Source organism: Alnus glutinosa, chromosome 11, assembly GCF_958979055.1.
Source record: "Alnus glutinosa chromosome 11, dhAlnGlut1.1, whole genome shotgun sequence".
Lineage (NCBI taxonomy): Eukaryota > Viridiplantae > Streptophyta > Magnoliopsida > Fagales > Betulaceae > Alnus > Alnus glutinosa.
The window spans coordinates 8,749,485-8,808,561 of record NC_084896.1 but is presented as its reverse complement, the minus strand read 5'-3'; the positions used below and the strand labels follow the sequence as shown (position 1 = coordinate 8,808,561).

Genomic DNA, 59,077 nt, shown 5'->3' with positions numbered 1-59,077 from the left:
AATTTGGAGAAATTCTCCCAACCTTTCCTTATAAACTTCCACAACCCTACTCCAAACGCCCCAGCAACCTCTCGGGAGCACCACCCACCCCACGAACTTCCATACTTGGATTCCACCACGACTCTCCACCAAGCGTCTCTATCCGTACCAAATCACCATAACCATTTACCTAGCAATGCGCGATTAAACTGAACCAACTTCCTAATGCCAAGCCCCCCATTTGAAATTGGAGTACAAACCTTCTCCCAACTCACCAAATGGTATTTAAAAACTTCACCCATGCTACCCCAAAGAAAATCGTGTTGCAACTTCTCAATGCGAGAAGCAACACTCACCGGAATAGGGAACAGAGACATGTAGTACGTAGGTAAGTTGGAGAGCGTACTCTTGATAAGGGTCACTCTCCGTCCCTTAGAGAGGTATAACCTTTTCCAACTAGCCAACCGTTTTTCAACCTTCTCAATAACTCCATCCCAAATACGAATAGATTTGTAAGGAGCCCCCAATGGAAGACCCAGATACATCACAGGCAAATAAGCAACTTCACACTCTAAAATGTCGGCTAACCTTCCCACATTATCGACATTCCCCACTGGAATAATGCTGGATTTGGCCAAGTTAACCTTAAGACCCGATACAGCCTCGAATAAGAGCAAAAGAACTTGCAAAGACCGAATCTTGGAGGAACTAGCATCACAGAAAATCAAAGTGTCATCAGCGAACAAAAGGTGGGAACAAGAAGCATCGCCCACTCTGAAACCATCCAACACACCCCCACTCACTGCCGCAGTAATCATGCGACTCAGCGCCTCCATAACAAACACAAACAAAAGGGGAGACAAAGGGTCTCCTTGCCTTAGGCCTCGAGAGCTGCTGAAAAAGCCGTATGGTGAGCCATTAACAAGCACCGAAAACTTTGCAGAAGAAATGCACCGAGCTATCCACGAACACCATTTTCCCCCAAAGCCGCATCTCCTCAACATATACAACAGAAACTCCCAATTAACGTGATCATAAGCTTTTTCTAAATCCATTTTGCAAACGACTCCCGGCTCCCTTGATATAATACGACTATCAAGGCATTCATTCGCAATAAGGATTGGATCAAGAATCTGCCTCCCTTTGATGAAAGCACTCTGGGATTTGGAGATAACCTTGTCCATAACCGTCTTCAATCTATTGGCCAAGACTTTAGCAATAATCTTGTAGATACCTCCTACAAGGCATATGGGCCGGAAATCTTTGAGAGACAAAGCTCCAGGAATCTTAGGAATAAGAGAAATAAAAGAAGCGTTCAAACTCTTCTCAAAAACTTCTCTAGCATGAAACTCAGAAAAAACCTCCATAATGTCCAAGCGCACCACCTCCCAACAAGCTTGGAAAAAAGCCATAGAGAAGCCATCCGGAACCCGGCGCTTTATCGCCATTAAAAGCAAACAGTACCTTTCTAACTTCCTCCTCCTCAAAGGCTCTCTCCAACCACCTTGCTTCTGACTCTAAAATGACATCAAAGGAAAGATCATCCAACCGAAGCCTCCAACTATGCTTCTCAGAGAAGAGATCTTGATAGAACTGAACCACATGCTCCCCTATCTCTGCCGGATTAGAAGAAATGGAATCTCCGATCAATAAGGAATCAATAGAGTTATACCTTCTGTTTGAGTTGGCTATAGAATGGAAGAATTTTGTGCATTTATCTCCTTCTTTCAACCACGTCACCCTGGACTTTTGCCTCCAGCAGACCTCCTCCAACAGTGAGCATCTCTCTAACTCACTGACAACCTCCAGCTTCTTTTGAATTTCCCCCTCAACCAAAGCCCTACTGCCTTCCACTATATCAATCGCCTGAAGCTCCTCAAGAAGCTTTCTCTTGTTCCTCTCCACATTACCAAAGGCCTCTACATTCCACATCTTCAAATTAGCCTTGAGGGCCTTTAATTTACATGCAAGCACAAAGCTAGGAGAGCCATGAAAAGAGAATGAGTCCCACCATTGTTTCACCAACCCCACAAAACCATCCACCTTGAGCCACATATTTTCAAACTTGAACGGCCTACTTCTTGCAGAAGAGAGAGCGCAATCGAGGAGAATAGGAAAGTGGTTAGAGAAAAGGCGGGGAAGCCTCTTTTGAGACGCCTCAGGAAACCTATCTTCCCAATCAGGAGAGACAAGAAAACGATCAATTCTGGACTAAACAGGAGGATCACAGGAAATTGACCATGTATAAGCACCTCCAACGAGCGGAAAATCCATAAGACCCTGGTCAGAGATGAAGTCACAAAAGTCTCTCATGGCAGACACACTACCATCTCCAGATCTTTCGCTAGGGAACCTAGTAGTATTGAAATCTCCCCCTATACACCAAGGCAAACTCCACCAACTCATAATCCCAGCCAGCTCATCCCCCAAAGACCCCTCCGATCAACCCTGCAATTCGGACCATACACGCCCACAAAACCCCACTCAAAGTGATCATCAACATTCCTTAAAGAAACTACAAGTGTGAAACTCTCCACGCACACATCCACCTTTTCCACCACCCTCTTATCCCACAAGATAAGGATACCCCCTGAGGCCCCACTTGCATCCAAACAACACCAATCCACATAATTACACCCCCAAAGACTACGCACAAACTTCCTAGAGGGATCCTTAACTTTTGTTTCTTGGAGACAAATAAGATCCACCTTCCAATCTCTGAGCAAATTGCAGATCCTTAAGCGTTTACGCCTATTATTCAGCCCCCTTACGTTCCAAGAAAGAATCTTCGGCTTCATGGCACTACTACTAGCCCCCTTGCCCTCCTCTTACCGCTACTCAATCCGGAACCTTTGGCATCATAGTTAATAGAGCTCTCCAAATTCTTAATCTCCCTCTTACCCTTCGTGCGACCTTTACCCAAGCGACGCTCCTCTTTTCTCTCCTCTTCTATACAAGTCAGAAATGCTAACAATTGCAATTTATGCCCCACGAACGTCATCCCAACAATGGGATAAATCTCGTTAGCACTCTGCATCACCCAGTCCGAGTACCCCAAGCCACCCAAGTCTAGAGAGTAGGCATTGAGAGGAGAACCCACAACAACAACCCCTCCCCCCTCCTTGAACTCCACCAAACCAACTTCCCCGGGAGAAATGCTACTAGAGGCCTCACCCAACAATCCAACCTGCAGACCAGGGGACACTGAGTCCACCACTGGCCCCCCCATCCACTCACACCCTTCTCCTCCAGCACTGCCAAAGCATGGAACAATCTCCATATCCACCGATTGATGCCCAAACACGTTCCCTGTCAACTCCCGAGGCACACTCAGCATATCCACACTCCTCAACTGCGAAAATGCCGAGTCTTTCACCCTCACTAAACCACCCTCTAAGCACAAGACAGGGATCTCACTACAATTCAACTGCTCTTGCTCCGAAAAAAACTCATCCCCTGCTACACCGGACCCAACTACCAGCACCCCCTCCCTCTGCTGACCCGGCTCCTCCCTCTGCACCGCCTCTACCTCCACCTGCACCTCTGAGCTACAAAGGGGAGATAAGCATCTATCCAAGAGCCTGGACTGTCCTTGGAGCTGCCCTTCACCAACACCCAGAGATGGAGTCGATGTCTGACAGTCGGCGACTAGGCTCTGAGGACTGTACTGAGAATCATTCCCCCGTGCGGCTGGATCTGTGCCTACCGAACCCAGCGCAGATGACTCCCTCACCGGCGAACGAAGCTGGCCGTCGAGAGAAGAGGATGCGACGACATGTCCCAAAGCCGGATCCCACGAAGAGGAAGAGTCACCAGGCGTCAGGTTACCGGCGTCCAAGCCCGGAGTCGAAACAGCCCCATGACTATGCACCGAACTCGCATGGGCCCAAGGGTGGCAGAAGACTAGATCCACCTTAGCCCTCCACTCCAAAGCCTGGTCTGGACAATCCAAGATACCTTTTCCTTTGGAGGCCCTGGCTGATTTGGATAATGCAATAGTTTTCGATTTGGGCTTAGGTTTAGATTTGGGCCGAGCCACTTTGAAACCCACCATCCGGGCCCTAGAAGAAGCTGCACGACCCAGACCATCACCATCCACCAAGGCCAAACCCTTCAGCCAAAAGTCAATCTCCTTTTTCATCCTTTCTAACGACTCTCTGAGGGCACCTACATCGAAGCTTTCACCAGAATGGCTGTTGCGTGCTGCAGGGAGAAATGTAGCTTCGGCTACACCATGCCTAGTGTCAGACGACCTTCCCAACGCAACAGAGGATCCAGCTTGAGCCGCTGTCGGAGTCGGAGCCGTATCCGGAACAGAAGCTATCTCACCCGCCGCTGTTCCTTTCCTCGCTATGACCTTCGGAACCGTCTACATGGGCACACGTTGCCGAATCTCAGGAGCCCACGCATGGGAATTCTTCTCCTCAGTACAAATCCGCTTCGCCGGAAGAGACTCCAAAGCGTGATGCTCTTTCGCCAGACAAAAAACATCACTCTTCGCCGGGTAATGATCACCCTTATACCCCACAGAGCGTTCTCTAACCCATCTCGGCACTCTAGCTACAGGGCCGGTAATCTCTCCAAAAGGTGCTTCCAGCGAGGAAGCAGTCTTGGCCAACACCTTAGCATAACTCCTCCTCCCTCTCTGAATCGCGGGGACCTCCGAATCAACCTCCCTGGCTCTGGAACCGGCTCTTAGATACTCAGAAACCAGGCGCAATTCCTCTCGAAAGCATATCCAGCCTTTCCGATCCGCGGGAATCCATACCGAGACTGATCCCAGAACACCCGAGAGTCTTCCATGCACACCAAAGACTCGAAGGTTTTAATCAGCCAGGCTAACTCCGATCTATCCAGCAAGATCGACCTATGTCTTCCCTTACAGCTCTCCCTAATTCGAACCCCTGATTCCCCTCCTACAACCACCACTTCAAACTCTTTAGCTTCCACCGACCAGCTACTCGAGAACCCCAAGTTCAAACTTAGCACAAATAAATCAAACGAGTTGAGCTTGAGTTTGGATCGAGCTCAAGCTTGATGGTAAAAAAAAAAAAAAAGGAAAAATTCACATGCCTCCCTCAAACTACCACCCAATTGACATTGTTTTCCTCCCCCCTCCCCTGAAACTACCAAAAAATATCAATGTCCCCCCAAATACCCTTAATAAAAAGAAAAAAATAAATAAATAAAAAAAGAAGTTTTTGTAGCCTGTGCCGAGTTCGGTGGCTCACCTTTCTTAGGTTCAATTGTCATCTTTTTGTTTCGAGATCTGCTCAGGGAACTTTGTTTGGCAAGTGGTGAAGATGATTGAGCTTTGGTAACCCCAAGGGGTTGGCTTAAGTGGTAAGGGCCTTGGTCTTTGTGGTAGTTCCATGAGGTTTAAGGTTTGAATCCTCTTGGGTGCAAACAATTCCTTAGGGCCAGCCCATTGGCAAAGCCGGAATATTACATGATCCGTGTGGAGGGGGCGCTTTACACGAGTTTGAAGTAGGTTTACCTGATAGGGGTGGGTACACAAAGTAGCCTTGCCTTGGAGGAGTTCCTCGTCATAAAAATGATTGAGCTTTAGCTTTCTTTCCTAAGGTGGTGTTCCAGTAGTTCTTGATTTTATTGTCTGTTCACCCAGGTAGCCTTCTTCCAGCTTTTAGAGACCATCTACATGCAATTGAAAAATTAGTTGCTCCTTTAAAAATAACTGAACCAGAGAACAGAGTGGGAGGGAAAGGCTGAGTAGCATCTGTTACCAAGAAGATTATGGAGTCTGATAATGAGTTCCTCTTTATCATGGGATATGTTACCTCTCTTAATATCTGGCCTTAAGTAATCTAACCATCTAAGTCTACAACTCTTATCACATCTCTTCAGACCTGTATTTAATATGCACCATTAGCATTTTGCCTCAGGAAACACTTGAACGATTTTTCTATTTATTTTTTTTATTTTTGATGTGTTTCATTAAAACAGAGAAAATGAAAAAAATGGTTTAAGAAAATGAAAAAAAGTTATTAAAAAAAAAAAAAGCAAAGTTTTGCATGAATATACTAGTATGTACCCGCTCTCTTGGGGAGGCTTCTCCATTTGCCTTCTCCATGGGCTTTAATGTAAGCAGTAAGTGTTTTATCTTTTAAGGCAGTACATACTCCTTGGTTGAGTTCTCCGTTGGAGCAACATGGACTCCTCCCTCTCTCTCTCTCTCTCTCTCTCTCTCTCATGTGAAGGAGGTCCAATGGCCCCTTTATAGCGCATCGAGTCAAGGAAAACACCAGTGAAGGGGGTTGCTCGGCCACCCCTTCTTGTTTTTTCGGTTTTTTTTTTCCCCCGAATTTATAGGGGTATTTTGTCTTATAGAAAAAAAAAAAAAAATAGTCATTTTTGTCTTTTTGCTGGCTTTGGGGGGACATTGACAGTTTTTAGTAGTTTGGGAGGACATCACAATCTTAAAGTTTAGGGGGGACACTGTCAATTCAATTGGGTGGTAATTTGAGGGGGGGTTACGTGGAACAGGAGATAGAGAGAAGAAAGAAAGAATAAAGGTATTGTGTGTCTTTCCTCGTTTTCTCAAAAGCCAAATGGCAAGGAAAAGAAAAAACTACAAAATAGTGGATCCAGATCTAGGGGTTTAGAGATAGAAAAGAAAAGAAGAAAGAAGAGCATATAGTTTCTCTGTTGTGGATACAGATCTAGGGGTTTAGAAAGAGAAGAGGGAAAAAAAAAGCAGATAGTTTCACAGACAAAGAGATGGAAGGACTTCTTTTTTGGGAGTATGTGGCATTTGGTTTAGAGGCTGATGGAAGTGTGGTGGACCGGTGGTGACAAGATGAAAAAAAGAAGGTGGGAGGCAGTGGTAAGGAGACCAGAGTTCAAAAACAAAGAAAATTTATCTTTGCCCAAGAAAAGGAAAAAAGTGAAATTTTCTTCTTAGGACTATCAATTGTACTTGCATAAAGAATCTGTTTTTCATGTGTTAAAAGTCATGCACCAACACCAAATGACAAGCCCTTACGTATATATTGCGGTGACTTGTCAGCGTGGCAGGTTCTATAAATTAACAGTAGCATTTAACCTCTTAGAAATGAACACAGTGATGTATATATATTGTTCCACCACTGGCCATCACTTCCTTATTGCAAATTGCCGTAGTTTTCTCTTCATTTTCCTTGCACAGTTTTGCCACACTGTTTAACATGATGCTTTTGGCTTGCAGCTTTCACTTGGATCATGCTGCATCCCTACCGTATTTTCTGGAGAAGGTATTTTCCTTTCTTCTGAATTAACATAAGTGTTATGTCTGTTCTTCTTTTCCCCACTAAAAACTAATATATCAAATTTTGTTTAGACCACCTTCAAAGGTCGAGTTTTCATGACTTATCCAACAAAGGCTATCTACAAGCTGCTTTTGACAGATTATGTAAAAGTCAGCAAAGTTTCAGTTGAAGATATGTTGTACAATGAGCAAGACATAAATCGTTCCATGGATAAAATTGAGGTCTGCACTTTTTTATTTATGCACTTTTCAATTCCTATTTGTCTCTAGGTTTGTATTCTTCCAAAAATTGGTCCTGTACTTTTAGATTGACCGTGAAGTTATTTCCCATGCACACCTTGTCCTACATTGGGGGAAATTTTGAAGTTCACATCTTTATGGTCGTTAAGTCAGGTTTCTACATTTGAATTTTTTGTTTTGTTTTGTTTTGTTTTTTTCCTGATCATTCCATCTAGTTTCTTATGGTGTTTTCTGTCCATGTTGCACTGATTCCCCTGAATAAAAAGGTGTTAATATTGGGTTCTAGGAGTTTGGTGTTTGTGAATTTTCTCCCTCCCATTTGAGCTCCAATGTCATCATTTTTCAATTGTATTAGATTCAAACCTCCCATTCAATATTGAAACTTTCGTATAAAATGTTTATCATATTTGGTTTATATGATATTATGTGACCAAATGCAGGAGAGCTATCTTTATACGTTATACTGTTGGATCTACTTGTGGTTTTGAACATAGAATCCAAGGAGGTAGTGTATTCTACCTGACGAAAGAAATATTTAAACCCAAAATGACTACTTAAAAATGAATACTCCTAACATTCCAATGGACGTTGCACTAATGGGCTTTGAACTTCTTTTAGAAGGAGCTCCAAACTTGATCTTGGTGATACCTTCATATTCGGGTATTTGTTTGTGGAAAGATGGTCTTTTTTTCTTCTATTATCAGTGACGTGTTTCTTCCAAAATGGTCTTCTCTCTCTCTCTCTCTCTCTCTCTCTCTCTCTCCCCAATTAAGTTAAAAGAGTTCCTGGAGAAAGTACTGAGGTCTGCAACGTCATTAAAATACTTGTATTTATAGAGAGAAATTATATGCACACATGGTTTATGCTATTGTTGTCCATGGTGAGTGCTCTCATGATTCTTAGTCTTAACATAGAAGTTGCCTTTCTTTTTTCTTTTCTTTTTTTCAATTGAGATTGAAGGCTATTTTAGGTCCAGACTAATTTGGACGGGGGTTAAAACCTTCAACATGGATTCACCTTCTTGATCCAATTATAAACTAATGCAATACAATTTGTCCAGAAAAGTGTATTTCTTGAACAACAGTTCAAAATTGTACTACAAAATAGGATTTGAGTAAGATATTTAAATAGAGAGTTATTTGACTTAGATGCAGATCATTTAGCTACCTAGGTTTTCGATTTTTTTTTGGTTGATAAAATTCCATATCCAGGCATGCATCCTCACATTGTTATTCATTTTGTTAACCTACGATTCTGTGGTGGACCCTAAAAATCAAATAAAACATTAAGTATTCTTCCATATTTGTATACTTCCTGTGTACTTAGGGGCGCCTTACGCTTTTTTTAATGAAATTTTCTTACTTATCAAAAAAATTCTTCCATATTTGTCTTCTGACGGAGTATAGTAACTGCAGGTTATCGATTTCCACCAAACAGTAGAGGTGAATGGCATTCGATTTTGGTGCTATACTGCTGGCCATGTCCTTGGTGCTGCTATGTTTATGGTTGATATTGCTGGTGTTCGAGTACTCTACACTGGAGACTATTCACGTGAAGAAGACCGGCATCTCCGTGCTGCTGAGACCCCACAGTTCTCCCCTGATGTATGCATAATTGAATCCACTTATGGTGTCCAGCAACATCAACCTCGGCACGTCCGAGAGAAGCGCTTCACTGATGTTATTCATTCAACCATTTCTGAAGGAGGTCGTGTCCTTATTCCAGTTTTTGCCCTTGGCCGTGCCCAAGAACTGCTTTTGATTCTTGATGAGTATTGGTCAACCCATCCGGAGCTCCATAACATTCCCATATATTATGCTTCTCCCCTTGCAAAAAGGTGTTTGAGTGTTTATGAGACATACATCCATTCAATGAATGACAGGATACGCAGCCAACATGCAGCAAAGTCAAACCCCTTTGTGTTCAAGTACATATCACCAATAAAGAGCATTGAGAATTTCAAAGATGTTGGCCCAGCGGTGGTGATGGCAAGTCCTGGTGGGCTTCAAAGTGGGTTGTCACGACAACTATTTGACATGTGGTGCTCTGATCGGAAAAATGCTTGCGTTCTACCTGGGTACGTGGTTGAAGGGACACTAGCTAAAACTATTCTTAATGAACCCAAGGAGGTTACTCTCATGAATGGACTCACTGCTCCTCTCAACATGCAGGTCCATTACATATCGTTCTCTGCCCATGCAGACTCTGTCCAGACAAGTGCATTCTTGGAAGAGCTCCTGCCTAATAACATAATTCTTGTTCATGGAGAAGCTAATGAGATGGGGAGGCTCAAACAGAAACTCATTGGCCAGTTTGCTGATCGCAACGTCAAAATCTTCAACCCGAAGAATTGTCAGTCTGTTGAAATGTACTTCAACTCTCAGAAAATGGCAAAAACTATTGGAAGGCTGGGTGAAAGGACACCAGAAGTAGGGGAAACTGTCAGTGGTTTACTGGTCAAGAAAGGATTCACCTATCAGATAATGGCACCTGATGATCTCCATATCTTTTCTCAGCTATCAACTGCAAACATCACTCAAAGGATTACAATCCCATATGCCGGTGCCTTCAGCATATTAAATCACCGGCTCAAGCAGATATTCGAGAGTGTAGAGTCTTCAATGGACGAGGAGTCCGGAATCCCAACACTGCGAGTGCATGAACGAGTAACAGTTAATCAGGATTCTGAGAAACACATCTCGTTGCATTGGACATCAGATCCTGTAAGCGACATGGTTTCGGATTCCATTGTGGCTCTGGTTCTAAATATCAACAGGGAAATCCCCAAGGTAATTGTTGAAGCAGAGGCTATAAAAACTGAGGAAGAGAATGGGAAGAAAGTAGAAAAGGTTATTTATGCGCTCCTTGTTTCGCTCTTCGGAGACGTGAAGGCCGGAGAAAATGGGAAGCTGGTGATTAGCGTTGATGGGAATGTGGCCGAGCTTGACAAACAGACGGGGGATGTTGTGAGTGAAAATGAAGGTTTAAAAGAAAGAGTAAGGACGGCTTTCCAGCGAATTCAAAGTGCTGTGAAGCCAATCCCTCTATCTGCATCATAGCTGCTGATTCCCCCGAACTTCCATTTTCTTTTTTTTTTCTTTTTTTTTCTTTTTTTTTTTTTCTTTTTTTTTTTTCTGTATTTTGAGTTTTAACTTTTGTATTTTGTATGCTACACGGTAATACTGATCAGTAAACACTAATTGTAGTTTGTATCTATGTTATGAATACAGCTAGTGATTCCTTCAACATATTTTGGTCTTTTGTTGTAGGTAATTTTGGTGTTGATTTTATTCAGATTTGTTTTTTTATTCTTATTTTTTAAAATTGAATAAGAAAATAATTACAGGGAGGATCTTTCTCACTCATGATCCGAGAGGAAAGACCGAGTGATTATAAAAATGAAAATGGGGTGGACTCTCCAATAATAGACCCAAAACAAACTAAGATAGTGCGGAAATAATTACAAAATGTAGGAAATTGATCAAACAAGTGATCCGATCTTCTCATTGGACCACACAAAGCAGCTATAGAAGCAAAATGAACGCAAATTAAGGTAAACCTACATGAGCTCTCACTTGGAACTAGCAACAACCACTGAAAAAAGGCTGAAGCTGAATATGCACTCTCGAAGTCAGAAAGAGATGAACCAACATAAATTTGGTTGCAATAGTCTCAACCGTAAGACCAAAGCGCCTAAAAGCAAGGAGACAACAACCCATAAAACAAACAAGCAACAAAAAACAAAAAGAGCTGGAAAACACTAGAAAAATAAAAATACATGGAAGGTAAAAAAAAAAAAATGCAAAAACACAACAAAACAACCAGCAAACAGTAGTAACAGTCTGAACACGGAGGACGAAGTGTGCTGATCGATGCGTGGGGCACACGTGCTGGTGCGTGGTGGTCAGAACGAAGAGAGGTGGGCGTCGTTTGGAAGCTGGGGAGCCGGGGAGCACGGTGGAGTTGCGGGCGAGGGGAGGAGACCAATAGAAGAGAGTAGATTTAGCATTGAAGAAACCAGATCTACAAACCCAATTTGCTCCAGGGATGAGACGCACGGCACTGCACGATGGATATCTAGTGGAGACGAGGCGGTGTAGGTTGAGCACGGGGTATGTAAAAGGTTGGAGCTTCTGATTTGATCGAAAAAAGCAACAAACACAACGAAAAGCAACAAGAATAAAAAAAAAAAAAAAAAAAAAAAAAAAAAAAAAAAAATGGGAGGAGGAGAGGAAAAGAGTCCATCCCTCCTCCCCTACAAGGTCTCAAAAGAGGTGGAATATCTCTACCCTAGAGAGAAATTAGAGCCTCTCTCTCTAGAAAAAGAGATATGTTGCGTCCCGTACGTGATTATTTTTTATTTGATTCATGTTTTGATCGTGAGCAATGCTTCTTTTTAGACCAACTTTTCACTTATTTTACATTGGCTGACATAACGTGTTTTATTTTTTATGTTATTTTTTTTTTAGGGAGAACTTCACAAAAGAGTATTGACCTATCGCGCGTTTTGATGAAAGGGTATTGAACTAGCATTTCTCTCGAACCGGGGTTTTTAACTATCACACACCCTCACATAAGGGCATCTTGTTAGGTTTCGGTGTTAAATCCTGACGAAAGTGGAGTCATGAGACTTCCACGTAACTTTTTTAATGCCTTTTGTCTGTTTTGCCCCTAACTTCAACGGATTCATATTTTGAACATATATTCGACACTTGTATTTTTTTTTTTTTCAATTTTTTCCCCCAAATTACTTTGGAACTCTCCGAAAACCCGAGCTCCCCATCCGTACTCTTGCGTGAAGAATCCTAACCGTGCTGTGAAACTATGGCTTGTTTCGGCAATATACACAAGAATCAAGCATCAAAGGCTAATTTTCACAAGGAAATAAACTATTTTGCTTTTTCCAGTGTAAATGTATAGTTATTTAACAATTTTGTTTTCTTTTACGGATTCTTTGTGTTTTTTTTTTTTGACAAAATGCTAGACATTATTTAGGGTTTAGGGATACTTTTCCCGTTGTTTAGGGTTTAGGTTGTTACAGGACCATGTGTTTGGTCATCGACAATATCTGGGTCTTTTTGATGTTGCTGAGATGGTGTATATTATATATTGTTTGGTTTGTGGTCCCATTTTTCCTGTCATTATTTTGTTTCAGGTTTCTGGTCCCCTTTTGTTTGGTTTATGGTCCCATTTCGTTTTTATTATCTAATTTCGGGTTTGTTGCTTAGGGTTGCAAAAAAGTTTGATAGTTTTTACACTATTTGTTGTGGTTAGTGGGTCCTGATGTGTTTGCCATTGCCGAGGGAGATTGTTTTGCTGGCCGATGCCTTTATGCATGCTGTAAATGCCTTTACTGACTTTTGAGATGGTTTTTGTCTGCTGATTAGGACGTGTCATTGTTCTATCTATTTGTCTATTTGTAGGACACATAATGATGGGTCCCATGATAGGCCGAATCTTAAAGATCCCTTACAAGTTCCAGATGGGCCAATCACAAAGTCAAGGGCGAAGAAGATTAAGGAGGCAATGCAAGGATTGGTGCAATCCACTTGGGCCGAGTTTGCAAATTTATCGAGCAAGACTCCAACATTCAAGATGGGCTTGAAAGAAGAAGAACCAACTTTAATTCATGTGATACAAGCAACAGATGGGGACGGCATAGCCTAGTGGTTTATTGCAAACTCTTTATTTCACTAAGTATAGGCATGTGGGCCTATTTTTATGTTTCTATGGTTGTAGGCCTTTAGGCCTATTTGTTTTATTAAGTGGGCTTATTTTATTAGCTATAGAAGTGTAGTTTAGGATATTTTGGGCGTGAAGATGTTCAGCCCATGTCTTTTAATTGATGTAGGCCTTAGTAGGGTTAGGGTTTTATGGAGAGGTTTTAAAAAGACTTGTACGCATATGCTAGACAAGTTGATTGTGAATGAAGTTTTGTTCTTCATTGAAAACGTTTTCAGTTTTCTCTACTTGTTCTTGATTGAACTAAGAACTTATCAAAGGCAAACCCTTTGTGGCTAACCAAATTTAGGTTCTCGGAACAAGATTTCAACGGGTCTAGATTCTTTGGACTTGATGCTTGGCTTTCTTAGGTAGATTTCAATTTGTTTGTGGGTTCAAAGGGGATTTCATCCTGCGGGTTCACATCATTTGGTATCAGAGCTCAGGCTCCAAATCAGGTCTTATTTATCCTTCTTATTTATCCTTTTCCTTTTCCTTTTCTTTTCTTCTTTTCCTTTTTTTTTTTAGTTCTTGCATTTGGATCTACAACTCCTTTCTTCATTCTTATTAATTTCGTGTGCTCTGTTCAAAAAAAAAAAAAAAAAAAACATGTGTTAAAATTCAGATCTGTGATTTTCACAATTGGTTACTCGTGTAATTGATTCAGGAATTCAGATTTGTGAATTCTTTAATTAATTACACCAGTCTATGCTTTAATTTTTCAAATCTGAAATTGTCAGATTTGAATTCAATTTTTGATTGCTTTTGCGAATCTTTGCTTAAATTTTTCAGATTTGAATCCTTGCTTTAACTTCCATATCTGTAATTTTTCAAATTTTAAGAAAGAGAGAAAAAAAAAAAGAAAAAAGAAAGAAAAAAAAGCTATTTGATATACTTTGCAATCCGAAAATTGAAGTGATTTGGTGTTGATTGATCTTTATCTTCAAAGGGATCGAGTGTATCATCTTTAGTATCTTGTGTCATAATTGTTCTTTCCTCGTACAAATTCTTTTAGATCCGTGTCATTTTATTCCTTTCTTGTTTCTGGATCTTTTGCTGGTTGGAATAATACAAGGTGATGTCTTGATTTAGTTCAACTAGTTCTTAAAGAACTTGAAAGGGAAAACAGATGAGGTGAAAGACTAAAAGAGTGGAAACACGAGTGGGGTGACAATATTTGAGTGTAAACACGCAAGGGAGTGTGTGAGGTTTTTACCACTAACATATTTTTTGTTTTGTAGTGCATTGAAAATGTCTCATAAGAGTGACTCAACACCTGAGGAGGAGGTGGATAATTCATTCTTTGTATTGCGGGCCATGCAACAACAGTTTGAACAGTTGAATTTGGTGTTGGAGGTGAAGAATAGGATGGATCAGCAAGAGGTAGTCATTAGAAATATGCAAGGTGGGCGAGATAGGAGGAGACGTGCGCCTAGCATTGAAAATGAGTTCGAAAACGAAGGAGATGATGATGATGAGGAAGACATAGCATCTGAAGTTGGAAGGGGCGGAGTTGACAGACCTAGAGGAGGTAGGCGTGGAAGAGGACATGGGAGAAATCCAAGGGGTCGAGATGAGGTAGATAGGAACCTTGGGAGCATCAAAATGAAAATACCATCTTTCCAAGGTAGGACTGACCCTGAAGCCTATTTAGAGTGGGAGAAGAAAATAGAGTTGATTTTTGATTGTCACAATTATTCAGAAGAGAAGAAGGTGAAGTTGGCAGTAATTGAGTTCATTGATTATGCAATTATTTGGTGGGATCAATTAATGACCAATAGGAGGAGGAATCATGAGAGACCTATAGAAACATGGGGTGAGTTGAAAGCTCTCATGAGGCGAAGATTTGTACCTAGCCACTACTATAGAGACCTCTACCAAAAATTACAAAACCTTACACAAGGGTCAAGGAGTGTAGAAGATTACCATAAGGAGATGGAGGTGGCTATGATTCGGGCCAATGTAGAGGAGGATCGGGAGGCCACAATGGCCAGATTTTTAAGTGGTTTGAATAGGGACATAGCCAATGTAGTTGAGTTGCAACATTATGTGGAGGTAGAAGATATGGTGCACATGGCTATGAAGGTGGAGAGGCAATTAAAGAGAAAGGGGACAGCAAGATATACTTTAGTTTCTAGCACTCCTTGGAAACCAAAGTGGGATAGAAATGATCAAGCTATAGTAAAGGGGAAGGCCGAACCACTTAAGGGAAAAGATGAGGGAACTAGCAAGAACAAACCCAAGGTTGATTTCCAACCTTCAAGGAATAGAGATATTAAATGTTTTAAGTGTTTGGGTTCAGGGCACATTGCGTCTCAATGTCCAAACAAGCGAGTGATGGTTCTGCGAGACAATGGGGAGGTGATGACTGATAGTGAAGATGATAGTGATGAGATGCCTGAGTTGGTTAATGCTAGTGATGATGATGGAGTGGAATACCCCGTAGAAGGTGAGTCTCTTGTTGCCAGGCGTGCTCTCAATACGCAAATTAAGATAGACGATATGGAGCAACAGAGAGAGAGCATATTTCATACCAGATGTTATGTAAACAACAAGGTGTGTAGTATGATTATAGACGGGGGAAGTTGCACCAATGTAGCTAGTACCACCCTAGTTGAAAAGTTGAGCTTACCTTTATTGAAGCACCCTAGACCTTATAAGTTGCAATGGTTGAATGAATGTGGGGAGGTCAAGGTCAATAAGCAAGTTTTGGTGGCTTTTACCATTGGGAGGTATAGTGATGAGGTGCTTTGTGATGTAGTTCCTATGCATGCTGGCCATATTTTGTTGGGGAGGCCATGGCAGTATGATAGAAGGGTGATTCATGATGGGTTTACAAACAGGTACAACTTTGTGAAGGATGGAAAAACATTCAAGCTTGCTCTTTTAACCCCAAAACAGGTTTATGAGGACTAACTGAAGCTGAAAAGTGAGATTGAGCAAAAAAGAAAGAGTGAAAAAGAAAATAGAGAGGTGCTTGAGAATAAAGAAAAGAGAGTGGAGCCACGAAGAAAAAAGAAAGAGGACTTGCAGAGAGAAAAGGGAAGGCAAAGATGAGTTTTTATGCAAAAGAGAGTGAGGTTAAGAGGGCCTTCTTAGCAGATCAGCCTATGATTTTTCTTGTTTACAAAGAATCTTATCTTAATCTTGATGAAACTAACCAATCTCTTCCTAGTTTGGCTCTTTCTTTGTTGCAGGAGTTTGATGATGTATTTCCGGAGGAGATGCCGAGTGGGTTGCCACCCATTAGAGGCATTGAGCACCAAGTTGATTTCATACCCGGAGCAGTTATTCCAAACCGACCAGCCTATAGGAGTAATCCGGAGGAGACCAAGGAGCTTCAAAGGCAAGTTGAAGATTTGTTGAGCAAGGGGTACGTGAGGGAGAGCATGAGCCAATGTGCAGTACCAGTGCTACTAGTGCCAAAGAAGGATGGGACTTGGTGGATGTGCATTGATTGCAGAGCGGTCAACAATATTACGGTAAAGTACCGTCATCCCATTCCTAGATTAGATGATATGCTTGATGAATTGCATGGCTCATGTATTTTTAGTAAAATAGATCTTAAAAGTGGATATCATCAAATTAGAATGAAAGAGGGAGATGAATGGAAAACTGCTTTTAAGACTAAACATGGACTTTATGAATGGTTGGTTATGCCATTTGGACTTACAAATGCGCCTAGTACTTTCATGAGATTAATGAACCATGTATTACGTGCGTTCATAGGCAAATTTGTAGTCATGTACTTTGATGATATCTTAGTGTACAACACGAACTTAGATGAACATATTAAGCATTTAAGATGTGTGTTAGATGTGTTGAGATGTGAAAAGTTGTATGCTAATTTTAAGAAATGTACCTTTTGCATGGAAAAAGTTGTTTTTCTTGGTTATGTTGTTAGTACAAAAGGTATTGAGGTGGATGAAGAAAAAGTAAAGGCTATCAAGGAGTGGCCAACGCCTAAAAGCATCACTGAGGTAAGAAACTTTCATGGTTTAGCTAGCTTTTATAGGCGTTTTGTTAAGGATTTTAGCACCATTGCTGCACCACTCACTGAAATAATTAAAAAGAATGTTGGATTTCATTGGGGGAGTGATCAAGCAAATGCATTTGCTACTATCAAAGAAAGGTTATGTTCTACACCTGTGTTAGCATTACCTGAATTTAACAAAACTTTTGAGATTGAATGTGATGCCTCAGGAATAGGAATTGGAGCCGTTTTAATGCAGGATAGGCGGCCCATAGCCTTCTTCAATGAGAAGCTAAGTGAGGCAGCCTTGAATTACCCCACTTATGACAAAGAACTTTATGCTCTTGTTCGCGCTCTAGAGACGTGGCAGCACTACCTTTGGCCTAAGGAATTTGTGATCCACACCGATCATGAATCATTAAAGCATCTCAAGAGTCAAGGTAAATTAAATAAGCGACATGCTAGATGGATTGAATACATTGAGACCTTTCCCTATGTCATCCGTTACAAGCAAGGTAAGGAGAACATTGTTGCTGATGCTTTATCACGAAGGAGTCGTTTGGATGGACACAGGAAGGCCGAATTGGTGAAGTCAATTCATGAGAGGGTACGACTTCAAATTGCGCAGAAGAATGAAAAGTTTACTTCCCAAGCCAATAAAGGGCGAAGGCGTGTCATCTTTGAACCAGGCGATTGGGTTTGGGTTCACATGCGCAAAGAACGATTCCTAGCCCATAGAAGGACTAAATTGCATCCTCGCGGCGATGGACCTTTCCAAATCCTTGAGAAAATTAATGATAATGCTTATAAAGTGGATCTTCCCGGTGAGTATGTCTCTGCTACTTTCAATGTTTCTGATCTTTCTCCCTATGATGCAGGTGACGATTCGAGGTCGAATCCTTTTGAGGAGAGGGGGAATGATAGGCCCCATGGTAGGCCGAATCTTAAAGATCCCTTACAAGTTCTAGATGGGCCAATCACAAAGTCAAGGGCGAAGAAGATTAAGGAGGCAATGCAAGGATTGGTGCAATCCACTTGGGCCGAGTTTGCAAATTTATCGAGCAAGACTCCAACATTCAAGATGGGCTTGAAAGAAGAAGAACCAACTTTAATTCATGTGGTACAAGCAACAGATGGGGGCGGCATAGCCTAGTGGTTTATTGCAAACTCTTTATTTCACTAAGTATAGGCATGTGGGCCTATTTTTATGTTTCTATGGTTGTAGGCCTTTAGGCCTATTCGTTTTATTAAGTGGGCTTATTTTATTAGCTATAGAAGTATAGTTTAGGATATTTTGGGCGTGAAGATGTTTAGCCCATGTCTTTTAATTGATGTAGGCCTTAGTAGGGTTAGGGTTTTATGGAGAGGTTTTAAAAAGACTTGTAGCCGCATGTGCTAGACAAGTTGATTGTGAATGAAGTTTTGTTCTTCATTGAAAACGTTTTCAGTTTTCTCTACTTGTTCTTGATTGAACTAAGAACTTATCAAAGGCAAACCCTTTGTGGCGTTCTAACCAAATTTAGGTTCTTGGAACAAGATTTCAACGGGTCTAGATTCTTTGGACTTGATGCTTGGCTTTCTTAGGTAGATTTCAATTTGTTTGTGGGTTCAAAGGGGATTTCATCCTGCGGGTTCACATCACATAATGTATCCAGAAATGCTAATGTTTGAAGTGCACTATGGTGGCCGATTTAATATGGAGCATAGGGTGACATATGTTGGTGGGGACATATCACATTACCCTGACCCATGTGAGAGAGACAAGCTGTCATTTATTGAGATAGAGAGGGTAGTTAGGACTTATGGGTATGGTCCTAGTGACCAAATTTACTACAATATACCTACCAAGAGTCTAGATGAGGGGCTACGACTTATTTCTTCTGACCATAATGTCCTTCAAATGATAAAACAGCATAGGGAGCATGGAATTGTAGAGTTATATTTGGTTGCCTTTGGTGTAGTACATGTAGATGTAGAAGGAGAAGAGGGTAGTGTTGATGAGGAAGATGAAGAAGAATATGAGAGACAAACTGTATACAGAAATGACCCATTCTGGGATTAGGTTCTCAGTAATGACTCTGATGCCTATGAATTAGATGGAGATGCAGCAGTGGGTTTAGACGATGATGGACTTGATATAGAACATGATGATGTTGGAGTATATGAAGGGGTTGGACTATAACCTGAAGGTGTGAATCAGGAGGTTGGAGTAGAAGTAGCAGTTGGTGAAGAGGAAGAGGGTGAGAGTAAAGGTGAGGTTGATTCTGATCTTTTTCGTAGTGATTTACTGATCTCACCTCGTACTAATGATGAAGAGGGTGTGGCTGAGGCTGAGGCTGAGTCTTCAAGACGACCCTGTGTCACCAAGAGGGTTCCATTTAGTAAAGAATATTTTACAAATCCGATTTTGCAGCGAGGTAACACTTTTCAGGATGTGTATGAGTTTAGAAAAACCATTAAGCAGGCTTCTGTATTGAAAAGAAAGGACTTGACTTACCAAAAGAATTCAAGGACTAAATGCATTACAGTATGTGCAGACAAAAATTGTCAGTACGGAGTTTATGGGAGGCAGTTGAAAGATGAGTCCACATTCATGCTAATTACAATTAGGCCTAAACATACATGCCCTAGGAAATACAAGAATCACTTGTTCACTTCGAACTGGATCGCCGAGTGGTGCATTGACGGTTTTAGGGATCAACAGAACATGCCTATAGATGTCCTAAAGAAAAAGGTGAAGAAGAAGTGAAATGTTGAGATCCACCTTAGTTCCTTATATATGGCTAGGAAGAGGGTACAAGAGGCCATTTATGGGAAGTTGAGTGAGCAATGCTACCGGTTATGGGACTACTGTGCAACAATTAGAAGCATAAATGTTGGGAGTTGTATACTTTTGATGGTTGAAAGACTAATGCCCGAAGTGCCTTGTAGATTCCAAATGATGTATATGTCATTGGCAGCCATGAAAAATGGATTCAAAGATAGGTGTAGGCCTTTGATAGGCCTTGATACATGCTTCTTGAAAGGGGTTTACAAGGGATAGTTAATGGCAGTTATTGGAAGGAATGCCAATGATAACATGTACCCAATTTCTATAGCTGTGGTGGAGGCAAAGACTAGGGAAAGCTGGATATGGTTTCTCAAGGCCGTATTAGCAGATCTTGGCCCTAGTGGTCCACATGGGTGGGCTTTCATTTCAGATAGACTAAATGTAAGTATTTCCATATTACTTTCTTTTCTTTTCTTTTCTTTCTTTCTTTTTTTTTTTTTTTTTTTTTTTTTTTTTTTTGATCTACATGTCTTGTAAGTGATTTGGTATGTTAAATGCAATGACTTTGATGTGTTTATTGTTTTCATGTATGCAGGGATTGGTACCAAGCCTACATGAGGTGTGTCCTCATGCTGAGCATTGTATATGTGTGCGGCACTTATATGCCAATTTAAAAAACGATGGTCACAGGAGAGTGTTATTGAAGGACAGGTTGTGGAAAACTACTTCATCTTGCACACAAATTGGATTCTATGCTACAATGAAGGAGCTCAAGGGCCTTAATCCTAAATCACACGAGTACTTAGAAAATGTTGACCCTAGAACCTGGTATAGGGGATGGTTCAACACAAGTACAAAGTGTGACCTTCTGCATAACAACTTGGCTGAGTGCTTCAATAGCTAGATCCTCAAGTTTCGAGATAAGACCATTTTAACAATGTTGGAAGGAATCAGGAGCAACTTAATGAGAAGGTACCAAAGGAAGAGAGATGCTATAAGGGTCATGGAGGAGAATGTGGGGCCAAAAATTAAAGAGAAGTTGGAGGTAAAGGAAGATGAGGCCAGCCATTGTATGCCAATAGTTGCTGGTGATGGTTTATTTGAGGTTGATTGCAAAGGCAAGAAGTATGTGGTCAATTTGTACTAGAAAACATGTGGGTGTAGAAAGTGGAATGTTTCTGGCATTCCATGTGATCATGCCATCTCAGCAATATGGCATGGTGGAGGCAACCTAGAGAATTTTTTGAGTCATTACTTTGGAAAGGAGATGTACTTAAAGGCATATGCACCCATCATTTACTCTGTACCAAGTGAGGAGCAATGGGTCAGGACAAATCAACCGAAGATTGAACCACGTAAGTCAAGAGCAACTACAGGTAGACCTAAGAAAGTGAGAAATAGAGGTGCTGATGAGACATCAAATTTATAAACAGTTAGAAAAAGGTGGCAAGAAGAACCAATGTGGGATGTGCAAGAAATATGGTCACAATACAAGAACATGCACTTTGAGGATGATGCATGATCAATGGCGGAGCCAGAATTTTAGTTGAGGGGGGTCAATAATTTTATTTTTCATTTTGATAAATGAAAAAAAAAATCTAAAGTTAATAAAAAATAAATAAAATATTAAAAAAATAACTAACACAATAAATAAATAATTCAACAAAATTCAATTATCGCTTAAAATATATAAATGTAACTTATATATATATATATATATATATATATATATATATATATATATATATATATATAAGAACAATTTAAATTTAAAAGCTTAATCAATGTAAAAGTTTAATTACATACCTCTCAAACTCTAAAACAAAATAATTAAGAAATTGATTTGAATTGTTGAAGACTTCAAGTAGAAAGTAATACCGTCTTGAAGAAATCACAAATCTCAAATTGTAAAATTGTTGAAAATTTATCGGCAACTTTTAGAAATAACAATGAAGAATCACACATATCGCACTCAGGGTTATAAATAATGTTAAAGGTATTTTAAATGTAATATATACTACTTAAGAAAAATCGGCTAGCTAAGCTAAGTCTTAATTTTTTTATCTTTTATTTTCAAAAAAAAAAAAAAAAAACCGTTTGTCAATATAGACAAGTATTATGAGTCAGGACTCTCATCTAACATATCATGATTCCATGAAGAAGTCGGCTAAGCTAAAGGCCTAAAGCTTTTTATTTATTTTTAAAAAAAGAAAAAAAGAAGGTTAAATTGTTACTTTAGACGTGTCTCATTACTTCAGACGTTTCCTTTCAAATCTATTAAAAGAAAAGCTAGTCTCATTACTTTAAAGTCTTATACGTGTCCTTCTTTCAAGTGTCCCACTTTAAACGTATCCTCCCCCACTTGCTGTAGCATTATTTTATTTTTTTTTCTTTTGACGGAAGGTTTAAATGATTCAAACGAACGTTTAACAAAACGGTGCGTTTTTGTCAAAAGAGAAAGTGTCGTCTTCAACCTCATCTTCTTCAACCTGGTGACTGGTTTTAGGTTAAAAATTCAGTAAAAAAATGGCAGAACATGGTGTGACTTATAAAGCTCAATTTTCTTAAAAAATATTTGCACCTTGATGAGTTTTTGAGGGGGGGCAACTATGACTTTCAAAAAAAAAATTATAAGAGCATGGAAAATTTTTGGAAGGTGTGGGGGGTGCAGTTGACCCCTGTCGACCCCCCTCCCTCTGCCCCTGTGCATGATGAGAGACAACAACGTAGGAGAACTTTCTACATAGAACATGCTGCAGATACTGACTGCAATCTTGACAGAGTAATGTTTCTTCTTTGTGATTGTTTAGCATACATTTTGCCATTTTAAGTTATTGGTTGCTGAGTTTAATATGTTTGAGTTGTTTTGTGAACATAATTAATACACATGATGTGTAATGATGTTTATTGACTTTGATGTGTTTTTTTTAGTTGGGTGAATCCTCCAGTGCCCCATCTATGAGCCATTCCAATGCACCAACATCTATTGCCCCATCTACTGTACCATCTACTGACAATCCTGCTGCACCAACAATAGGTCGATGTCAAAAGAGGGTAAGAGGAGAGGGTGGAGAGGGTACAAGCACTACATCTAGTGCATCAAGTAGGGGTGAGAAGAGCACTAGAGGAAAGGGTGCAAGCACTGCCAATTTTAGTACCGCACCCTATACTAGGAAGAAGACCAGTATCAATTTGGCAACTAGGATCAGAGTTGGTGGAAGATTGAGATCAACTGTTTCACAAACTGCTAACCCAAACAGTCAAGGAAAGGTTCTTGTTGATCTCACTAGAAACCCTACTGGACCACCCAAAGTTTCAGGAAATGGATCGGCATGCTCATGGGGTCCTCTCAGGACTGCAGGTGGCATAACTTTCAGAGTTGCTCCCCCTGATTTTGACATAAGGAAGGCATAATCAACAACTTTTAACATTCCACCACCTGTAGGCAAAAAGGACAAAGGAAAAAAGAAGATTTGGCAAGTTTGATGTGTATTTTGAAAGGGCATGGACAGCATGGTTATGATGTGTATTTTGGAAAGAAAAGAATATGACAATATGATTATGTTTTTGTTTCTTAACTTATGTTACTATTTATTGGAAGGGTTTAATGTGTAACTTCAGTTGTTGAATTTGATGTGTTTTGATGTTATTTGACTTTTGTAACTTTTGGACATATTTGTTTGGTTTGTGTTGTTTTGTGTTTTGGGTGTGATGTTATACTGAGTTCTAGTTTATGCACACAGGGTGAAGGGTTTAATGTGAAATGATATTGCTGCATTTGAAGTATTTTGATGAAAGGTTTAGGATAGTGTTGATGTGTTTTGATGTCATTTGACTTTTGTGTAATGATTTGAGGAATTTGTTTGGTTTGTGATTGGATGAGTCTTGCTTGTATTCAGGTTTTTTTTACCAACAGGTTTACAGGAACACATTTGGTACCATTTTGAAACCAAATGGGTTATGATGCCATTTTGATTGTTCTGTTATTGCCTTAATTTGTTGGTACCTAATATATCAAATGTTGTTTATAACTCTGTAAACTTGTTGTTATCAAATGGATCAATTGAATGCGCAGTAACATCCATCCAATTTTTGGTGCCAAATTTTGGACCCAAAACAACGATTGGTACCAACAAGTTTACAAAGACAACAACAATTACACTACAGTTATCAAGGAAAATTCATAATCCGGCTAACAACATTACGAAATAACACCCATGAACAAAATCATTTCAAAGTCAACAATTACAAACCAGTCACTCACAACATTACAAGGCATTACACCATTACATTACAAGGTCAATCTACAATTTCAAAAAAGTTTCATTGCAACATCATCCTTGGTACATTGCATTCTCTGTGAGATTGAGGATATACCAACAACAACAGGAATATCACCCTTGAACAAACAAAGACAAATTTGTGCTTCCTCTCTACTAACCAAAGCTTCATCTTCCGTCTCTCTAGTTTTGACTTGTATTTCTCAGCTTCTTCCCTGCATTTATCAACTTCATTCTTGCACCTCTCAGCTTCAGACTTATATTTATCCACTTCATCCGAGACCTTTGTTACACTAAATTCTCGTTCAACCTTCAAACTCTCGTGCCACTTCCTCAACCTTGACACAACTCTTAGACCATACACACATATTTCAAGATCACACCATGAAAAATAATCACATCTCACAGCTTTTTGCTGCATAATCGGAAAATCCCATCGATCAAAAATTGGGAAAACAGGGATGGAACCTTAAGGGAAAAAAAATTGGGGGAAATTAGCAAAATCTTCTTACATTGTAATTTACACAAGAATAAAACCTCCTACCAAAATTTTTCAGGGTGAAAGATGTCCATGATGATGTTTTCAATCCACATTTGCATAGTGGACCGTAGAGGTTGCCGAGCTCGATTCACTGTTGGACATATGTTCCATTTCACCACCGTCGCCTTCAATGCTCACCTGGGTTATGAGCGTAAACCCTAAATTAGTGAAAAAGAAGGGAATAAAGTAACCCTAAACGAAAAAAAAAAAAAAAAAAAAAAAAAAAAAAAAAAAAAAAAAAAAAAAAAAATCTTTCACGCGTTGATGGAGATGGCTGAAGCTGGGAGTGTATGAGAAGTAAGTTTGTGAAGGACTTTCAGACCTGATTTATCCGTTGAAGTCAGGGGCAAAACGGACAAAAGGCATTCCACGTCCGTCATGATTTAACACGGAAACATAACGGGACGCCCTTATGTGAGGGTGTGTGATAGTTAAAAACCCCGGTTAGAGAGAAATGCTAGTTCAATACATTTCCATCAAAATGCGCGATAGTTCAATACCCTTTTGTGAAGTTCTCCTTTTTTTTTTTTTTTTAAGTGGATGGCATAAAAAGTCACCTAAAATATGCTATGTCAACTGACGTAAAATGAGTTTGAAGAGGAGCATTATTCTTTGATGTTTATGTTCTCTTGACTTTCACGAGATTTGCTTCATGTTTTGAAGTGAGAGAGCACGTGGTAACTCCTTTAAAAAATCATCTTTTAGTAATTATTTCTCCTTTTAGATGGAGTGAACATTAAATTTGGAATTGTAATTCATTAATCATAAATAAGATAATATTACTCATGCAGTACATAAATTACATAATTTGTTTATATAAATTACATGAAAATACATCTTTTGTGTACAAAAGCAACTTTATAGAATAATATAATATTTACATCTCCACAAGCAAATTTGCTTAAAGAAAGCAAAAGCTTTAACAAGCAATTGGCATATTACCCAAATTTGTAATGCCCATTTTGCAAGTAAAAATAGGGGTGTACAGGACCCGCGGGCCTCGCCTCAACCCACGGGATCCGCCCCACCCCACAAGATATTTCCCCCGCCCTGCAAATACTGAATGAAAAACGGTTTGATTTTTAATCAAATCGTGTGGGGTGGGGCGGGGTACGGGTTTGGGTTTTTCAAAACCCTGAGGACCCGCCTCGCTTGAATAATATATATATATATATATGTGCGTGTTAAAAACCGGAAGCCTAACCCTAGCACAGCGCCACACGCCCGCACCTTTTCATTTTTTTCCTTCATTTTCTTCCTAGCGCCGCACGGCCGTACCCATTCGCCTCTTCTTCTTCTTCAATCTTCGATTCTTCACCCCCGAATTCCCTCCCTTTGTCCGATGAAGATCGAAAATTGAAAAACGTTGTTCACGTCGACGGTCGATGCAAGTCCTGTGGTAGATCTAGTTTGTCCACTTCATTAGCTCTCAATTTTTAATTTGTTTGTTGTTTCTGTGGTAGATCTAGTTTGTGTTTATGTTTAGGGTTTCTGGGTTTACGTTGGTGGGTGATGTAAAGGGTGTTTCACCGTGTTTGTGTTCGTGGAATCGTGTTGATGTGGCCTATGGTGGTGTGGTTTTGCAGCTAGTAGCAGAAAACCCGCACAATACGCATAAATCGCCTCGCATCACCCCACCCCAAACTACCCCCGCCCCGCACGGACACATCATATTTTGTTCGGGGTACAAGTTCGATTTCTTGCACTTGCAGGGGTGCGGGACGGGGGCAAAAATGGCGAAAATCCGCCCCACCCTGCCCCGTACACGCCCCTAAGTAAAAAGCACAAGACTAAATTGTATCAATCCCAAATTGGTAAGAGCATCTCCAACAAAATAGGTAAATGGTTCGTAATAATTAGCATCTTTAACAAAATAGGCAAAATAGATTTTTTATTTATTTATTTATTTTTCTTTCTTTCTTTCTTCTAGTATGAATAGTAAATAAACTCTTCTTTCTTTTCACAATTCACACTACAAAGAGTTTTTTTTTAATTATTATTATTATTTTCTCTCTCTCTCTCTCTATCCTCTTTTTCATTTCACACTTTTTTCCACTCAAAATAATATATAAATGCAAGTAGAAAGTAGAATATAAAATATGTTTGAGAGAATATAGGAAAAAAAAAAAAAAAAGTAGTTAAAATAGAGAGTTGTTCTTTTTCATTAACTATTATTAGTAGAAATGCTCTACCAGTAAGACTAAATTCGCCATCGTGTTAGTAAAATCGACTTGTCGACAAGTCATAGAAAATTTGAGTCCACTAAAGACCCAAAATAAGGTTTTGTCAGTTTTTGTTTTTTTTTTTTTTTTCTTTTTTTTTTTCTTTTTTTTTTTTTTTTTTTTTTTTTTTTCAGGCCATGGAAGAAAAAGGCAAGTGAAATACTACTACTTGGGTTGAAAATTTAGTTGTTATTGTCGTCAAAAATTTTAACAAAAACATTGCATTTTCATATTCTGTTTAAACATGCTTCTATGGTCATAAAGCGAGGATCCCTTTTAATTTTGTTACCAAACATTGTAAGTTAGTAACATCCAAAAAGTACTTAAACATGTAGGGAAAACTTCACTTACCATCCCTGATTTTTTTTCATCACTTTTACAATCATACCCTAAAACTTTAAAAAGTGTCAATTTAGTGTATTCATATTTCATTTTTAAAAAAAATAAAAAATAAAAAAATTACCATTATGTTAGGATTTTTAGTTAAATCCTGTAAAAATTCCTAAAATACACGCTTTTTTATTTTCTATTTTTTAAAAATTATTCAATTTTTCAAAGGTTCAGGTATGAGTATTTTTGCAAATTCCGTTACATCCTAACTAATGCCTAAATCCTTGCAATTTTTTTCTCTTTTTTTTTTCCCCTAAAAAAATTAGGGTTATTTTAGGAATTTTGACACCCTATCCGTTAGGATTTAATGGTAAATTTTAAGAGATTGTTGAAATTGAAAAAAAATTGAAAGATGAATACACTAAATTGACACTTTTTAAAGTTAAAGGGTATGATTGAAAAAGTGATGAAAAATCAAGAGTGATAAATGAAGTTTTTTCAAACATGTAAAAACAACTTTTCAATAGTAGCACTTTTTGACAAAAGCTCACCTATAAAAGTTATATTTCTCAATGCAATTCCAAACAAAATTTCTTTAGCTCAAGAATATAAAGTAACACCGGTCTCCCCTAAGGCCGTCCCTGCCTTGGATTATATAAAACATAATCATATTCACAATACAACCAATACATTATGTAACTCGTACATCAGGACCTACTACACTAAGCATTTATTCCATTCATTATATATATAAAAAAAAAAAAAAAAAAAAAAAAAAAAAAAACAAATAAATAAATAACAATGTAAGAATCTCATTTAACAATATTTGCTAAATCGTTTGCGTTATTAGTTCATTGACTCTTTAGGCCTTCAATGTGTTCAACATACTTGAATAGATGTAGCATGATCAATTATATAATGCACACATAATTATAAGGAAAATACACTTTACTCTTAAAGTCTTTGGTTAAATACGATTGTTTTTAGTACCTGAATTTTAAAAATTTAATTTTTTGGTATCTAAGTTTTAATTTGCATAACAGATGGTACCTTCGTTTTGGGAAAAGACCAAATTAGTACCTTAGTCAAATTTTCCATCTAAAAACTAACGGTCCGCCACGTCACTACTACTTACCACCACTAGGAATATGACACATGGCCCTTCCGACATGTCAGCACCCACATAATTGTCAAATCTCTCCAAAATCAGTAAATGACGTGGGTGTGATGTTGAAGTGTTTTGGTGATTTGGCAATTGTGTAGGTACTGACATGTTGGAAGGGACATATGTCGTGTTCCTAGTGGTGCTAAGTGGCAGTGACGTGGCGGGCCGTTAGTTTTTGGATAAAAAACTTGAATGAGGTACTAATTTGATATTTTCTCAAAATTGAGATACCATCTGTGATGCAAATTGAAACTCAGGTACCAACAAATAAAGTTTTCAAAACTTAAGTACTAAAAACGTATTTAACCTTAAAGTTTTTTTAATGAGTTATGTTATTTAATAGACAGTTATACGACTGCCATACAATTAAAATGACGTGATAGTAAAAATCAACATTTGAATTATAAAAAACTTGTAAAAGAAAAAATTAAGAGCTGGTTTTTACGATCACGTCATCTTAGTTGTATGATAGTTATATACCGGTCTACAAATTAGCAAATATGCTTTGACTCACAGACACCACTTGTCACGACCCTCTCATTCGGCCCTTGGACCAAGCTTGGTTCAATGGGCTGTAGGCCCATTATAAAGATCACTATTTTTGTCCATTTGTATTTTGTACTGTAGCTGGGATGTACAAAACAAAAAAGGACAGATTAGGGCAAAAAAAACAACCCATGATAACATGATACTAGGTCGTTGGAATGAAATGTTCCGAAATACCCTAATTTGTTTTCCAAATTACTTCGACGCCCCTATATATATATATCTGTCGTCGCCTTCCCAGCCGCGATCATCTGCGGATTACCGAAACCCGGATTTATTAACAGACTCTACAGCAATCTCCAGCAATCTCCAAGAGGTAATTTTACTTTTTCTTTTTTTTTTCACAATTTCTTTACTTTTGGCTCTACCTAGGGTTCCAACTTTCAACATCTTTTGTGATGTTTAATTCTCTCAATTTCACTATTTATCCCTCCCAATCGCAGCCACCGTTACCGAGCTCAGCCCTCTTTCCCTATCCTCATCTCAAAAATCGTATTTTTTTTTTTCCCTTTGATTTCTAAGAAATTTGAAGAAAAGTGAAGTTCTGATCTTAATAGATTAGTTCTCGAGATTCATCATATCATCATGTATTCATGTTGGTTGGAAAGTTATTGAAGCTGTGTTTACTAGGCTTGGTGAATGTTTACAGGGTTTGATCAATGGCGGAGGAAAAGTTGAATACGGAAGTTTCTGTTGAAGAAAATGGGACTGCGGAGCCTGTGAATGGCAAGGAAGAGGCCTCCGAGCCTTCTTCGACCTTGGAAAAAGATGAAGATGAGGGGAAAAAAGAGGAAGACGAGGGAAAAGGTGATGGTTTCTTGTTAGATGATTCATTGGCTTTCTTCTTCTTCGTATGCTTGTTGCTGCTTGTGATTATATTTAGATGTTTTTTGTGTTGCCAGTGGAATAGATAGATACCTAGAGTAGGCATTGAACTGGGTGAGGAAGTGGGTCTGTGAGTCACTAGTTCAACCAGTAGGTTACAAGTTGAACAAGGTATTATAAAAGAAAAAGATATTGTTATTGAATATAACTTATATGATATGGATTAGATGAAGGATACTGATAAAATAAGAAGTAATTGTTCGGTGCTCTAATAACGATGCCCTTTCCTCTCATAAAAGTGGATTGGACTGGTAAGATTCATGGTGAGGCCCACTATTCATGTGAGAGGAGGGAGTATTACATCTGGAGTACTGGTTAATTTTTTGGAAAATGATAGAGTAGTGAAAAGCTAGATATAATTTGTTTGTATGTATGAGTAAAATACACAATTTTGTACGATCAAGTTCTTTTTATTCTTCTTTTTGTTTTAAATACCGGTCTTGACTTCAAAACTTCCGAAATTAAAAACGATATGCATAAGCATATATGGATATGTATGTACAATCAGAGTTGCATCTATGCTTTTATTATATTTTTAAAGAAAAAAAATGAAAACATATAAAAATAAAAGAAGCAATCTTAGAGCATATGTAATAAAATAGGTTAGTGGTAATTGATTAAACTAACCTTTATATGGACCTGGCTTTTGTTATAGAAATAAAATGCCTTATTTGAAAGAAAAATGCCTTATCTTTTGCATTTTTGGTTTATGATTGGGTTTATTCTATTGAACCCATTGGACTAAATATATATTTTTTTTCTTTCTAATTAGTGCTGATAGCCATGTTCTTTCCTGCCCTCCTCTTCTTTCATGTGAAGAATCTTAATTGTCACAATCAACTAGTTTTCTTTCCTGGGCATTAACTTTTGTGGTATATTTTTCTGATTAGAGATTGTGAATTTGAGGTTATTCAATAACATGATATGATTTTTTTTGTTATAAGTTCTTTCTAGGGTGATTTAATAATTTGGTACTTGGAATTTGTGGATGTAGTGCTAATGTATGGACTTGTTTGCATTTGAAAACCATTTGTTTACAGAAGGTACCAAGAAAAAAAAGAAGAAAAGTAAAAGCAAGTGAGGACCTTATTCTAGCTTTGATTGCTCTTTCTGGTTGAACATTTTCGCTTGAAAGTAGATAATTTTTCTTCTGATGCACAGGAAAAAGAAAGAAGTACCAGAGCAGACTGATCCACCATCCATTCCTGTTATTGACCTTTTCCCTTCTGGCGAGTTTCCTGAGGGTGAGATTCAGCAGTGCAAAGATGAGTGAGTACATGTTATTTCTACTAAGTCAACTCAACGCAACTAAGTTGTACTAAATTGGGGTTTGTATATTTCTATTTGACTAAATATATGCCCTTTTTGGCAATTTAAAGAAAGTGTAGCTTAATTTTTGTTGCTTGAGTTAGGATTCTATGTATACACGTGTGTGTGTGTGTGTTCATATTGGGTGGCTAGGGGATTATCAACTATCTTTGTCCCAAATTTCAGTCATAATCTACTGGAATCGATACTTCATATGTCTTGGTTTCTTTTGCAATTCCTCTAGAACTTGGTATTTAAAGTTGGTGCTTGTGCGTCAGTAACCTATGGAGGACTACATCTGAAGAGAAGAGGGAGTTGGAGCGCCTCGAAAAACCAATACATAATTCACTTCGCCGAGCAGCTGAAGTTCATCGTCAGGTTGCAATTTCTTCTTATATTTTTTATATATATGTTACTGCTGGAAGTTAAGAAAGAAAAGTATCTTTCTTCTGTTTAGCATAGTAAAACTTAGAAAACTTTTTGTTATTGAAATTCAACAAGTGTTCTAAAAACCGGATAAACCGGCTGGTTCAAGGAGTTGAATTGTGAACCCGTCTCATTCCTGGTTGGATTGAACCGTTCTATCAATTGATTTGGATTGAACCGGCCAATGAACCAGTGAAGCAGTCCAATTTTTTGAAATTGGTCATTTTTTAAAGATAAAAATATACATTCTTTAATTTTAAGTACTCGATTTTTTATATTCAATGCTCAATAAATCTTATTTTTTAATCTAAATATAAGATTTAGATTATACAATACATATATCAAGTTAATACTTTTATTAATATGAGGATTTTATATTTAGTTTAACTGTAAAAAATTGAATTTGTGATCAAATAGGTTGCAATGGTGAATCAATTACTGTTATGGTTCACCTGCTGGTTCCTTCTTTAAAACATTGCATTCAGTGGAGAGTTTTTTTACTTGTGATTAGGTTCGAAAGTACATCAAAAGTATTCTGAAGCCTGGAATGTTGATGACTGACCTATGTGAGACATTGGAGAACACAGTCCGTAAGCTGATATCGGAGAATGGTCTAGAAGCAGGCATTGCATTCCCTACAGGGTGCTCTCTGAACTGGTAAACATTTCAAGTCTTGTACTTGAGCAAAGTTTATTAGTTTCAATTTATTCACAAAATTTTATTTGTGCTCTGACCTCTTTTACGCTGTCAGGGTTGCTGCTCATTGGACCCCAAATACAGGAGATAAGACTGTGCTTCAGTATGATGATGTGATGAAGTTGGATTTTGGAACTCATGTTGATGGTATACCACCTATATTCCATTCATCTCTGATTTGTTCGGTTTGTTTTAATTGTCTATACTGTTGGTAGATTCTACTTTGGTGCAGAACACTTCTGTTTTTCTTGGTTGTTGTTATCAGTTATGGTTTATTGTTTGATATGCAGGAAATATAGTCGACTGTGCTTTTACAGTTGCATTCAATCCTATGTTCGATCCACTACTAGAAGCCTCTCGTGAAGCAACCAATACAGGTATCAAGGTACTGTACCTTCAGCGATGAATACCATTGTTAAATTACTGGGGGATTGGATATTGTTAAACTTGCTCTTGGGTTTCATATGATCAATTTTTTTTTTTTTCATTTTCTTTTTGATCTCCCTGGAATGGCTTATGGCACTGTGGTTCATTCTTTTATGACTGCTGCATTAGTGAATGAAAAGACGGCAGCAACAACTGAATGGAAACCTAGGATAACTTTTTGAACTAGTTTCTGTTCTAAAAAGTTGTTCAATCAAATTGTAGAGTTACATTCATCCTGCTTACTTCTTGAGACTAGTATGATTTGTTTCTTGGTTTGGACATTTGTAGAGTGGACCATATTATATTGTGACTAGGATTGGCAATGGTCCTACATGTTTTGGGTGCTTGAATATGTGGTGGCAATGGTCCTACTCTTTTTTCTCTCTATGTCAGCCTTAACCAATGGAGAGGAGAAATATTGGAATTTTGTTTCCTCATTTCCCCTCCTTTTATCCTTTTCCGTTTCAATTTCTTCAGAATGAGATACAGAAACTTAGACCTTCAAGTATTGTGTTTCTAGCTCTTTGATCTCTGTCTTCTCTCTCTATGGTCACTGCCTATTCTTGCTACATTTAATTTTTTTTGGTTTTACTATCTTCATAGATTTATGTTAGCTTTTGTTTGGATATCGGAAATATCATATTGCAGACTTTTCTTTTGGGTTGTATTGTATGTGCTCACTGCTGTATACCTTCTACCAATTCTGGAAGTCACAAATCCCCAACCACACAGATTATCGTGTTTCTGATGGTCATCTAATTTTCTAGGAATCTGGAATTGATGTACGACTTTGTGATGTTGGTGCTGCAATTCAAGAGGTCATGGAATCATATGAGGTTGAAATTAATGGAAAGGTGTATCAAGGTATGACATATGTGGCAATTTTTTATAGTACAATTCAGTTTTTGTGTTTTGATTGGTTTGTGTGTGGGGGCTTATATTATTTCTGTTAAATGCCCACTTATCTTAAAAGCTTAAATTGATAGGAAAAATAGTATATTTAATCATTTAATTAATATTTTTACCCCCCTTTCTTGTGTGGGCTCAAACTCACACTCAACAAGTGAAGTCCAACATTAAATTTAACTGAAGTGGGGGTAAGCTGTAGCGTTATGATTCGAACTTGACATCTGCTCTGATATCAAGTTAAATCATCACTTGTTTCAAAAGTTCATATAGATGTGAATCTGCTAGTAACCATGTTTTAGTTGAAGATTCATGCTTGGGCTTACGTAAGTCAAATAGCCTGGCATTGGTCACACACTCTGCTCTAACATTGTTATATTTTCTCCTGCAAGTTATATTAATAAGGAGATTTTGGAAACACTTGAAACATAAAGGATGCTTATTTGAAACTAAATTAATTATTATTATTATTAATTTTTAATAAGTAATCGAAATATCATTAAAAAGCAAAAGGTGCAACTTGGGTACACATGAAGTATATGACAGAAACACCCAACTAGAAGAAGAAAATAGAACAAGGAAATCATGAAAGCTAAGCACAAAGAGAGCTAAAAACGCAGCTGTCCAAAGGGAGCTAAATTCTATATGCATAAGATCCTATATTAATACATTGGATTTTGATTTAGTGGGATAAACGGGTGGTGGTGGTGGATACTTTCTCTATTTAATGCAAGTTCAAAAATGTTTTGGACGAGTTCATCTGGGCATTTTCGGGGTTTTATAGATAGCTCCAATGCTGAAGCAGATAGGCATTATGTGTGGGGAGGAGCTTTAAGGGGTCTTTAGTTGGTGGGAAGTCCCTTGGTGTGTTGGGGGTGACTTCAATGTTACTCGTTTCCCAAATGAAGGGGCTGGAGCAACTTGAGTAACCTCTGCCATGTGGGAATTTTCAGATTTTATTTTAGAGCAGGGGTTGATGGATATTCCCTAGGCTTGGAGGATCTTTCACTTGGTCTAATAACCAAGAATCCCCCGCCGCCCCCTTTATGTCAAGGATTGACAGATTTTTAGTTTCAACAGATTGGGAAGAATGAGGATGTTAATTGGTGTTGCCTCAAAATGAATGAGGAGACTATTAATCATCTTCTCCTTCATTGTTAGAGGACTCGAGGGTGGGGGCATCCCAAGGAGAATATCTGGAACGTTATTCCAACGTTCTTAATGTGGAACATTTTGAGAGAAACAAATCGAAGCCTATTCGAGGATTGTGAGTCTAATGTGCTTTGTTTAAAAGCCTTTTTTTTTTAGATTTCTTTTGGATTTGGCTATTGTTTGTGTTCCTAACTTCTCTTTGAATATTTTAGATCTTGTTAACCTTTTAGATTTCAGACATCTTTAGGGTAGTAACTTCTTTTGTATACTTTTCGTGTACAATGACTTAGCCTTTTATCTTTAATATATTAGGGTAAATTTATAATAAATTCCTGAGTAAAAGCGCCTTTTGTGATCACTCCATTAGTTTTTTAAAAAGAGAAATGTTAGATACTATAATTCTATCAAACAAGGCTAATGTGGCACTCCCAACTAACCCTTGGATAATCTTTGTTAAATACAAAAAAGATCCAAAGGTTGATTTGAAGTGCTACATCAACATTGTTGGGCAATTGTAGGATAAAAATTTAGTATTTAGCATTACTCTTTTAAAAATTGTTTTTAACTGCTTAGAGTTGTTGCGGATTTGTAATGGCTCCTCCGTGTGTTTTCCATCTAATAAAGCGACGTTCGTTAAGCCACGTAAGCATTTTTTGCCACATCATATTAAAATAATAATAATTATTTTTAATTAAAGACTAAAAATTAAAATCTGAAAAAGGAAAACCCTTGGGGGGGCACTTCTAGTGCGATGGCTCGCAGGCCACCCGCAACCTTCAGAGGTTGTCAGGGTGGCTAGCCATTCCTACATCCCTGGGTAGGGGTGGTCAGCCACCCCTCCCCTTTTTTCTTTTTCTTAGATTTTAATTTTTTAATATTTAATAAAATAAATAATAATTATTTTAATATGATGCGGTGAAAAATGTTAATGCGGCTTAATGGGCATCACTTTATTGGACAAAAAACAAAGGGAATGACCTATGTCAAATCTGCGACAAATCTAAGTTGTTAAAATCGATTTTTAAAAACTGAGTGATCACAAAATGCCATTTTATTTAGGATTTATTATACATTTACCCAATAAATTATTGTTCATTAATATATATATATATATATATATATATATATATATATATATATATATATATATATATATATATATATATATATGAGAGAAGAACTTATTCGAATAGGGAGTTACCAAGACTCGATCCACCAAAGACCTAACTGGCAGTCATCTGCTAAGTTAGCGAAGCATCAATCCTTGAGCTCAAGTTTATTAGGAAGTAGATAAGAAATGTTCTTGATCACGAGCATGCTAAGGGCCAGTTCATGAGGGCTTGAGCTTTTTAGAAGCTATAGCTTTTGTGAGAAGCTGCAACTACTTTGAGAAGAAGCAGTTAGGCTGCTTCGCAAAAGCTGCCTGAAAAGCCCAAGTCACTAAACAAAATCGGCAAAAAGCTGAAACACCATTGGAGTACCAAATAGCCAGCAAGTATTTTCTTTTTCTTTTCCCTTCACTAATCTCTGAACCTTGATCTTGAGGATAGGAAAACACACAACCATCCATTAAGCCAAAGAAGGTTGGTAAACAGCATGCAACTAACTCATGCTTTTTAAAAGCTTATATACCTCTGGAGAAGTCCCACTAAATAGGGCCTAACACTAACAGACCCTTGACCAGTAACACCAAATAGACTCAAAATAATGACATCTTCATATTGGAGCAGGTCATGTTAAAGCTTTCACCCTAAGTATGTGTCCCTTGTGTATCCTGTGACCTTTTGAAAAGCAATACTTTTTGGCTTGGTTCAATATTGCATTTGTTCTTTGGACAATAAATTCTGACTCTTATCCTATTTGTTAAAAATTATATATAACATGTCATGTTGATATATGTGGACAAGTAAACGGACTTTGGCTATTGGTGGCAGTTAAGAGCATTCGAAACTTGAATGGACATAGCATTGGGCGCTATCAGATCCATGCTGGGAAATCTGTCCCTATCGTGAAAGGAGGGGAGCAGACAAAAATGGAAGAGGGTGAACTTTTCGCAATCGAAACATTTGGATCAACTGGTAATAGTTTTTGCATTTGGTAGTGATTGATATCTGACACAAAATGGCTAGTAGTTAATTCGCACAATGACCTGCAGTGCAATTAATGGTTTGTTGTTATGTTCAGGGAAAGGATATGTTAGAGAAGATCTAGAGTGCAGTCATTACATGAAAAATTTTGAAGTTGGTCATATCCCATTGAGGTTGCCCAGGGCAAAGCAACTGTTAGCTACAATTAACAAGAACTTCTCCACATTGGCCTTCTGCAGACGGTATTTAGACCGCCTGGGGGAGACTAAATACCTTATGGCACTAAAGAATTTATGTGATGCTGGCATTGTTCAGGTATTTCTCACCAATTGATTCATATATGCTATATTCATGTACTTCAAAATTATTTTTTTGATATGTAATCGAATTATTATGGATAAGCTTGAAATGTGCAACCCAAGTATACAAGAGATAGACCTAGTTGGAAAGAGGAAAAAAACAAATGAGAAGAAAATCACGAAAACTAAGCAAATTTAGATTTAAAGCAATTGTCCAGTGGCAAAGAGTTTTGAAAAAGAGACTTTAGTTCTACCACTATCCTTTCGCAATCTTCAAAACTTATATTATTTTTTTGTCTCCAAAAACACCACAAAAGGCAGGACGAAATCATCTTCCACACTGCTACACTCTAAGGTCTACTGCACAACCCTCTCCAACAAGCAAAAAGATGTACTACTCTTCTAGGAATAACCCAAGCTAACCTGACACGACTGAAAATATATTTTTTTTGATAAGTAAATCTACACTTATTGAAAGCGTAAGGTGCCTCCAAGTATACCGGAAGTATACAAAAGGAAACACCTAATTAGGAAGAGAAAAACGAACAAGGAAATCGACAAAACTAAGCAATAGAAGGGGACAAAAAAGCCATTGTCCAAAGATGTAGAGTATGAAAGAACATAGCTAAAATATCCTCCATGGAACTCTCCAAGTCCTCGTAACACCTAAGATTTTTTTTTTCTTTTAAACACCAAAAAATGCAAATTGGCACCATCTTCCAAATCGCAACACTTCTCGTCCTTCCAGAATTCCACCAACAGGTAAACAAGTCGATAACTCTTCTAGGCATAACTCAAGACATACCAAATCGAGTGAAGAGAGACTTCCACAGAGCGGAAGGCACATCGCAGTGAAGAAGAAGGTGGTCCATTGATTCCTCATTTCTCTTGCACAAGCTACATCTATAAACTATGAAAACATGCCTCTTCTTGAGATTATCCACCGTAAGGATCTTGCCTAGGGTTGTCGACCATGCAAAAAAAGCCGCCCTCGAAAGAGCATGAGTCCGCTACTCACTCTTCCAAGGGAAGCGACTACTTTTAGAGCAAGTCAGGGAGCTAAAGGACTTGACCTTGAAAATGCCTTTCTTGGAAGAGACCCGCAAAAGCCTTTTTGTACGACCTCTACTCACAATAGCGGAGTGCAACACCTGGAAGAAGGAAGCAAAAACATCCACTTCCCAATCATGCACTTCTCTAACAAAGGTCACGTTCCACTAAGTAGAACCGCCCAAAATCTCCATATTATTTGCAACTAAGGCATCCTTCGCACGAGGAATACCAAAGAGAATAGGAAACGCTTCCTTTAGAACCATATTCCCACACCACAAATCATGCCAAAAATTTTTCCTAACCCTATCCCCTACCTCAAACCTAACAAAACCAGAGAAATTGTTCAACCCTTTCTAGATGTTCTTCCACAATCCCACTCTAAATGCACCTATAGGCTCAAGGGAGCACCACTCGCCCCACAAACTGTCAAACTTGGAGTCCACTGCAACTCTCCACCAAACATCTCTCTCAATCTCAAACTGCCACAACTATTTATCTTACAAAGCGCGGTTGAACATCACCAAGTTCATGATACCCAACCATCCCCCTGAAATTGGGGTACAAACCTTAGACCAACTCACCAAGTGATATTTGAACTCTTTACCAATCCCACCCCACATAAAATCCCGTTGTAACTTCTCAATGCAAGCAGCAACACTCCCCAGGAGAGGGAATAAAGATAAGTAGTGTGTAGGTAAATTGGCGAGGGTGCTCTTAATAAGGGTGACTCTACCACCCTTGGAGAGGTATAACATTTTTCAACTGGTCAATCGATGCTCTATCTTCCCGATTACACCGTCTCAAATATAAGTAGACTTATAGGAAGCTCCCAAAGGAAGACCAAGATAGTTCATCGGCAAGGTTGCAATCCCACACCCTAGGATTCTGGCTAGCCGTCCCACTTGATCTATATTCCCCACGTGAATTAAATTTGACTTAGCCAAATTAACCTTTAAACCCAAAGCAGCTTCAAACAGAAGGAAAAGACTCCGCAAATAACGCAGCTGAGAAGAGCGAGCACTACAGAAAATCAGAGTATCATCGACAAAAAGAAGATGAGAAAAATTAGCATCACCAACTTTGAAACCTTTCAACAAACCGCCACTAACTGCTGCATAAATCATACAATTCAAAGCCTCCATCACAAAAACAAGCAACAAAGGTGACAAAGGATCCCCTTGTCTTAGCCACGGTAACTACTGCAAAACTATTAGGAGCCATCGACTAACATCGAAAACCACACAGAAGAAATATAATGAGCTATCTACAAACACCACTTTCCCCCAAAGCCACACCTCCTCAGCATATACAAAAGAAAACCCCAATTTACATGAATGTATGCTTTCTCCAAATCTATTTTGCATATGACGCATGGCTCCCTAGATCTTAATCTACGAAGGCATTCATTAGCAATAAGGATCGGATCTAGGATCTGCCTACCCTTGATGAAGGCAATCTGAGATTTGGATATGACCTTTTCCAAAACCGACTTCAATCTATTTGTTATAACTTTAGCAATAATCTTGTAAATTCCTCCCACAATACTAATAGGTCGGAAGTCTTTGAGGGAGTTAGCACCTGGAATCTTTGGAATAAGTGAAATGACTGAAACATTAAGGCTCTTTTCAAATAAACCTCTAGCATGAAAGTCATTAAACACCTTCATAATGTCCAAGCTCAAACATCCCAACACGCTTAGAACAAAGCCATAGAAAAGCTGTCAGGACCCGGTGCTTTATCGCCATTCATAGCTAACACTACCTTCCTAACCTTTTCAAAAGCTCTCTCCAACCAGCTGACCTCAAACTCCAAAATAGAATCAAAGGAGATACCATCCACCATAGGCCTCCACCTATAGGCTCAGAAAAGAGCTTTTGATAGAACTGTACAACGTGTTCGCTTATTTTTGTCTGATTATAAGGAGTATCGCCAATCAATAATGAATCCATAGAGTTGTACCTTCTATTTGAATTGGCTATGGAATGGAAGAATTTAGTACACTTATTTTCTTCCTTTAACCGTATCACCCTCGATTTCTGCCTCCAACTCACCTCCTCCAAAAGAGAACACCTCTCTAATTCTTTGATAACCTCTGCCTTATTGAGTAGCTTTTCTTCAACTAAAGCCCTACTACCTTCAATAGCATCAAAAGCCTAAAGCTCTTCAAAAAGCTTTCTCTTGTTCCTCTACATTACCAAAAACCTCTTTATTCCATTTCTTCAAATCCAATTTCAAAGCCTTAAGCTTGCAAGCTAAAACATAACTAGGTGTGTTACGGACCTTCGTAACGGGGATGGACGATGGTGATTTGGATGGGGAAGAGTGTTACGTACCTAGGTTATGTGACAAGGGTATTATAGGAATTATATTAGTGCTCTCTTTAATAGAATAATTAGAATAACTACCATGACATGCCGTTTTCTTAGGTTATCCATGGTGGGGATCTTCCCTAAGGCACATTTCCAATCAAAAAAGGCCATTTTCAAGGGTGTCTTATTTCGCCAAATACTATTCTAAGTCAAGCGAGTGCTATCATGAGGTACAAGGACATTATATAAAGATCTAACATTGAACATCCCTCTCTTGGAAGGAGCCCAACGAAACTTGTCTTCACCTCCCCATCTGAATCTAATGGAGTACAACAAATTAAAAAATGAAGTAAAGAAATACACCTTCCAATCATGAGACGCCCTAATAAAGCTTAAATTTCACTTATGGGAATAACTAGATAGCTCCAAATAATCTACCATAGAAGCATCCTTAACGCTGACAATACTATACAATTCTAGGAAAACTTCCTTAAGGGGCCTATCCCCACATCACATGTCATGCCAAACTCTAACAATCGTGGAATCTTCTCCCACCTCAAATCTGGTATGACTAGAAAACTTCCCTAGCCCCTCCTTATATTTTTCCATAACCCCATCTCATACGACTCATGAACCTCATTTGAACACTACCCACCTCATGAGCTGCCATATTTATAATCCACTATGACTCCATAAGGCCTCTCTTTCATGAAAATGCGCCAAAGCCACTTCCCAAAAAGTGCACGGTTGAACAAAAGCAAGTTTCAAACCCCAACACTCCCTCAGAAATTGGAGAACAAACCTTAAATTAGCTTATCATGTGAAATTTGAACTCTTCACCTAGCCCACCCCATAAGAAGTCCTGTTGTAACTTCTTTATGCAACTGGCAAAACCAGCAAGTAGGGGAAAGAGAGACATGAAATACGCAAGAAAATTGGATAGGGTGCTCTTGATTAAGGTAATCCTTCTGCCCTTAGATAAGTGCATCATTTTTCAACTAGCCAGACAACACTTGATCTACTCAATAACACAATTCCAAATAGATTTGACTTAAAAGAAGCCCCTCTTTCATGAAAATAGCGCCAAAGCCACTTCTCCAAAAGAGCACGGTTGAACAAAAACAAGTTTCAGACCCCAACACTCCCTCAGAAATTGGAGAACAAACCTTGGATTAGCTTATCATGTGAAATTTGAACTCTTCACCTAACCCACCCCATAAGAAGTCCTATTGTAACTTCTCTATGCAACTGGCAAAACCAATAAGTAGGGGAAAGAGAGACATGAAATACGTTAGAAAATTGGATAGGGTGCTCTTGATTAAGGTAATCCTTTTGCCCTTAGATAAGTACATCATTTTTCAACTAGCCAGACAACACTTGATCCTCTCAATAACACAATTCCAAATAGATTTGGCCTTAAAAGGTCTCAATGGAAGGTCAAGATACTTTAAAGGCGAAGAAGAAACCCCGCAGCCCAAAATATTGGCCAGGCCATCAAAATCATTGACATTACACCGATGGGAACAAGTTCTGATTTAGCCAAAATAATTTTCAAATTGGATACAACTTCAAAGCATAAGAATAAGGCACTGAGATTGCGGTGGTGGTCTGTGTTTGCCCCACAAAATATCAAGGTGTCATCCACAAACAGAAGTTGGGAGATGTTAAGCGCACCAATGTTCCTATACCTCACAAAAAAGCCTGAAAGAAAACCCCCATTTATAGTAGGATATAGCATTTTACTTAGAGCCTCCATGCCAATGACAAACAGCAAAGGAGAAAATATTTCTCTGTCTTAGACTATGGGAGCTACTAAAGAATCCAGATGGAGTGTCATTTACCAAAACAGAAAGGTGCACCTAAGAAATGGAATGCTCTATCCAAGTACGCCATTTCTCCCGAAAACTACATTTCCTCAGCAAGTATAATAAGAACTCATAATTGACATGTTCGTAAGCCTTCTCAATATCCAATTTGCAAAGCATACCTGGCTCACTAGATCTGATCCTGCTATCCAGGCATTCATTAGCGTTATAAGAACAAACCCTAGGATTTGCCTACTACTGACAAACGCATTCTAGGGCTTTCCAAATAATCTTCTCTACAAGCCTTCTCAACCTATCAGCTAGGACTTTAGCAATAATCTTTCAAACTCCATTTACTAGACTAATAGGTCAAAAATAATTAACATCAGCAGGCCCAGATTTCTTCGGAATGAGTGTTTTAATTTTTTTTTTTTCTAGGATTAAAGTCAAGGATTTATAGTCTATTCTAGGTGGAGGGCCTTTCTGTTGTAACTATGCCTACCACTCGCATCTAATATGCCTGCTATTTAATAGAAATTTTAGTTACATAAGCTTCTTGTTGTTGGTCAAGAGAAATTGGGACCATTTCACTAATTTGATGTTGGAGCTGGCCTAAAAAAGGAAAGATCTTCTGATGGGTTAGAATGTAGTGCTCTAATGAACTGATACAAAGAGAGGAAGGGAACGGAGCAGATTGAAGACCTACTCTGCAATAATGGACTTATCAAGATGCTAATATGGCTTCATCAAGAAATAAGAAATTGGATGTCATAGGATGGTGGTGAAGTGGCACGAGAGAATCAAATTGTGTTATAGACAGGAAGAAGAAACAAAATGCCTTCCATTAAATTTTGCCAATTGAAGCTCCTCCCTTTCTTTAGTAGTTTAGTTTCATTCTAGGACACATTCAGATATCCCTCATGAATAACATCTGTTTAAGAGACTTCAGCGTTGGATGCTGCTTCTTAGCTTTGTAGTCAAGTGCTAGGGCTTGCTGTAGTGGTCCCAGAAGCTCAAATCACCACAACCACCATCTCTCTCTCTCTCTCTCTTGGGAAAATATTCTTGCACAACACAAGACACATGGGTTGGGATCAATGTGGTGAGCACTACTTTTTGTCACTACTAAAGACCGACATTTACTGACATCCTTGGTCTTTTTCATTCTCTTAACCCTATCTTATAAGATCAACTCAACTAGGATCTATGCTCATAAAAATGTGATTTTTTTTTTTATTTTTTTTTTTAATATTATTATTATTTTTGGCAGCCTTATCCTCCTCTGTGTGACGTTAAGGGCAGCTATGTATCTCAGTTCGAGCATACCATCTTACTCCGGCCAACCTGCAAAGAGGTCATATCCAGAGGTGATGACTACTGAATTTTGGCACTTAGTACCGACGTGTATTTCTGTTTAGTCTGTAAAATTTTTTTGTTGTTTTATGGTGAATTTGGTTTATATTGTGATATTGGGTGTTGTCGCAAGAGCAAAATATTGTTTCCCATTTTAGCAAACGTATTATTTAGGAGCCTCTTGAGGTTTGGTTTCAACAATCTCTGGCTATATTGCTTGACAACAAAGCTGCAATGGTATATACATTTGGTTTTATAGTTTTAAAGATTAAAGAAGCTAAGTTTGGTTGGGAATTTTTTGGATTTTTTCACGCTGTTAATTGGATTTTCCTTTTACTTGCATTCTCTTGAACACAATTCATAAAAGTATTTTGGCAAAAAATAAAATACTATAATAAATGGGGGTTCAAATGTTTTACAAAATAATTTTTGTAGTAAGAGCGGTTGGGGGGTCTTCAAGTGGCGTTTTCGCCTATGAAAGCACCGAAGCTACTCAGCACAACGTTCGCCTAGAAAATTTTCCATATATTCAGTACCCACAAGACAATTCTTGATAACAACAATGTAAGTATCTTGTATCTCACTCTCTCACCTCTGCCAATTAAAACACTAAATAGAGAAATCAAACACTTACTGCTAGAGATTTAAAAAAAAAACACTTGGTACCCAAAAAATAATTCATCAAAATACCAAGCACCCACAAAAATAGTTCTCGAAAAAGAGAGTGGAAGTACCAGAAACTGACCTTAGGGACAATGGGATTTGCGGCATTTTCATATACGCTGGTCTCCAACGCTTCTTTGGGGAGAAGAGCATCAACGACCATGAGGAAGTTGGGGGAGCCCTCGGCGGTGTGGATCCCGAGGATGAGGCTGTGGACGGTGAGAGACGGGTTGGAGGCATGTGACAATGGGACTGGAAGCAGGGCCCAGTGGATGGTGAGAGACGACCATTCGAGAGCGTGCGAGAGGACCAGGTCGTAGAGGAACAACGTGTTCTTCCTCGACACGACGTAGTCTTGGTCCACCTGGTCATCCAGACCAACATCTTTTTGCTGTGGTTGTTGCTCCTCCGCCATGATCTCTCTCCTTGTGTGGAGCTGTTGCTTCGTGTCTGGGTTTCTTGTCAAGAAATTGGGCGTGGAGGGAAAGAATTGACGGGGTATGGGGAAGACTTTATGGGTGTGTGGTTGTGGGCCTTGTGGCGCCAAAATGCCGATGGGTGGATTTTGGGTTGGGTTAGACATGTTTCAAACTTTTGGGTTGGGCCAGAAGGATATTCATAGCTAAATGAAGGGTTTGGATTTGTTGCCATAAAAAAGAGATTTTTGGTAATATTCTCAGTGGTTTAGATATAATTTTATTATATTTTTCTTTTTCATATAGAACTTTGAATTAAATTTAGACCACTGAAAAAATTAAAAGAAATTTTCTGTAATTTGTTTTACAACACCTAAGCCAGATTCTTAAATTTTATGTTGGGCAGGATCTCGGCCTTCTTGCTCGTCCAATGCTCCATGCAGGACACCACCTTGCCCGGGTCCACGTATCCAACGACCATCACCTCATGTTCCTTCAGATCCACCGACACATCCTTCACACCCTTCATTCCCTGCAACACCTTCTTCACCGTCCGCTTGCATCCTTCCCAATCTATCTTCACCCTGATCTCCACCGTCTACTTACACCAACCATTCCAAATCAAACAATTTAGTCCCATACGTGGCAAACACGTACCGGCTTATATAAGCACATAGATATGCAGCCATTCACACTAACATAAAGCTCTAAAGTTTCACCAAAAAGAGAGAGAGAGAGAGAGAGAGAGAGAGAGAGAGAAGCTCTAAAGATTGTAACACGTGAGCTCCACTCATAGAGGACTTTACTGGGTATGGTATATTCTGGAATAATACGACGTAGTTTAAGCTCGTCAACACGATTTTGGATTTTTGCCAGTTTCGAAAAATTAACGGGAAAGTCCGTATTTCATATTTGTATTCTAAAAAAAGGAGCAAATATATATATATAAGCATTAGTTGGGTGAGTTTCTGTCTATGTTCCACTTTAAATTTGGGACGATCATTGTAATAGATCAGTGTGGTTTAGTGTGTGCTGCGAAAGAAACTCATGAAAGACTTGGTGAAGTTCCTTTCATTATATTAGTTTGGTAGGTTCGATCTCTAACATCATGAACAAGTAGATCAAACATTAATTGGGACTATTAATTTGATCATACGTCTCAATTGGACAGCCGCAGAAGCATGCAATACGAGTAGCTCATTGCACCCGATCAGGAACCAGATTGGTTTATTATGAATGTAGAGCGCCGTAGTCTCCAAGTGCACATGCTTTTAAAGATGTTCAGACGACTCAATGTTATGGGAATTCTTTTATCAAGATATATACGTAACACATAAGAAAGTCGATCAGTGGCATATCTTTTTATCTTGATAATATCTTTTTACATAATTTTGTTTTATATGGTCTTATATACAAACTTTTAACAAATGAATTTTAACGTACACGTCACGGCCTTAGTAGGACTTGACCGAACAATTCTCGGATAAATAGGAGTCAAGATTTGACTTAAAGACAAAAAAAATTCAAAATCCGAGAGTCCCGTCTAAACGAGCATCAAGCCTCCTCCGAACGAGGTAGGCGAAAAAACCAAAAAGAGTTTTGCTCTTGTGATCTTTGTGCTCAAAGGAAGGGTCTAGCTGGTAAGCTGGAGTGTTTTTCTCCTTCAATAAAACTTTGGTTCTTTGTCATTTGGCACGTGCGTAACTGCGTATATATAGCCCACTTTGTTCATATTTTAGTATACATCGGGGGCCTGATATTATACATAGATAGAGGGATTATGGTAGGCCTGATAGCTCTCATTGATGATCGTGTATATTCATTTGTGCATAATAAATCACAATTTCTTTACATATTTATTCTTTTCTTCGGTTTGTTCCATCATCTTCTATAATGGGATCGGCAAATTCACCGGTTGATTTTTTGATTTATAAAACCTACACGTAAGTGATAAGTCCCACAAACTCAATTGTAGAATTCACCCGTCCACCGTATGGAGATAGGTGAAATCTATGTTGGAGAATAATTTTTACCGTTTCTCTTTTTCAAATATGTGACGAACTCCAAAGTTTCAAAGGCAAAAAAGTTGTATAAAACTAGAGTCAAAATGAGAGCTCATATGATAATAGATAGTGACTTATATATATATAATAAAATCATTCTGGGAGTAATTCTACATGTAATATAAATATCCATCAAGTGTCAATTAAATAATGAGGTAGCTTTTAAAATCACCATTGGGCATGTAATTGATCAAATGGTGATTTTAAAAGCTACCTCATTATTTGATGGATACTTGATGGACATTTATATCACATGTAGAACCACTCTCATTCCGGGGACAAAACAAAAGCAGGTCAGGATATGCATCACTCACCAAAAAGAAAGAAAAAAAGGTCGAAACATTGCAATTGAACATCACCTAAGCGAGTAATTCTATTAGTACATTAAGTATCCATCAAAAAATGAGGTGGCTTTTAAAATTACCATTGAGCGTATGATTGATCAAATGATGATTTTAAAAGCCACCTTATTTTTTTATTGACACTTGATGGAAACTTAACGTACTAGTAGAATTACTTCCAAGAAACCGCATATACTAAAGTAATTCTGTTAGACATTCTCCAAACTATGTTTACCATCTAAGGCCCATAACCTACTAAATAAGCCTAAACAAGCATACTACGCTTAACCAGCTTGGCCCAACAAACTTAAAGCATAACTAAGACTTAACACAAAATAAAATTGGATCAAATACCCTTCTAAACGTGCTTTGAATAGAAAGTCTTAAAGTTGGTTCAATGCTTGTTCCTGATGCAATTTGTGAGAAATCACTTAGTTCTTAGAAATAGTTCTAGCACCACCTAAATGGATATTGATTAAAAATGCTTTAACACTCAAAATAAGGACTTAAGATGAGATTTTTGTCCATGAAACTTTCTTATTTAACCCAAAATCCATGTTCATGACCCATTTTAAAAATTTCTTTCACACCATTTGACAATCTTGGAGCATTAGGTTTAAAACCCTAAATCAATTTCATGAAAAATAACTAAATGGGCCATTATGATTGGGCTAGGGTTACTCCTCCCTTGGCTGAACCATACACCCCTTATCAATCTAAATGAAATCCAATTTATAAAACTATTACTTTATGAAATCAAGCATTTCATTTACTTATGACATTACAATTTCTCATTTAAACATGGTTATGTTCATATACACATGCATTTGGCTACTTAACAAAACCTATATTCATGTAGGGTAAATAAAAGAAAATGGTTAAAGAAGATGATGTATATACTACATAGGTTTGGCCATCTCATACATGTTTTCATGAAAAGGCTCGACATATAATCTCATGGATATGAAAAGCTCTAACAATTTATGGACTTGATCATTCAATAAAACAACATAATCACTCTTCCATTTGTTCAAAATTGTTTTTTAATATTTTAGAAAAATTGTCACAAATAGATTTGAGCATAAACATAAAATGATATCTTTGAAAGAAGAAACGATGGACTACTTACATAACTGTGATTTTAAGCAAGAGGAGGACTTGATGAAGATCTTCCCTTGCCAAATAGTGTGGAATATTATGGAAGACTGAATTGTAGTTGGTGTATTGAGCTCTTAGAAGCTAGGGTGTTTGAAGGGATTGAGAGAAGTGAGAAGATAAGAGGAATGGGGAAGAAAAATTAAATGGCCAAATGCTACATGGTGGTGTGGCTAGGGTTTGAAAAAAAGAGTAATACTCTTCATAGTCAATTATCACAACTATGTCACACTGGCTGATGTGGCATGTTTTAAGTAGCTTTCTATGACAATCACTTAAAATGCGTCCAATCAGCATGTGTGACATAATGATAAATGAGTGTGAAAATTAACATTACTAAAAAAAAAATGGTGAGGAGCTCAATAAAGCGAGCTCAAAAAGCTAGCTCACTCCAAGGTCCAAAGGTTCTCCTCATTGTGTCAAAGGTTTGTTTCAAAAACTAAAGGTTAATGGCATGTTTTAGTCTCATAGACCAAGGGTTAAAGCCATGAAGAGGTTTATTTCAAAAACCAAAGGTTAATGGTATGTTTTAGTCTAATAAACCAAGGGTTAAGGCCATGCAAGGGTTAATTTCATAAACTAAAGGTTAATAGTATGCATTAGTTTCATAAACCCAAAGTTAAAGTCATGTAAGTGTTAATGGCATGTTAACACATTTTTAACTAAAAGCTTGTCTTTTAAAATTTAAACAACCATAGTATTTCATGCATGGAATTCAGTTAGGGTTTAAGGAAAATAATTGTGCTAAGTTGAAACCATGAAATTTTAATCCCCTATATGTCATGTGCCATCACTGCCATGTACAAATTATGGTCTCATTCATGAGGCTTTGATTCATTCTTACTAAGCTACCTAAACCGAATATCAATGGCATGTACACCTAAACCCAACACTATGGGCCGACCCACATCTTGGCCGAGGGTGTTACAACTCTACTTTTCAATCTCATACTAGTGGACAATCATTTGAATGGTGGTGGTTGTCAAGGGTAAGAATGATTTTTTTTTTTAATTTTTTTTTTTTTCCTTCTTTTTCTTTTTTCTTTTTTCTTTTTTCTTTTTTCTTTTTTAATTAAAAAAAAAAAAAAAAAAAAAAAAACAGAAAAGAAAGAAAAAGAAGAAGAAGAAGAAGAAGAAAGAAAGAACAAGAAAATGGGCTAGAAGGACTTTGAAGTTTGAAGGATTGAGAAGATGGAGATGTTACTAGGTATCAAAACGACTGGATGGTCTGGTCTTTTCCATGCTTAAGCACGACTGGATTTGTTCTCTTTTTTATTTATTTTTTATTTCTAACTGAGAATCTTTTTTTTTTTTTTTTCTTTTCTGAGCTTTTTTAATTAAGAATCTCATTTCCTGCATGAGTGTGATAATACATAGGCACCACAATCATTTAAACCTGGCACCCTGTTTGCAATTTAAACCACTGCATACTCACATGTTCATAGGAACAAACATAGGTATAGAGATCTGACAACTTCAAACTTCATACACTAGCTACTTTTTTGTTTACCATTGATGAGTCAGATAGATTTTTACACCCCATATGTTTTTGTTAAAATCTTTGGCTGAAGAACAGTAAATGATGCCAGATTTCCACAGAGAAATGAGCTGCAGCAAGTCCAAACATACCAATGAAGGATTAACTTCTATATATTTGCAACCCCCAAAATGAGAACACAGAGAGAGAGAGAGAGAGAGAGAGAGAGAGAGAGAGAGAGAGAGAGAGATTCCTGTAGGTCTACTTACAGAAGTGGAAGGATTTGACGACAAGGATTTTTATACCCAAACAGGTGCAGTTCTCTGTCTGATTGGAAAGAAAAAGATCAATAAATAACACAAAACTAAATAATATATCGAGTAAACTGAATAGATAATATATTTTTAATCTTAAGTCTTCAGAAGGCAATCCTACATGAGCAATAAAAGACACTTTAAAAATAAAAAATAAATAAAAAAGAGTTGGTGTAACTATTATCAAAATGCTTAAACCAAATAACCCACCCCAATAAGAAACCATCAACTGATTTCCATATAAATTATCATTTCTCCCTACTTTATATCAAACTAAAGACTTCGCCTGCTCTCTCAATACAACATGATGAACCGCCGATGTAGTAGTAATATAAAGTGTGTTCTGAAACACATCAGCACAAAATAGATCTCCATATTCTTTCTATCTCAGGACTTTCCCCTCTTCAAAACTGTTAACTATAAAGCCTATATGGCATAGCAACAAAACCTGGATGGCACAAACAAGAAATTTATCTCAACTACAATGTTGCTCGAGTGACTCCTATCCTGAATGAACTGATATAAGATGGATGCCCAAACAGTCTCCTCATATGCATTTGTCTATTTCTCTGCCCATCAACAACAAAGCCCAGGACACTAGACAGCACTTTTCTTGTTTCTAAAGCTCTCCTTCAGCAATGCAAATTTCTTCTTGCACTGGTTCACAGTCTTCCCAGGAACCGCTGCGGCAACTCGCTCCCATCGCTGATTGGCTTCCTTTGGGAAGGTTTTTAAAGCCTGAACCAATGCTCTTTCTTGTACTGCAGACCACACATCTTGCTCCGAACTTGAAGAAACCCCATTAGCAGCACTCGAATCAGAAGGATTGTGGTTGTTTGTGCTTCTGGTTGAAGATTCTTCAGAACTATCCATCTTTAAAGCACTGTTTTGAGAACCCTGAGTCATCGATTCCCCTTCCATTTCCTCTCTAGTTGTAAGTGGAGATGCAATGGACTGTGTAGGTTTTCTCTTCTCAAGAAATGAATCAAATGCTTTGGCAGCATCAGGCTTCTGGAGGAGAACGGTTTTTGTTGCCTTCAGAATTTCTTCTACAGATCTACCTGTACCAATGTATTCTGAAATAACCTCCCACCTCCGAGATGTTCCTTTGGGATACTTCAGAATACCTTTTCTCAAGAGCTCAATTTCTTCTTTACCCCAAGGCTTCTCCTTCTTCTCAAAGCTGGCTAATGAGACATTACCATTAGCCACTACACTACCGTTCCGCTGTGGAGTTTGTTCATCTTCTTTCTTAGCCTCAGAATCATTATTATATCCAAGTGCTTCTTTGAGAACTTTTGCTAGCTCTAGAGCCGATTTCCCCTCCATCCTGTCACATAAATTCCTTAGATTATTGATATCAAGCGACATACAAAGACTTTCAACATCATCCTCAGAAAGATCAAGCAAATGCTGTGATACAAGAGGCCCTGAAAGTGTTCTAAGGCGAGCCCTTTCTTTGCGCAAGAGTTTCTTCTCCTTCTCCTTCACCTTCTTTTGCTGTAAAGCTAATTCCGCAGCCCGTCTTTCCTCCTCCTCTTTCCGACATTTCTCCTCTTCAGCAATCCTGGCAGCTTCTTCCTCCTGCAACTTCTTTGCCAGAAACTTAGCCTCCCTTTTCCTCTGCTTCTCAGCTCTCTCCTCTTCCTTTCTCCTCACTATTCTTGGGTCTCTTTTATAGGCATTGTCAACAAGAGTACGTACTCGTGCAGATTCTTCCTTCCTATTCTTTTCTGTAAGTTTGGCATTCTGCCTCTCCATCCAACGCTTATGGTCACGAGACTCGGCTTGCTCGAGATCAAACTCATCATCATGTGGGAATTCTCTCCAACTTTTGAAGCTGTACCAAAAGTTATAGAAACTATCAACTTCTTTTACGGGAGTATTGTCATCACCTAACAATGGGACTGGTTGGTTAACCGACCACCTCCCATTCCTCAAGAAAGCTGGACCAAACACCTTGAAGAAGTCCTGTGGGGCACAGTCAACGGGGATGTCATCATCAAACTCATCTGTGGAGTCATAAATTCTCCTCTTGACCGGATCAATTAACACCTCATATGCTTCCTGGATAGACTTAAAATGGTTCTCTATTTCATCCTTCTTTGTTTGTTTTGCAGCTTCTGTTTCCTCAGCAAGAAGAAGGGCAGCCTGTTTGTCAGGATGATGCTTCAAGGCAGTCTCACGGTAGCTTTTTCGTATCTGTTCCTCAGTGGCAAGATATCTTAAATGGCTCAGACCCAATAATGCATAGTGATCTTGTTGTTTTTCTCCTGTACCAGATTTCTTTTTACTTTTGCTACTATAGGAATCAGCTGATGGCACATACGTCTGTTCCTTATCGTCAACTACCTTTAGATCATCACCATCTTCAGCTTTCTCCTCCTCACAACCAAGGAGTCTAAGAGCAGCAGTGTTGAAAGCATGCCCAGCAGGTTCAAATCTTAGAGCCTTGATGGGAAGGCAATTCGAAGAAACATAGATTGGCACCCCATCTATAATCTCTTCCGAGTAGGAAATCAGCTGAAACTTCTTCTGGACAGCCATGAATTTGTCAAGGATGCCAATATCAATATCTAGGAATAGCTTCACCCCAGTTCGATACAACCTTTGTTACGAACTGAAATGATGTCCCACTGCAATGGAAAGAAAACTTCAATCAGAACAATTCCACGCAAAAGTATAGACAATACAGCATGCACGCACAAGTTACCAGAATACAGAAACAACAATACTTGTGCAATTTCGTAGATGATAGTAAGTGCATAAAAACAGGAAAAATACATGCATGTCTTTGAGGGAGTAAGTAGTAGGCTAAAAACCCCACAACAAGTACAGTCCTGGCCGGTTGGCTCGAATCATAGGCACAATCATTGAAACATCAAGTGATGACAAGATTGTTAAAACCTAGGATTCAACCTGGGATCGTCGAATCCAAAGATCATAAGGTTCTACCAACTATGAAAAATAATGCTCGAAACCTAACATATGCATGCAAACATTGGCAAATAGCACAAGATCAAGAAAACCCAACAAAAATTAACTACACAGAAATCAAATACAACACTAATGAACATCCAAGGAAATTATACATATATTTACTGTGCACCTATAAGATCATATTGCTCATGATAATATCTGTCCAAAAGTAGGACTACTTTGAACCCCAATTACAACTAGTTAGAATCACCTACAATATTCAAATAGAACCAAACCTGGAAATCAAAATTTCTCATGAAACAGGGGTCGCCGGCCATGGACTAGAAAAAAAAAACTAGAAAAAAAAAAAAAAAAAAAAAAACCAAGGTTTCTGATAGACGTACCTCCAGAGAAATCAAGAGCGATAGAGTATGAGGCTTCGGAATGGATTTCACAATTCTCTCTGCCGTACGACTTTGAAGCTGATAGTTTTGAGAGTTTGAGGAGAATCTATGACAGTCGTAGGTGGCTTCGGTTTGATGAAGGCAGGCAGAGAGAGAAAGACAGAGAGACACAGAGATGCCTTATTTTGCCCTAATCAATCAAAATAACATATGTAGCTCTTTGGGCTGTTTTGGGCCTTAGACAATCGCTCTAATCTAGGCCCAAGCGGGCCCTTTGGAACTGCAGAGTGATGACACATGGATCTCAACTTTTCATGTTTTCCTTTAATGCAGATTAGATGAATAAATTTCATTTTTAAAATTGAATTGGAGGAAAATTTTGTATATCTATTAAATTGACATCTGTCTTTAGAAATACAAGTGAGAATCGTGTGGTCCAAGGACATATTGAAAGAAATTTCTATAGTCCGGTGAAAACTGTCTAAATAAATTACAATAAAAAATAGTTATAAATTAATGTTATTGCTTGTAGGCATTTTTTCCCCTTATGAGTAATGTGATTGTCAATAGTCAAATAATAGGATTTGGCTTATGTGCGGCTGAAAAACATATTGAAAAAAAAAAGGTAAATGCCTAATAAATTCGTGAGTCAGAGTGTCATTTGAATTCAATTTTTTACTTTTGAAAGTCAATATTCGATGCTTAACTCTTTCGCGAATTTGAAACAGGTCATTCCTTGATTTTGTTGTCTATTTTTGCAACCTCCGAATGTGCCACGTCAGCATTTTCGCCACATCATATTAAAATATCATTATTTTATTTAATTATTAATTTAAAAACTTAAAATTTCATTTAAAAAGAAAATAAGAGATTTGGGGGTGGCTGCCACCGTGAGAAGGGGTGGCCCAAAAGCCATTTAGTGGTGGCCTGAAGGCCGCCCCCTGGATCTTGGGGTGGCGCGCGGCCGCCCCCAGGGCCTAGGGTGGCCATCCCTTATTTTCAATTAATCCCATAACTAATTGTACTATTCTTTAAAACAACCAAAATTGTCATTTTTGTTTGCCTACAACTTAGCCTTCTGGGGGATAATTTCAACAAGGAACAAAAAATTTAAACTTTTGGATGGTTATAGGCATTTATGAAATTTCTACTCTTAATCGGGGACATTTCTGTCATTTCATATGGCTCAGTGTCACCTAACCAGTGGCAGAGCCACAAAAGAACAGGACCGTGGCCTCCACAAGCCTTTTTTCAAAAAAAAAATTATAAGGAAAATTTTGAAAATGGCACCTACATATATACTAGTAAAAAAAATAAGAGACACTCACTTGGTCTTTTGAGAATTAGTGCTTCTTCTTCTTTTCTTTTTTTCTTAGATATGTGAAAACAAAATTACATCAACTAAGGTTGGGCGACCTAAAAGTAAACACTAAGAATGCAAGTACGCGGAGGCAATGCATCAAATTAAGACACGAACCTATTGATTCTTGGCACGGATGCCAAGAACCCAAGCCACCAGTGAAGGTGGTTAAAGGTGTATAACCAGGTGCATAACAACTACAGAGGAATACAGAGAGTATACATAAAACAAAAGGCCATGAAATACAAAAAAAAAAAAAAAAAAAAAAAAAAAAAAAAAAAGAGAAGAAAAAGAAGAAGAAGAAAGGGAAGAAGAAAAAGAAGAAGATAAACAAACACAATGATGTGCAAATTTTAATACTCGCAAGCGCACAAATCGTTTGCAATATAATGTATGTGCAAGTACGAGATCGTATCTACAAGGAATTGCGTTTTTGCAAACAAAATTTAAATCCAAATTAATTTAATCCTAACCTAGTTCCAAAAATTAAGAAATTGTTTTCTGTAAATAAAAATCAAAAGCATAAATAGAATTAACTAGAGTGAATGTAATCAATTAAAAAGAAACACTAAGGTATCGGAATCCGCACTCACAAATTCATAGCAACATGTATTCCCATGATCAATAATATTTTTCAAAGTTCTCACAATAAAATCTTAAATATGTTTTACTTTTGCTTCAAATAATTAATCAAAACCATCTCATGTATCCATTCTTCACACAAATCACAAAAGAAATCTAATTTAAATTAAATCATCAAGTGTATCCGTAAATCACAGCAAGATATCCAATTTAAATCAAAACATCAATTGTATCCGTAGAATAAATCACAAGGGATATCCAATTTTTTAAACAAAGAAAATCAAGCACAATCAATTCTATGGAACTATCTTAAATCATCAAATGTATCATTGAATCACAAAAGATATCCAAGAATCATTCCACAAAATTGAATTGAAGTAAAACAATTGAAAATCAAACTCATTAAAATTGGAAAATATTACATCACATGAGAATATTGTTGCTAATCATAAGTGAGGCTTCATCCTCAACCTTAGTTGAAGGTTTAGCCTCTCATGGCTAAAAATAACATGCTAACTTGAATTGAAAACATTAAAAATTAAAAGAACTTACAAAAAAAATTGTTGCAAGAAGACACCAAAATTTTGCTCTAGCTTCAGACCCTTTTTCTTGAGGCTTAGAGATCTATTTATAAGAAGAAAACAAAGCCTAGAAGCTCTAGAATTTCTATTAAAATCGGAGGCTAATCTCCTAATTTGAGTAGGAGACTCAAAACTCAATCCAAGAAGGAAAAGGACTCCAAATTCGTCCAGATTTGCGGTCTTTTATTTCGGAGCAATTTTGTCATAGCATATATCCGAATTAGGAAAATCCTATTTCACAATGATTTGTATAAAATTGAGTTAGCTTTTCAACGCCGCTTGATTCACCTTAATCGGATACTTGAGCTGAAAGTTATGGCCAAAATACTATAACATGTGTAGAATCTGAAATTTAGTCCAATCCGATTTTGACTCCAATTAAAGAAATTCCGATTTAGTCATCTCCTTGATTTGGTTGAACATAACCACATCATCTAGGTCTTCTCAAAGTGTGCTTTCTTTCACCATAAAGCCTTTGTTTTCTCTCAATGACTTGCAAATACTAAAATACCAAAACTAACCAAAAACATTAGAAAATAACAAAACTAAAGGTTTAGTAAATGCAAATTAAGGGGTCCACATATGCAATATTTGGCACTCATCACACAACACGGCACTGGTGGGTTGAGAGCCGTTGGTGCTAGTGCATGAAGACCACACGCCAGCATTGGATGACCTCTCTCTGGCCGAGACACTGCGAACTACCACAATTCGCCAATAGTAGAGGCGGAGGAAGGATGGGTGGAGGAACGTAGCCACCACGCATCAGCGAGTGAGATTCACTCACTGGCACGTCAAAGCTGCGCTCCGTTGCGGGGAGGTCCGAAGGGATTGTAGCTGGTGTCGATGGAGGCAAAAGACGATGGGGAACACGATGGAGAGGTGTGTGTCGTGTTGAATCTGGCTGAGAAGCGTAGATCTAGCTTCGAAAAACTCGACCTGAGATCCTACCCAAACTCGGCGGAAGACACGGTGGATGAAGGAGGTGGCCGGTGTGAGTTGTGATGTTAGTAGAGAGAGAGCAGATAAAATGCCTCCATAAAGGCAGGTAGGGCTAGAGAAAACTTTAGCAAGACAAGGGCCTCAAAAGAGGCAGTAGCAGAGGGAGAAAGGAGGAGGAGGGGATGAAAAGAGGGAGAAGAAGGCGAGGAGAGGGAGTGTAGCACAAAGCTTCTCTCCTCCCATAGAGATTGGGCTGTGGGGCTTTTCAGAGAGAAGGGAGGCTTGGGGGAGACGATCACCTAAGCCTTTTTTTTTTTTGTTACCTTGTATTTTAATGTCTTTTTTTTTTAATCACTCTAAAGCTTTTTAATGAATTATTGGTGAATCATCATCTTCTTCTTCTTCTTCTTCTTTTTTCTTTTTTCTTTTTTTTTTTTTCTTTTTTTTTTTTTCTATTGAGTAGATAAGCCAAAAACAATATATTGTTTTGGTTGCATCAAGCACTATATACACACACACACACACACACACACACACACACACACACACACACACACACACATATATATATATATATATATATATATATTGTTTATTTTTTATTTATCAACTTAGTTATTTCTTATGGAATTGTAATTTAATTTTAAAAATTTAGATTCATGAATAACGTCGAAATTAAAAATTATTGACTCAAAAGAAAAGAAGTTGACATGCCAAAGAGTAAAACACAGATGGATTTTAATGATGAAACTTCAAATCCCAAATAGCATACTCATAAATTTGTAAGGATTGAAGCTCAAGAACATTATTTTTAAACACTAGTTTTGGAACACTAAGGGTTGAAGATGAAGAACATTCATTTTCTATTTTAAATTATGTTTATCATATTTTTAATTTGGCCCCTGCAATTGTTAATTTCTAGCTCCGCCACTGCACCAGACTTGTTCGTTTACTGGATTCCATCCAAAGTTGACCATTCAAATCAACCCAAGGACCACTTGAAACAAAACGGTAATTCATAGGAGCAAATTATAGTATGTTAATGTGATGTCCCACATCGCATGAGTATAAAAATCTAGGTGTTTATATGTATATTTGCACCATTCTTAACACAATTCGTTTTAAAGCCGTGATGATCATGAACTTATCAAAATTCCGCAGTTAAGTGTATTTATGAGAGAGTTATACCGGAATGAGGTGACCTCATGAGAAGTCTGGTTCGGAGAGTTAAAAGCAGATAATATTGTGTCGATGGAGGTGGGTTATTATAGTTAAAGTTTAGGAGTGTAATTTACAAAAAATAATAATATCAATAAAATATTTTAGAAGTGTAAGTGCAATGTTATGGTTTTGGAGGGAAAATGTAATTTACCCGAAATAAAACAAAATAAGTAAGATAAAATAAAATAGAGTAATACCAGAAGTAATATTTTTATCCAACAACTATTACACAATCCTGACATAACAGTTCCAACTAACAGCTGGATAGGGGTGGCAATTCGTGTTCGCGTATCGAGTTCGAGTCATGTTGAGGCATGAATACAATATTATATAAGTCAATACTAACTCAACCCATTTAATTAAACTCGTCAGACCTCCTCAATCCCAACCTGATAATTTCATGTTGAGTTTAAATCAAATTTATGGTTGTGTAAAAAATTGTCATTCTTAAATGTCGCATGTCAAGACATAAGTATAAAATTATATAAATTAACTCTAATCTGACCTATCTAATTAAATGAGTCAGACCTCTTAACAACACTAACTCGCTAACTTGATGTTGAATCCGCCACTCATGACAAGTTTACTAGTAATGTTAAAATTTGTCGGCCATAGCGCAAGTAGCAGTTTCTATGTTATCGCAGAGGCACTTTTCTGTTGGCTAGGCTTATTCGTAGCAATTGTTAGTATAATCTGTGTTTTTAGGGTAACTGAAACTGTAACGGGGTACCTATAATGTGAGTCCCTGTAATGTTCTGAGCTTTGTCTCAGTTTGATGGTTTCTGATGGTTTTCTGAGCTTTGTCTCAGTTTGATTGTAATTTGTTATCATATGGGAGTGATTAATGGGATTTCCTCTTTTTCAAAAAAAATAATAATAACAAATTAAAGGTCGGGGAGATTGC

General features: G+C 38.1%; 3 protein-coding genes across 7 annotated transcripts in view; 2 read left to right on the top strand and 1 right to left on the bottom strand.

The window, feature by feature from the left end:
• Positions 1 to 10,731, top strand: part of LOC133882186 (cleavage and polyadenylation specificity factor subunit 3-I) — a 13,642-nt gene extending 2,911 nt beyond the window's left edge. For all 3 annotated transcript variants that reach the window (XM_062321298.1, XM_062321299.1, XM_062321300.1), the window contains 3 exons: positions 7,184 to 7,229; positions 7,316 to 7,465; positions 8,899 to 10,731. In XM_062321298.1, coding sequence (XP_062177282.1) covers positions 7,184 to 7,229; positions 7,316 to 7,465; positions 8,899 to 10,542 — 1,840 coding nt within the window. In that variant the 3' untranslated portion in view covers positions 10,543 to 10,731. The remainder of the gene's footprint in view (positions 1 to 7,183; positions 7,230 to 7,315; positions 7,466 to 8,898) is intronic.
• Positions 10,732 to 29,198: 18,467 nt separating this feature from the next.
• On the top strand, positions 29,199 to 44,041 carry LOC133881748 (methionine aminopeptidase 2B). 3 transcript variants are annotated; one of them, XM_062320775.1, is made up of 12 exons: positions 29,199 to 29,347; positions 29,681 to 29,838; positions 30,960 to 30,993; positions 31,078 to 31,185; positions 31,503 to 31,602; positions 32,162 to 32,307; positions 32,402 to 32,493; positions 32,637 to 32,731; positions 33,540 to 33,636; positions 36,765 to 36,908; positions 37,015 to 37,232; positions 43,654 to 44,041. In XM_062320775.1, exons 2-12 carry the CDS (start codon positions 29,691 to 29,693, stop codon positions 43,762 to 43,764), a joined length of 1,293 nt encoding a protein of 430 aa, XP_062176759.1. In that variant the 5' UTR covers positions 29,199 to 29,347; positions 29,681 to 29,690; the 3' UTR covers positions 43,765 to 44,041. The 3 variants fall into 3 exon arrangements, with proteins under 3 accessions (XP_062176759.1, XP_062176757.1, XP_062176758.1); XM_062320773.1 differs by having other exon boundaries at positions 30,957 to 30,993; XM_062320774.1 differs by having other exon boundaries at positions 29,292 to 29,347; positions 29,662 to 29,838; positions 30,957 to 30,993.
• A 6,174-nt stretch (positions 44,042 to 50,215) lies between these two features.
• LOC133881810 (uncharacterized) lies at positions 50,216 to 53,660 on the bottom strand. The gene is made up of 2 exons (XM_062320848.1): positions 53,488 to 53,660; positions 50,216 to 52,800 (listed from the first exon to the last, which is right to left on the bottom strand). Exon 2 carries the CDS (start codon positions 52,709 to 52,711, stop codon positions 50,762 to 50,764), a length of 1,950 nt encoding a protein of 649 aa, XP_062176832.1. The 5' UTR covers positions 52,712 to 52,800; positions 53,488 to 53,660; the 3' UTR covers positions 50,216 to 50,761.
• Between the last annotated feature and the right edge of the window lie 5,417 nt (positions 53,661 to 59,077).

What these genes read in the sequence shown, in the direction of transcription:
- LOC133881748 (XM_062320773.1), top strand. Translation starts at nt 29,691, where the DNA reads ATGGCGGAGGAAAAGTTGAATACGGAAGTTTCTGTTGAAGAAAATGGG. An exon ending in ATTCAGCAGTGCAAAGATGA is followed by an intron (nt 31,186 to 31,502) that starts GTGAGTACATGT and finishes CTTGTGCGTCAG; the next exon opens with TAACCTATGGAGGACTACAT. An exon ending in CGAAACATTTGGATCAACTG is followed by an intron (nt 36,909 to 37,014) that starts GTAATAGTTTTT and finishes TGTTATGTTCAG; the next exon opens with GGAAAGGATATGTTAGAGAA.
- LOC133881810 (XM_062320848.1), bottom strand. Translation starts at nt 52,711, where the DNA reads ATGGCTGTCCAGAAGAAGTTTCAGCTGATTTCCTACTCGGAAGAGATT.